Raw genomic sequence first — 70,883 nt, 5'->3', positions numbered from 1 at the left:
GATCACACGTATGATGTGATTTTAGGTTTGGATTGGTTGAGTCCGAACTATGCAGTGATTGATTGTTTTAGAATGATTGTGTCTTTCCATGCCCCTGGGCAACCAGTGTTTCATTATCGTTGCCTGAGATCTGACGTTGCCATGAGGGCGGGAATCTTGGCACACATTGAATCATAGAGTAGTACTTTAGTGATTACAAGGATTCCTGTAGTTTCAGAGTATGGAGATGTGTTCCAGGAGATACCAGGATTACCTCCGAAAAGGGTAATGGACTTCTCCATTGATGTGATACCAGGTACCGGACCTGTATCGAGAGCACCTTATCTGATGTCTCCAGCTGAACTTCAGGAGTTGAAGGTTCAAATTGAAGGATTACTTGCACAAGGGTTCATTCGGGCTAGTATTTCTCCTTGGGGAGCACCAGTGCTGTTTGTGAAGAAGAAAGATAATTCACTTTGATTATGTGTGGATTATCGGCAGCTGAACAAGGTGACCATCAAGAATAGGTATCCCTTGCCTAGGACTGATGACTTGTTCAATCAGCTTAGGGAGGCTACGCTGTTCTCCAAAATTGATTTGAGATCTGGATATCACCAATTGAGGGTGAAGGATGAAGATATTTCTAAGATGGCAATTAGGACCAGGTATGGGCATTATGAATTTCTTGTCATGCCTTTTGGTCTAACTAATGCACCTGCTGCATTCATGGACTTGATGAACCGCACGTTCAATCCTTACTTAGATCAATGTGTGTTGGTGTTCATTGACGACATCTTGATTTATTCAAAGTCGTCTGACGAGCATGAGAAGCATCTGAGGGTTGTGCTATAGATTTTGAGAAAAGAAGGGTTGTATGCAAAGTTTGAGAAGTGCGAATTTTGGCAAAAGGAGGCTAAGTTCCTTGGTCATGTAGTTTCGAAGGATGGAGTTTCTGTGGATCCTTCGAAGGTTGAAGCAATGATGGGTTGGAGTCGCCCCACTACCGTTACAGAGATCCGTAGTTTCCTTGGATTGGCAGGGTACTACAGGCGATTCATTGAGGGGTTTTCTAGTATTGCTTCGGCTTTGACCAAGTTGACAAGGAAAGACACTCAGTTTGTGTGGACGGATGAATGTGAGAAGGCCTTTAGTGAGCTGAAGACTAGATTGACTACGGCTCCAGTGTTGACTGTCCCATCTAGTGGTGGCGGCCTAGTTATCTACAGTGATGCATCTCATCAGGGTTTAGGTTGTGTGTTGATGCAGAATGGTGGTGTTGTCGTGTATGGTTCTAGACAGTTGAAGGTGCATGAGCGGAACTACCCCACTCATAATCTAGAGCTGGCTGCAGTGGTTTTTGCCTTGAAGATTTGGAGGCATTATCTATATGGTGAGAATTTCGAACTCTTTTCTGATCATAAGAGTTTGAAGTATCTGTTCTCCTAGAAGGAATTGAACATGAGGCAGAGAAGATGGATGGAACTCATCAAAGACTATGATTTCACCTTGGAGTATCATCCTGGGAAGGCCAATGTAGTCGCGGATGCTTTGAGCAGGAAACCCCAGGGGATCATAGCATCACTTATGGTCCAAGAGTGGCTCATGCTGGAGACTGCATTTGAGTTTGATCTTATGCCCACAGGAGAAGGACAGGGAATCCTTCTCGGTAGTATCACTTTACAGCCGATCTTGATTTCCAAGATCATTCAGAGTCAGACACATGATGAGTTCGCTCAAATGGTGATTTCTGAGATGATTCTTGATGCCAACGAGGAAGGTCGCGCTGAGTGGACAATTAGAGCTGATGGTGGATTGAAATTGTATGTTACGGGTGGTGATAATCTCAAGGAGGAGGTCATGCGGGAAGCACATCGATCTCGATATAAGGTACACCCAGGGAGTACCAAGATGTATATGGATCTACGAAGACAGTTTTGGTGGATTGGGATGAAGAGGGATGTGGCTGAGTATGTATCCATGTGCCTTACTTGTCAGCGGGTGAAGGCAAAGCATCAGAGGCCTGCGGGGAGGTTGAAACCTTTGCTGATTCCAGTATGGAAATGGGAAGAGATATCCATGGACTTTGTGATTGGATTGCCTAGATCCAGACAAAGTTATGACTCTACTTGGGTGATAGTTGACCGATTGACAAAGTCAGCACACTTTCTTCCTGTGGCGAAGACTTACTCAGGTGATGCGTTGTGTAAGTTGTATCTTGATGAGATAGTGAAGCTTCATGGTGTGCCTGTAATGATTGTCTCTGATCGGGATGCTCGTTTCACTTCGGAATTTTGGCGTAGATTCCATAAGGCTTTCAGCACATCTTTGGCTATGAGCACTGCATTTAATCCACAGACAGATGGGCAGACCGAGAGGGTGAACCAGGTGATGGAGGATATGCTTAGAGCATGAGTTTTGGACTTCAAGGGAAGTTGGGCGGATCATCTTCCATTGGTAGAGTTTGCCTACAACAACAGCTATCACTCCAGCATCGGTATGGCTCCATACGAGACACTTTATGGTAGGCCATGTAGGACTCCGATCTGTTGGGCGGATGTTGGAGAGAATGAGCTGTTGGGTCTTGCACTTGTTCGGGAGACTACAGAGAATGTCACGACCATCCGAGACAGGATCCGTACCGCACAGAGTAGACAGAAGAGCTATGCCAATCTGAAGAGGAGACTGTTGGAGTTTGTGGTGGGTGATCATGTATTCTTGAAAGTCTCACCTATGAAAGGTGTGGTGAGATTTGGCAAGAATGGGAAGTTGGCACCGAGATATGTTGGACCCTTTGAGATTTTGGGTCGGAGACTTGGCGTATCGGCTTGCTTTACCAGTTAGCATGTCCGATGTACACAATGTCTTCCATGTGTCCATGCTCAGGAGGTACATCCAAGATGAGCCCCATGTGATTAATCATGGTACTATTGAGGTGAAACCGGATGTGACCTTCGTCGTTGAACCTGTTCGTATCTTGGATATGTCCACGAAGAGGCTTCGTAAGAAGGAGGTTGTTTTGGTTAAGGTGTTGTGGAGTCATCATGATGAGGGTGATGCGTCATGGGAGTTAGAGTCTGACATGAGGGCGAAGTACCCATTGCTGTTTGTCGATGAGTTTACTTGAATTTCGTCCATTTCGGGACGAAATTCCTTTCAGGAGGGTAGACTGTGAAGACCCGAATTTCTCAGTTAAATATTTTGGAATCCGATATTTGTTCAATTATATGAAATATGAATTGTGGGCATGATTCGTAAGTCATTGTATGAGAAATTTGGTTTCGAATGAGTTTATTTTCGAAACAAACGTTATTTAGGGGTGGGTCACTAAAATCGACATTTTATACGTAAGGAAATTGGGAAAACTTCTTTCACAAAAGTTGCAGAGCTCGTCGATACGAGTTCGTGCATATGCGGAAAGCAAGAATCGGTGTTGGTATAAAGAAGTTATCGCGTTTGGAAAAGTTTTCATTTTGGGTATATATACCTAGCTATTTTTGGGAATTTCCAAAAATAGCTAGGGTTTCCATTTTTGGCAGTCGCATAGTTTTTCCTCCCTCTCTCCCTCCCGAGCCCGAGCCCGAGCCGAAAACAGAGCAAGGAGTCTCAGGCTCAGTTCTCCCTCCTCTGGCCACCAAACCACCTCCTACGGCTTCGTCTCGTCCTTTCGCAGCTACCAGTGGCAGCCTTGCGCCGCTGCACGTCCTGTAGCGGCGGCGGGAGCACGTTTTCGGTTAGAGGCCGATTTGGGTTCCAATATAGATTTCTTCTAGATCCGGCCACCAAAATTTGATTTTCTTGACTTGTTGAACTCGCCTCAAGGTCCTGATCACGCGACAAGAAGAACCAGACCCAAAGCGATAGATTTCACGTTGAACGGAGGCTCGTCGGAAAACTGGAAATATTCCGGTTGAACTGACTGATTTCAGGTATTTTCGATATCTTCCCGTCGTTTTCTGACTTCTTGCTAGTTATGAAAGTTGCTCAAAATGATGAAACGAAGGGGAGCATCCCGGCCCCGACACCATTGGGGGTAGCCGGCGGCGACATTGCCTCTAACTCCGGCGGCAATTTCTGGCCACTTCCGGTCACCCCAAGGGCAGTTTCTGCCCATTTTAATGTTCTACATGTTGATACGATCATTTCGATGTATAGCATGTGAATTTTGGAGATCGTATGATTAAGTTATGAATTTTACAATTTCGATCGTTCGATTTATGATATGTGAAGATCGGACCGTCTGTTAGACTTATAGTTTGTTGTGATGATCGTAGGACTGTCCTGATAACTTTGTGTGGTCACGGGTGAAGATCCGACCGTTGGATCCTCATATAAGTGCGTTTTTGAATTGTATGCTAAGTTAATTATCGTATTTGGTTAGGTGATTGATGGTTTGAGTTGGTGGACGATTGTAAACCGTATTTTAAGCTGTTGAGATGACGCAGTGGGATTGAAGGTGAGTAAATCTCACATGGTTCATTTACGAACCGAATTTCCTTATTGCACAATTAATTGTTATGTGTGAGAAAATGGTTTTAAGAAAATGAGATTTAAATTATATAAGAAAATGAATTTCTTGGTTTTACTACGTGTGAACTATAGTTGGTATTAGTGATCATTCCTGAGTGGATGATTACGTGTGTGTGTGTGTATATATATATATGTGATTTTATACGGAATGGTGTGACATTGAAATATGTGGTTTTTTGATGATTTCGTTTATATACTTGAATGAAAGATTTATTTGCCATGAATATTATGATAATTGGTATTGTTGTGAGTATGATTTGGGTGGAGACGTGATATTGTGAATCGGGTGGGATTCTGTTTATATTTTGTTCTACGGACTGAAATGTCCAAAGTTTGATGGTTATAATAACCAGAGTGTTTTGTTCTGAGGGCAGAAATGTCCAAAGTTCGACGGTTATCATTGTGATAAACGAAGTATTTTTGTTCTGCGGGCAAAAATGCCCAAAGTTCGACGGTTATAGTAGTAACTGAAGTATATCGGATGCTTGCACCTGGGCCAAGGTGACAGGTAACGATTCAGATAGAGCTGTAGTGTGTTGTGGGAGTACGGTCATGGTGGTAACTAGGTTATTGCATTGTGAGTACTTTGTGCCATGTGAGTTGGGTTGGTGATTACATTGTTGGTGTTGTTGTGTGTGTTTGGATTGTTGGATTGATTTACTTGATCTAAAAGAATTGTGATTTAATAAATCAACCGTTCTTTTCTTATTTACTCACACGAGCTTTCAGAAAGTTTACCGGGTTTTGTGTTGTCGCAATCCTGGTACACCATTCAAACGGTGTAGCGGATGATCCTGCAGGTCAGGATAATTAGGGTGAAGAGCGAGCTGTGTAGGGAAGCAGGGTTGAGACCAGCACTTAGTCTACTTTGGTGTGTTTTGTAGACTCTTTTGAGCGTAACATTTTATTTAAGTTGGTGTTGTAATAATCGACTCGAGAGATAGTTTGCTACGAGGTTTGTAATGTGGGTTGTGTGATGTTGTTTTATTTTAAAAAAATTCAGGACATTATTTGTTTTAGTTTGTATTCATGTTTCGGATTTGAAATTATTATTCAAAATTCGGGGCGTGACTCCTTAATCACTCATAACCACACTATGATTTTAATTGCTTCAAAATTATTGAAATTTTCAAATTTTTTGTAATTTAACCTTACTTATATCCAAAATTTCTTTAAAATTGTAAAAGTAAATGAGAATTGATCTACTCATTTCATTTGATAGTTCCTTTATATAAGGATATAAATACAACAGAAATATCAATTAGAATAATGATAGTAAATGTTGATTGAGCCGTAATTGCAATTCCTTGATTCCCTCTTCGTTAGTTACTTTGACGAATGCACATAATGTGTTTTTCCTTTAACACTCCCTCTTGTACCAAGTCAAAGACGAAATGGTGCATGAATTGTTGCCTCACTAAAAACCTTGCCAAGTAACAATAAAAACCCTATAGGACAAAAATTACATCTTGGTCAAAGGAAAAGAGCACAACGCACCTATTACATTTGAGGATGACATGTGTGTGTTAGGCTCCCCCTGACGTTTACACCTCCCACTGATCCTTACATTAGTCAAGAGAGCTTGGAAAGTCTTCGCATTCCTATGTTTTTCACATGTTTCTCAAATATGCCTTAGGCGATGATTTGGTGAACAAATCTGCCACATTCTCCTCAAACCTTACTTGATTCACTTGAATCTTGAGGAGAGCATGTTGTTATTGATTGTAGAAAAACTTTGGCGATATGTGTTTTGTATTATCAACCTTGATATAACCTACCTTCATTTGTTCGATGCAAGCTGCATTATTTTCATAAATGCAAGTAGACTCTTTAGTGGTAGAACTCAAACCACTAGTTTAGGGTAATGATAGTTCTTAACAATATACACTTACGAACCGCCTCAGTGGAAGAACTTGAATATGTGTAATGATAGTTTAGGGTAATGATAGTTCATAAATGCAAGTAGACTCTTCAGTGGTAGAACTCGAATATGTGTAATGATAGTTCTTAACAATATACACTCACGAACCGCCTCATATAGAGCAATGATCTCTGAATGATTCGAGGAGGTAGCCACAAGGGTTTGCTTGGTTGATCTCCCAGATATCACCTTGTTCCCAATGGTAAATACATAACCAGTTTGGGAACAACCTTTATGTGGGCCAAAGAGGTAACTAGCATCAGTAAAACCAACCAAAACATCATTTGGGGTTTTGGTGTAGTGAGTGGTGCTTTCACCATCAATATTTCCTTTAGGGATTGCAGTTCCATCTGCGGTCTCTCTTATCTCTCTATAGCGAAAGAACAGTCCCAAGTCAATGGTTTCTTTTAGGTATCGAAAAATGTTCTTGATACCATTTTAGTGACGCTGGTTGGTGCTGAGCTAAATTTAGCTAACAAGTTCACTAAGAATGCAATGTCTGGTCGAGTGCATTGGGCTAAGTACAATAATGCGCCTATTGCACGTAGATCGATTATTATTTTCACTTCACTTTCACATTGTGAAGTGCGGGGATCAAAATGAGACATAGTGAGGACAAACCACGACAATTCCTGTCGTTCCCTTAGAAAATCCATTTTCCTATCTCCCCCTAACGACAGGAAGATTGTCTCATCAAAGTAACAATATGCAAATCTAGCGGTAAAGAGATCGCCTGTCAAGGGTTCCAAATAGCGGATAATTGTTGGAGATTCGTATCCAACATAAATATCTAATCGTCTCTGAGGACCCATTTTGGTGCTCTGTGGGGGCACAATAGGCACATATATTGCGCAACCAAATATGTGTAAGTGTGAAATGTTAGGCTCATATCCAGTTACCAATAGGTACACAGAAAATGGTTGGCTAGCAGTGGGTTTGAAAAGAATAAATAAAGCTGCATGCAATATTCCATAATCCCAGGCAGATATAGGCAGGTTGGCGAGTATAACCAGTGCCCTAGCCACCTTCTGTAGTCTTTTGATGGTGGCTTCTGCGAGACCATTTTGTGTATGCACATGGGGTACAGGATGCTCTACATCGATCCCAATAGACATGTAATAATCGTCAAATGCTTTTGATGTAAACTCTCCAGCGTTATCAAGCCTTATAGACTTGATAAGATGATTAGGGTGGTGAGCCCTTAAACATATAATTGTGCTAGGAGTTTTGTAAATGCAGCATTTCTTGTGGACAATAATGCGACAAGTGACCAGCGTGTTAAAGTATCCACCAGAACCATAAAGTACTTGAATGGTCCACATTCTGGATGGATAGGTCCACAAATATCTCCTTGTATCCTTTGTAAGAATGAAATGTTTTGTTTTGTATCTTTAGCATAGGAAGGTCTCGACCCTGTTTTTGCTAAAGAGCAGGCTTTGCAAAACGAGTTATCTGTCTTTGAAATAGTCAGTGAGGCATAATGGGAGGGAGGTAGTGCTTCTGGTATTTCAGAAGGCAATAGCTGCATTTGAGCAGTACTAGGACTGACACCATGCAGTGTGGCAAATTTTTGTCCCATTTTATTTTTCACTCGAAAGAAGGGATGTCCGTGTGAGTTTTTTAAAATACGGATCATCATGTCACGATCAGGGTGCCCTAGGCGGTCATTCCAAAGCCTGTATGAGTCAGTGTCCCACATTTCATTGTTGGTGACATCATAGGATTCAATGATCAAAATAGTAGTGAGGTACAGTCCACTAGATTGACTCATTAGGTTCTCTAAAATGTGTTTCCTTCTACATTCATTAGAGGTAATATAAAGGTATTCGGTTCTATTCTCATAGTGTGTTTCTACATGATAACCATTGGCAAGAATATTTTTGAAACTTAACAAGGTTCGATTAGCTCTTGGTGCATACAGAGCGTCTGTGACTTTAAACATTGTGCTGTTAGGCAGCAAAAATTTGGTAGTTCCTTGCCCTTTTATTACTTGTGATGATCCAATCATCATAGTCATAGAGGAATTATAGACTATTAATTCAATGAATAATTGTCTATTCCTTAATATGGTGTGAGTAGTCCCACTATCAACTAAGCACTCAAGTTCTCATATTCTTTAAAGTTTTTCTATTTTAGGTAGAATGATAATCTTTTTATTCTAATAATTTTTTCTCTAGATGTATTGCTTTACATCTTTATAGTGCTATTTCGAATCATGTAAATATGTGTAGTAAATAAAATCGAATAAATTCAATGCTTCAGAATAAAATCTGAAATTTATTAATAAATCTAATTCATTAAACCATTATTGAAATAAACTTTAAGGCCAAGCAATAGTCTAACTAAAAAAAATGAGGCATTATGCCTTCACAACTGTCTTTGAAAAATAAATAAAGCAGATCAGTCAAAATTTAGAGCATCCATTGACTGAGCAAGTTCCTCGTTGCCATTGAAGTATGCAATTGTGAGGTTGACGTCTGGGTCATGGCCTCCTTCTTCCATATAGTGAGCCTCTTGTTCTTTAGACTCCCTATACCTCTTGTAAGTGACTGCTACTCTGTTACTTGCTTGGTAGTTCTCAACCAATGCCTAATAACTCCACACCTATAGCATGGTTCATTGCCAACTCTTTCCTTTTTGACTGAAGGGTTCTTAGGTGCCTTTTGCACCTTGTTTCTATGACCACTAGGGCCAGCACCACCATCTCTGCGCCATACATTGGGAGGGCCTCCACGGTCTATACCACGATCCCCACGTCCCTTGCCACGTGGTGCATTGTTGCCACGTGGGTAGGGAGTAACATATCCAACCCCTTTGCATTGGGGTTCTTTCCACCTTTCACTTTGCCATAATTAGCCTCGGGAATTTTCTTTGTCTCAATGGGCCTGGCATTGTTGTTCAAAATAACCTCATTATGCTTCTCAACCACTTGCAGTAGGTTGATAAGCTTATTGAAGGTTGTGATTCTTTTGTTGTCATACTCCAGGCTATACTGGTTCGCTAATATAAGTGCTGAAGTAGGAAGAGTGGAAAGAGTCTTCTGGATCATATCATCTTCTATGAGTTCCCTTCCACAAAAATTGAGACGTGCCTTTAGGCATAACATGTCCTTGTTGAAGTCATTGACCTTTTTGTAGTCAAGCAAGTGGATTTCATTCAATTGAAGGGTCAGTTCTGGGAGCAAAGTGTCATGAATGTTCCCAAAACGTCCCTTATGGGCATCCCACAGTTCTTTGGGTGTCTTCAACTGAAGGTACTCCCAGCGTAGGCTAGGATCAATATGTCACCTTAGAAACATTAAGGCATTTGCTTTCACCTTGTCAGACGGTCCATCGCCTTTGGGGTTGGTGGGGGTTTTGATGGTGGCAGTGTAGTCTTTTGCCACAAAGGTAGTTTCCACATCAAAAACCCAATGATGGTACTTAAGTCCTTCTGAGTCCAAAATGTCAAATTCTGTTCAAGTTGAATCAGCCATCTACATAAACAAGAGAGAGGATATATAAATTACGCAATCATAAAGAATTTTCCCCATGGGGTAAAGCTATGGTATGTTAACATTTCTCATACATCAACTATTTTTTACCCCTCTAAGGACTCATGTTATCACTTTGAGGACTAATATTACTATTTTCAGGACTCATATGGTAAACTGAGAAAATTTACCACTTTGACGACTAATATTACTATTTTCAGGACTTATGTGGTAACTAAGAAAATTTACCACTTTAAGGACTCATGTTACTACTTTGAGGACTAATATTACTATTTTGATGACTCATTTTACCACTTTAAGGCAATTGTATGCATGTCATACGTTAACACATTGTAGAATTTTCCCCATGTGAATTATTTTCCAAGAATATGAATAGATTTCAAGACCAAGATTCGTAATGGTCACATTTTTTTTCGATGCTATGTGAAAATGCTTTATCATGGTAAGTATGTGTTTATAATGTGCATGAATTTTCATTATCATGGCAAAACACAATTTATATGTAGCATTCTAAATAACGAATAACCATAGCACGTTTAATAATGAATAAAACATAGCATAATATATATATATATATATATATATATATATATATATAGGGTAGTAAGCAATAGTAAAACTTGTAAAAATATGCTTTACATATGAAATAAAACAATTGTAGAAGGTAGTAACAATCAAAAATAAAATTCACAAAACATGCTCAAAATTTCATAATAAAAACATAAACAATAAAATATTTAAAGCATGCTTAAACATAATTATGTAAAATTCACAATGTATGCTGATTCCACAATTTACCAGAGTATGAAATTAAATAAATAAAAGAGAACATACTTGGTTTCGAGAAAACAAAACGATCCTAGCGCACGCGCGTGTTGATGTAAGTGTGCGTAGCAATGTTTTTGGGCTTGAGAGAAACTGAGCATTCTCCCTGTTTTTCTTTTCTGCAGTGGGCGGTAGGGCCTGCCCCCCCCCCCCCCCCCTTCTTTTTTTTTCTTTCTTCTCTTCTTTTTCCTTTTCTCTTTTCTTCCTCCTTCTGGCTTGCAGATGGTGGCTATCAATCTGGCCTTCTCAGGTTTGCGGTGATGGTGGGATCTACGCAGCGCAGTAGGTGAGTGAGCGCGGGCGCTGGGAGGGGGGAGGGTTGCTGCAGGCGCAGTGTGTGCTCACAGAGGAGGGAGGGCTAGGCAAGGCCTGTGCCTGTTGGCGGCCGGTCTGGACAGGGAAGAATTTTTGTTTTTTGTTTTTTAGGGTGGCAGTAGAAAAGAAGAAAAAAAGTTTTTTTCTCCTAGAGTTTTGGGTTTTTTTTTTTTTTGAAGCTAGGGCTAGAGACTTGTGCTGATAATGTGTAAAAGTAAATGGGAATTGATCTACTCATTTCATTTGATAGTCCCTTTATATAGAGATATAATTACAACAGAAATATCAATTACAATAATGATAGTAAATGCTGATTGAGCAGTAATTGTAGTTCCTTAATTCCCTCTTTGTTAGTTACTTTGACGAAGACACATAATGTGTTTGTATTTGTAAGATAAGAATATCATAATAATAACAAAGCAGGACTCCACGATATCCGGAGGAAAACCTAGGGTTGGAAAACAGAGTTTTGTTGCTGTGGCTTGTCCGGCGGCGTTCCCACGTCGATGGCGGCTTCTGGCTGCTTCGGCGTGTGGTGGACGTTGCCGGATAGGTGGTGGACTTATTAGTTTCTTTTGTGGTGAGAGATTTTGGCGACTGCAGCATCGAACGATGACAGTTTTCTTTCTCAGGCCTTTGGCTGGGTCACGACAGGGATGGAGATCCTGGTTATGGATCTGATCGGTGTGAGCGGCTGGGATGGTTTCACTCCTAGGTGGAAGGGGATAGGAAGGTGGAGAGTCAAAGGGTGGTGGTGGTCAGCAGATCTAGGCCTATGGTGGTAGTGTAGATTGCTCCCTCTTTCATGGTTTTCAGTGTTCTTCTCTATCAATGGTCCAATTTTGGTCCTAGATCTGGTAGGAGACTATGTAGATAGTAGAGGTGGAAGGCCACACGGCGGGCTTAGGTGGCTACAATGGGGTGAGATTGTGCGGCTGGGATTAAGGCGGTGGTTTGCTGGTGGTTGGGGTCTGATGTCAAGGAAATTGGAAGCGTGTTGCGGTGATAGGATTCTCTTTTCTATTAGGTTTTTTGTTTGTGGTTTTTGGTTAGGTTTTTTAGGTTTTGGTTTTTGTTTAGGTATAATAAGTCCCTCCTCAATTGAGCGAGGGTTAGGTTGTTTTGGTTTCATGGGTGTGTCGTGGTCTGATCTTTTGTCGGTGCTTTTTGGTTATTAATGTGATTGTGAATCACCCTTACACGTGGTCTGGCGATTTTGGATCGCGGTGTCCGAATGGGTGAAAATAGTTCATCGTAATGTTGGTGGCTGGGTTGTATCGGTACATGTTTGGTGGTTAGTCATTGTAGTTTGCGGGTATGAGCGTAAAATTTGGTTAGGAGTTGGGCCTTTTTGGCTCGTGGAAGTCACTCATGTTGACGGTCCCGTAACTATGGATCTAATGCTATGTAATCTGTTTGGTTATTAATGGAATTTTCATCTTCTAAAAAAAAAAAAAAAGACACATAATGTGTTTTTCCTTTAACAAAAATTAATTTTTATGTACCGATATTTGCAAACATTTTGCGATATTTATGTTGACACTCGAAATTTCATAAATTTAAATTGTTAAAATTTTGATCGAAATCAAAATTTTAAACCATCCAACCACATTAGGGTTTAAGGTATTTTAGGACGTTTATAACTTGATTGTCTACAGCTTATATATAGAAATGTCGCAAATAATCACCCACATCCAACCAAATAATTTCGCAATGAACGACCACGATGGGCTTAAGCAGAGTTTAGGACCTTCGGAGAATTCACTATCAAAGAGCAAAGCCCACAAATATTTAGAGACAATGCATTCAGCATTAGGGCAAGTTCTTATACAAATGGACGGTATAATAGTGATTTCTTAATCAAATTCGCAATGTAATTGATTACACTATACGTTGAAGTATAGCGTCCAATACAGAGAGATTCATACTGCAATGCATTTGCTTTTCTTAAAATTTCATTCCATGCTGCAAGGAATGGATCAGATGATATAAATCAAATTATGATTAATTTAGAATGTATATCACTATTTATGACTTTCATTTTGATTAGTCTTATAATTTTAGAATTCCATCATGTATAGGTTAAACTACATGCACGTCGGTAAGTTGTGGCATGTTGGTTAGCTAGCCTAACTAACACAGTGGGGGTCACAGATTCAAATCTCACTAACATCAGAGATGAGATGAGGTGGGGTGAGAAGTTACATTGTCGTCCGGAATATAAAAAAAAAAGTTAGACTACATGCACGTTTCTTGGGTTAGCAAAGTGTTGAGGGAAAATTAGTTAACACTAGAATAGATCAAAATTTCGATCCGCTTCCAATATAACAAAAAATCAAATATATGTTAAACTTCATGTGTTTGATACAAATATACAATCATCACCAATTCACCGCCACTTTGCAAGAAGCATACACTATGCGTTGCACATTTGCATACATATTGCCAGTGTGACAGTGAATAACAATGATAGAACATTGGTATTTGCCATTTTAAACGGAAATGGAAGAAAGCATTCTTTCATTTTATTTTTCGTTCTCTCAATATACTTATATATAACCTTGGCAAACATAAAAATCATTGAATTTAATTGTACATCATTTCATTTTAAATTCATATTTGTGCGATAAAAATAGTTTCATATGAGATGTTGGAAGAAACTGATGACTATCAATTAAGAATGCTTCCTTTTTGCAAGGAGCCACCTATTGACTACCCTTTGCCATTGAGAATAGGATGAATCAACTTTCTATGATCTCCAAGATCGTGAGGGTTTGCTTAGGGTTCAAGGACTAGGGATTAACGATTAACATCCACGTATAGGACGGTTTGCTTATTAGGGATCAAAGACTAGGGATTATGTTGCAGACTTTGGGAAAATGATGTGCCTCATATCTCTACAGGTGGCATCCACTCTCTGAATAGATCATTAAACTTTAAAGAGAACTCTCACATCTGATATTTGTATACGATGCTGTTATGTGTATAAGATGTTGTATCTCGAACAGGAGGATTGCATCCATGACAATGATTGCATAAGTAATTATGGTGTTGTGGCTACATTTTTGGTACTTCAATTTATTATAATCTTGTTGTTCGTTATTTACAAAAGTATTTTCTGTTGGCTTTATTTTCTACAATAATGAATAATCAACGTACACTAACTTCCATCGTCTCTCTTACTACCCAAGGCTCGACTGACACCACCTAGGTACCTCCCTCTTTCCACTTTCCTCTTTCCTCTTTCCCTCTATTGGTGAAGAACAACATGGGCGATAGACCTAGTCGACAATTAAAAGCAATAACTTGTTGGCTGGTTGTGTTAGATAAAAGAGGTTTCAAGAGATTATCTTTTATTTTGATTTGAAGGTACTATCTCAGTATCTCTAAAATAACATATAACTGTAACCCCCAATCACCCACTACTAATAGGAAGCATTAGTATCTTTCGCAGCTTAATAACCATGCGGGGTTTGGATCCCTAACATAGACATCTAGAGTTGACATTTGATGCTCCGATTGGCATGCCTTGCGTTTTAGTTGTTAGAACATTGAACCCAAAAAAAGGTCAACTCGGACAATGGATAACTCAAGTTTTGTTAAAAAGATAAAAAGGCAGCAAATATATGTTTTAGAAAGGAAATGAACCTCGCTAAGACGAACCTCCAAGCTATGCAACAATATTCACCGCACATACACCGCTAGTTTATGACTTAATGAAAAATCTCGATAGCTCATAATCTCTAGCAAATCTCCTACATTCACTAGGAGAGTGAGTGAACTGACATCAAGGCTTGGTCTAATCCCAGACATAACGGTTAGTAGAGTTAAAGGTTCACTTTCACATTAATCACAATAACGTCGGGGGTCAAAGTTTTCGTTTAACATGAAGCATGTTCTTCTAGTGTTAAGCCCTCGTGTATTGTTATTGAAGATCATAGTTCTTGCTTGTGTAACACGTATTAAGTTGCCCTATAGCATAAACCCTAAAGAAAAAGCAATGTGTAACACGTATTATATAGGGCATCAAAAGTTTGTTTCAAATTCATGTAAGAGATGATGGTGACCTTCATCTTTACATTTCAATTCTCAGTTCACCTTCATCTTTACATTTCAATTCTCAGTTAGTTCGTCCTTGGTTGTAGTGGGACCATCTCAGAGCAGCTCTTTTATCTTCTAGTCAATTACTTGTAATCTTCATATTGTCAGTTCTCTTTACTTCTTCAGTTCAATACTTTTCCGAAAATGGCAATTTTCTGCTTTTCTTTTGCAACCCATATTCATTACCTGCTCTTTAAGATTGTTGGTACAAAATTTTGTACAAGTTTCTCTCTTGCTCTTAAACCACTCACTATTTTCTTCTCTCTGCATTTTACTGAGTCGTTCTGCCTCAACTTTCATTTCTTCTGCAGATCACTCTCTGGAAATCGTCAATGGAAAGGTATGGATGGTTTGATTTATCTAGTTTCAAGGTTGGGTTTTGTATTTCAGATCTGCCTCTGTAATTAGCTTCAGAGTAATCCGTTTATGGGTCTTCTTTTTTGGTAAAAATAGACTCAAATGTGATACTTTTGGGCATCTCTACCCTTTGTTGGGTGTGAGTTTGGTGAAAAAAGCCTTTACTTTGAGAGAGGAGCTCCTAAAGCTAAAATCTCCTTCCTTATAAAAGTTTCTGTCTTGTCCTAATAACATGCATTTTATCACTAAAGATCTTGTTTTGTTAGAAATCGGGTCTTTTGGAGTTTTGGGGAAATTTTGTGTAAAAGTTTCAGTCAACTTGATTCGAAGAAAATTAAATCTGGGGACATATTACAGGGGAGCTGGGGTTTGTAGCACTTTACCCCCAAATTTATATTTGAATGGAGTGGTGATGATCTACTTAGTCTTTGAAACTAGGATAAACTTCTCCCAAGAACAATTTTTTTATTTTTTAATTATTTAAATGGGTTTGGTGAATAGCTGCATGAACTAGATGAAGATCTGTTGCTTACATCTTATGCTTTTGGCTTGGTAGAAGGAAGGATCAGAGAGTGAATCATTATGTACGCAAAAAGTGGACCAGAAATCGTGATATTATGTCATGGTGGAGCAATGTTGTGGAGTTTGACAATTTGAATAGCGAAAACGAACACAATGCTAACCCTCCAAAGCTGAAAAGGCGAAAGGCATCTGCATCTTCTTCTGGATACAGAACTGGTCTGGCTGGTAGTAAGCCAACTCGTGTGCTGAGGTCACGAAAACTAGTGCAGGAAAAGGTTACTCTTACTTCCGCACACTATCGTCCTTGTACAATCTTATCATGGCTGATTGACAATGATGTGGTTTTTCCAAGTGAGAAAGTACATTATTGTACTGCAAAAGGCAGTCATCCAATGGCACAAGGGACAATAAGTCGACTGGGGATAGTATGCAACTGTTGCCAGAAGGTGTTTAGTCTTTGTGACTTTGAAAGTCATGCAGGCTGCAGTGAGAATCATGTTGGCTGCAGTAACCACATACCTGCAGCCAATATTTTTCTGGACGATGGAAGGTCTATCTTAGATTGCCAGATGCAACTCTTAAGTGAAAAAAGGAAGAGGAGCTGCAGATCACAACCACATGGTAGGATTAAGGGTAATTGGACTCCAGGCGAAAATGATTCCTTTTGTACTGTGTGTTGTGATGGTGGTCATTTGGTTTTATGCGATCTGTGTCCCTCAGCATTCCACAAGAGTTGCATTGGGTTGAAGGTAAATAATTTTGTTTGTGCTTCTCTCTTCACAGCTTGTAAATGTCTGCTGTTTCATGTTTTGTATTTCATCTTGGCTTAAATTTCTTATTTCCTCAGAACTTATTTAAGGACCAAAATTTGAGATTCTTGATTTGTTTGTCTTAAATTATTTTGCTTCTGCAGGATGTTCCAGATGGTGACTGGTTCTGTCCAGCTTGCTGTTGTGGACTTTGTGGCCAAAGCATACTCAAGAAAGACAGAAAACCTACTATGCATTATCGTACCTGTGGTCAATGCGAGCGTGAATGTAGGTTAATTTTCCTGTATTTTATTCAAATCAAAATAAAATCTTTCTATCTGTGTTAGCATATGTATGCTTCAGAATATTGTGTAAATTGGCTCATAGTATGTTTTTCAATTTGGTGTAGATCACACTGGGTGCCTGAGGAAAATAAGTGCAGATATGTTGGAAAGTGATCCAAAAGGGAACTGGTTTTGCAGAGAGAGCTGTAAAAAGGTACCTCCATCACTATTTGGTATTTTACTTCTTTTGATATTCATTTCCTTGTGTCTCAGCTTGATTGGGAAACTGGTGTCCATAACGCATGATAGTTCTGATAAAACAGGTTATATATATATATATATATATATATATTGAGATACTTTAGACCAAATCAGATCATGACATAATTATTACTGACTAGTCAAGAACCAGCATGTGCTGCCTTTGTGATTGGTTTTGGCTTCTTTGTGAGCTCTGTTTCTGGATTTGTTATAGAGAGCTACCCACACTAGCTTAAGCAGTGTGTACAATGCTTATCTGTTGAACACAAAAAATGCTCCTATACAGATATATGACATGACCTCATAGCTGTATATAATACCACTGTAGTTTATTTCCTTAACTCATCTAGATGGTGGCTCAATGCAATGTTGCTACAAGAGATAGTAACTTTATGATGACACTGGAAATAGGTGTAGCTGTCAGCTAAAAGTGCAACTTAGTATCTGTCCTGAAAAGGAGATCAGTGACGACATATATCCCTGTATATCAAGATTCCAATTTTAATTCATTCAATTAATATTTGATTAACTTTTCAGGAGCTGTGTTGTGAGTTATGGATCTTATTTTTGCCAACATAATAATAACAAGCTTCTCGTTGTTCCCTATTCTCTCCATATTGATGATGTTGAGTTGTTGACATGACTGCTTCAAACTTTCAGATATACTTAGGCCTCCACGAGTGTTTAGGGAAACAATTTCCAGCGGGTATTGACAGTCTAACCTGGTCACTATTGAAGTCTGACAGTAAAGATACTAATGAGCCTAATAATGATGCCATCACGGAGACATACAGCAGGCTCAATCTAGCCGTTATTGTGATGCACGAGTGCTTTAAGCCTTTTAAGAAACCTCATACTGGTACAGATCTTGCAGAAGATATCATTTTCAGTAGAGGGTAAGTAATTATACTGTCATTCTCACATCTTTCCTGGCAAGACTCTTTAAACTATTACCATAACTATATTCTTGTTGAAGCTTTGTATCTTTTGATAAAAATTTATGTTTTGATAATTAATCTCATGAAACCAACGTTTGGACTTTTCCAGGTCGGATCGTAATCGCATGAACTGTCAAGGGTTTTATACAATGCTTTTGGAGAAAAATGATGAAATAATAAGTGTAGCTACTGTAAGGTGAGCGTTAAGCTTCTTTGAAAATTGTGAGCTATTGCATCGTAAGTGTTTTGGTCTTTAAAATTGCTATATTCTTGCTCAAAGGATCTATGGAGCACAGGTGGCAGAAATACCACTTATTGGTACCAAATTCCAATATCGTCGAGGTGGAATGTGTCGTTTATTAATGCATCTGCTTGAAAAGGTAACATCCCATGTGTTCCTGCAGTTTGTTAGCAATCTTGGATCTGTTGTCACATAATTTTGTTGATTTTATTATTGTCTGCTTATCTTTTCTTGTTTCAGATGCTAATGAATTTAGGTGTGGAGAGACTGGTCTTGCCCACTGTCCCCCATTTACTAGACAATTGGTCATCATTTGGATTTTCAAAGATGACGGATTCTCAGAGGCTACAGGTTCTAGATTATAGATTCATGGAGTTTCGGGATACCATTATATGTCAGAAAAGTTTAATGAAGATCCCTCTAGCTGAACCCTGCCCATCGGAAGGTATCTTTTCCGTTCTTCAACTTTTCTCATAGTGATTAGAGGTAATCCATCAAGTTAGCATGGCACACATGTTTATATATGCCATTTTGCAGGAACTCCACTTTTTATCTCTGGAAGTGTTGATAATATGGATTCTAATGGGTCAAGTGGAGATAATGTCTCAATCACATGGAAAATTGACAATTTCTCTACTTTGCTGTGTATCAAGAAGTACTCTGACACTTTCCTCACTGGTCAATTGAGATGGTACTTTTGAGCACCTCATATCGTTCAAATGCTTAAAAGTTTGTATGCTTTGTGATTTGTTATGGTTCTGAACTTTCCTTTGTTTGTTTATTCAGGCGGATTCTTTTGTTTCCAAACGGAAGGGAATCTGTAGACGACTTGTCGGTGTCTTTTGATGTTGAAGGTGGCTCAGAATTGCCACTTGGGTGGTCTAGATATGCACAACTCAGCATGACCATGGTTAATCAACTTCAGCGCAGCAAGTCAATAACCAAAGGTACTTTGTTTGCGATTCCTGTTGTTTATTTTACATTCATGTTTGTGTTCTTTTCCTGTTGGGCTTGCCATTCCATCATTTTATGGCAAATTTAATTTGTTAAATGGAACTAGTGATTGTTGTTTCCCTGTTTCTCTTTCATTCTGCTCAACTTTTACTGCAAATTGCAAAAGAATGATGTTCTTTGTGATTGAATTAATGCACAATTGCCCTCTCTATTACCTTACAAGATAACTAAACTTGGACAAGAAATGAAGTGTTTTGATCTTCACTGTCCTAGTCCAGGACATGTTTTGATCTTGAACCTGCCAGGTCACTACTTATTTAACCACATACTGGAGTCTTACATTTTGTGTGTACTGATTTGCTGCTCACTATCCGTATTTTTCATCCATTATAAACTTAATTGAGTTCATATAAGACCACTAAGTTCCGGAAGCGGCTTCCCGCTTCCATTAGTAGTATTTCATTATTACCTTGTAAGGAGCTCCTATCTTCTTGATGAGTCTTATCTGATCTTTGACATTTTTATTTTGCAGAAAGTAGACATGTTTTCAATAGAGGGGGGAGTGACTGTGGCTTCACATCCTTAATTCCACTAAATGAGTTACATGACCCTAGTAAAGGGTATCTTGTGAATGATACATGTATCATCGAGGCCAATATTACAGTCTGCAAGGCTAGAATTCAGATTTCACATGACCAGAAAACTGGCCTGGAGTCTGTGGATGTTCCAAATCCTTCTACAGCAGCACGCAGGGCATCTTGCTTCAAAAATGTGACTGCCGTCCATGATGCAACAACTTCTCAACACGTTTACATCGAGCTGTCTGATGCCAGTTCTGAGCCTATGGAAGTTCCAGATCTTTCTTCAGCTACACGGAAGGCAACTAGCTTTCAACATATGACTGCCTCCCAGGACACAGCAAGTTCTGCAGAAGTTATCAAGTTTTTTTCTGGTACCAGTACTGACCATTCCCTCGATGAGGAATTTGATGTTGTGTCCTCCACATCACCTTCTGATCTCTTGAACTTCAGGGGCTTGGCGGATATAAAGAAAGATTTTGTTCCCCTACTCGAGGAAGTTTGTTTATGGCATCCTTCTCTTATTGAATGCCAAAGGAAGAGTAGTCCCCAGTTCACTGAATGGGCATTTACTGCCTTGGGAAAAGTCCTGCACTTTTTGAAGACCAAAAAGGTTAAGGATATGACAACATATGTTTGTAAAGACCTACAAATTTTATGGAATGAGCTGAAGGCCTTCGGATTTGACCTGACGTGGCTAAAGCCTCATGTTGAAAGAGCTCTCGGTATGAGTAAGTTTGTGGAAAGCACAACGGAGCTAAAAAGAGCAGCAGAGAATGTAAAGGCTTTGGAGATTGAATCAAAGAGGCTAAAGGCTAAGCTTGCGGCAGCGAGAAGTGATCTGGACAAGGCTGGACAAGGCTTCGAAGAGATTATGGATAGTGAGTTAGGCTATCATACTCGTTAAGTTCTCTCTTGCACAAGTTAACCAAAGAAGTGTGCTCATGCTTTCAAATGACTTTTATTATTGCTTCTAGGGGATGACTAATCTTCCAAGACAGAACAGTTGTGACCAAAGAAATCAGTAGTCATCGCTCTTTTGATAAATTTCACTAATTTTTCTGGAATGTTAATTATATGAAGAAACTTATTTAGTTTGTTGTACTTTTGGTAAGATTAGCTGGTAGTATTTTAAACTGAAACATTAACAGTTGAAGAGACACAATGTGAGTATGTTTGCTCGTCAAGAATTTGTTTCAATTACTAGTAACAAAACCGCTGGCCATTCGGCATTGCAGATTTGAACCAATTCATAGGTTTATCCATTTTTGATATTGCATATCAAGTCGGAAGGTTTTGGAAGTTTTAATTTTTATATTTTATCAAATGAACAATACAAATTGGAGTCATTAATAAGCTTACTTATAATATAATGTCAGACCATCACGGTTAAACTTATCATCTTATATTTTAAAGAACAATATAGGAGCTACGCACTATCCGGTACACCATGAGGTTGAAAAATGGTCTTATCGACCATCAAGATTCCAAATTCAACAAAGTGCCGACTCCGTTAGTCAAGTTGATATGTGTCTAAAATTGTGTTCCGATATTTTCCAAGACCTACTTTTTGAGGACAGTAATACCTCGTCTCCTTGGTGTTTGTCCAATAACTTGATAAGAACCGGTTTAATCGGGACCTCGGCACCTTCTTTCCAAAAAAAAAAAAAGTCGTGTTATTAGTTGGGTAATAGCTCTGAATTAAAAAAAAAAATTTTAAATTTTCTCGAGCCACCTCTGCCTCCTTAATAGGGAATACACGTGATAATTTTAGGTGAAAATCAACATCACTCATCAAAAGTGTATTGTAAATGAACCAACAAACAAGCTTATTCTACAAACACAAAGGTATTTGGAAGTTTTCAAAAACTATCCTAATGGAGTTAAAACAATTAAAACAAAAAAGAAAAAAGAAAAAAAAGGAGTTAAAACAATAACATGATTAAATTCAAAATCTGGGAACGTTATAAATACTTTCCGAGCGGGCAGGTTATAGTGGGCCAGCTTTTCTCCCTTCTCTTAAAGCGTTTCAGTGCTGATGATCTCAGTGTTTAGCCGGCAGTGGCAATCTTCTGCTTTTCTTTAACCACCCATATATTCATCATCAACCTCCTCTTCATTTATATTTTGTACCTCTCTGGACTCTAGCTCACTTTCTCTCTTGCTTTTAAACACAGTCATTTTGTTTCTGTTGTCTCTTCATTTCAAGTCTCTGCAATTCGTCAATGGAAGGGTATGTATCATTTTCAGATCTGTCCCAATATAATTGGCTTTGTGTCTTCTGAAGTGTTCCTAAAAACATAATTTTTTTTTTTTACTAAAGATCTCTTTTTTGTTAGAATATGTAGCTAAAGATGTGAGCTTTTTTGTACCCAAAAAAAAAGAAAAAAGATGTGAGCTTTTGGAGTTCAGGAAGATTTTGAGGGGACATTTAATTTAATTTGATTTGGGGAAAAGTAAATGTGGGGACATTTTTGGCCAAAGAGTGGAGCTTTAGGAAGTGGGGTGGAGATGGTCTACTTTTGTTTGGGTCTACTTGGTTTGGGAAACTAAGAGTGGAGCTTGTTGGGTCTTATGTTATAACAGAAATGACTAATGGGTTTTGTGAATTAACTAGTTTCTGTTGCATGTTGTATGGTGCTATATGGTCGTTTGTTGTTTAAGCTTGTTGTGGGTTTCAGGTTTTGGGGTGGTGAAAGGAAGAATCACAGAGTGAAGCATCTTGCATTCAAACAGAGGAGTAGAGGTAGTGTTAGCATGTCATCCTTGAGCAAATTTGTGGAGTTTGACAATGCAAATGGTGAAAAGGAAGAGAGTGCTACCACTCCGAAGTTGAAAAGGCGAAAGCCGTCTGCATCTTCCTGTGGTTATAGAACTGATAGTGATGGTAGTCAGCAAACTCGTGTGCTGAGGTCAAGAAATCGAGTGCAGGAAGTGGTTACTCCTACTTCCACACACCATCATCCTTGTACAGTCTTATCTTGGCTGATTGACAACAATGTGGTTTTGCCAAGGGAGAAATTGCGTTATTGTAGCGCAAGGGGGAGTCATGCTGTGGCAGAAGGAAAAGTATGTAGAGAGGGGATTGAATGCAACTGCTGCCAGCAGGTTTTTACACTTGGTCGCTTTGACAGTCATGCTGGCTGCAGTAACTACAGACCTGCAGCCAATATTTTTCTGGAAGATGGAAAGTCTCTCCTAGATTGCCAGATGCAAATTATGACTGAAAGAGGGAAGAAGAGATGCAGACTAGAACCACATGATGTGATGAAGGGTAATTTGTCTCGAATAGAAAATGATAGCTTTTGTACAGTCTGTCAGGATGGTGGTGATTTGATATTATGTGATCGATGTCCATCAGCATTTCACAAGAGTTGCATTGGTTTCGAGGTAGATTATTTTTTCTTTTGAGTCTCTTCATATGTGAAAACTCTGTTGTTTCATCTTTTATTTGTCATATTATAATGAACATTCCATTTCTTAGAACACATAAAAATGTATAGTTTTTCTTCTGCAGGATGTTCCAGATGGTGACTGGTTCTGTCCAGCTTGCTGTTGTGTAATTTGTGGCTGCAGCATAAATCCTACAATCCATTACCATACCTGTGGTCAATGTGAACGTAAATGTACGTTAACTTCTTACCTCTATTCATGCCAAGAAGGAAGTGTGTTTTAGCATATGCATGCATCTGTATTTTGTGTGGGAACATTTGCAAAGTCGGTGTCTTTTCTTTCATTATTTTTGTGTTTTAAAATTTGTTTCAGATCACACCAGCTGCCTGAGGAAAAGAAGCATAGATAATTTAGAGATGAATTCAAAAGGAAATTGGTTCTGCAGCAACGACTGTAAAAAGGTATCTTAAACATGTCATCAATAGTTTGTAGTTTGCTTTCAAAATTTACATCCTTGTGTCTCAGTTTGACTGGGAAAAATATCTTGAAGCAGAATCAAACAGTGGACCTCTTTTGCGCAAAACTTACCTGTGGCACACAAACTACATATATAATATGAACTCATAGCTATATATGAAGCCTCTTTTATTTTATTCCTTAATTAACTGATATAGATGGTGACCCTGTTTAATGGAAAAAAGACATAGTAACAATGCATATCTGTGCAGCCCAAACGATGATCATGTACATATATAATACAATCGCATACCTGTATTTCTTCAATTTAATCCTTAATTATGTGATTAATCTAGATGGATCAATTCCTGGCAACAAAGAGATGGTAACTTTATGTTGACATTTGAGCTGTCAGTTAATTGAAAGCCTACAACTTAGTATCTTAAGCTGAAGAAGATCAGTGGTGATATACATGCACGCGCGTATGTATATAACTTCCAGTGTTCCTTCACTCAATTAAGATTTGAATTATTTGAAAAAAGCTGAGTGTCTGTTGTTCTGTCAGATGTTAAACTGTGATTTATGGGGATCTTATTTTTGCTTACATAATATGAACAAGCTTCATGTCTATTCCTTTTTCTCTTCCGGTTGAAGATATTGATATATCTGTGTCACACTTACAGATATTTTTAGGCCTCCACGAGCGTTTAGGGAAACAAATTTCAGTGGGTGTTGACAATCTAACTTGGTCACTTTGGAAGTCCGTGAAATCTGATAGTGATAATCCTAATGAACCTGATAATGATGCTGCAACGGAGACTTATACCAAACTCAATCTTGCCCTTCAAGTGATGCAGGAGTGTTTTAAGCATTTTAAGAAACCTCACACTGGGGGATATCTTGCAGAAGATATCATCTTCAGCAGAGGGTAAGAATTTCCTACTGTCATTCTTCCTGCTTCGTTGCTGGCACTTTTTACAATACTGCTATCAGTTGAGCTTGGCACATGAGGCATATATTGATTCCACCTATAAGTTATTCCTCATCTTATAATTTACTTTCTATGACCAAATTCTTATTTTTTGCAGGTCACATCTTGATGGCATGAACTTTCGGGGGTTTTACACTCTGATTTTGGAGAAAAATGACGCTTTAATAACTGTAGCTACCGTAAGGTGAGTTTTATGCAGATTTTTTTTTTGAAAATGGTGAGCTTTGTGTCGTATATGTTTTGTTTGTAAATTGCTAGTTCTTGTTCACAGGATCTATGGAGCAAAGGTGGCTGAAGTACCTCTTATTGGTACCAGATTGCAGCATCGTCAAAGTGGAATGTGTCGTGTATTGATGCATTTAATTGAAAAGGTAATTTACCAAGTGTTCCTGCACTTTTTTGGTCAATCTTGGATCTGTCTCAGTAACTTATTTTGTTGATTTTTTTAGTATCCTTCCCTTTTCTTTTCTTCTTTCAGATGCTTATGGACTTGGGTGTGGAGAGATTGGTTTTGCCCATTGTCCCCAGATCAGTAGGAAAATGGAATACTTCATTTGGATTTTCAGATATTAAAGGTTCTGATAGGCTGCAGTTTCTGGATTATAGATTCATGCATTTTGAGGATACCATTATGTGTCAGAAATGCTTAAAAAGGACATATCTAGCTGAACCATGCCCATCAAAAGGTATTTCTTGTGTTCATCAACTTGTTTCTTGGAAATATGAAAGGGGGATCATGTTACCATGGCACACATGAATTTATATGCTATTTTGCAGGAATTTCGCTTGATGTTGCTGGAAGTGTTGATGATATTGATTTTGATGGGTCCAGCGTCCATAAAGTCTCATTCACATGGAAAATTTACAATTTCTCTAGCCGTGGGAAGGAATACTCTGAGACTTTCCTCACTGGTGATTTGAGATGGTATTTTTGAACATCTCCTAGTATTCACATACTTAAAGTTTGTAACTTGGTGATATCTTACGGTTCTGGACTTCCCTTGGTTTGTTTACTCAGGCGGATGCTTATGTATCCAAAGGGCAACACTGTTGATAACTTGTCAGTATATTTGGATGTTCGAGGTGCCTCAGAATTGCCACTTGGGTGGTCTAGATGTGTGAAATTCAGCTTGACTGTGGTTAATCAACTTCAACACAGCCAGTCAATAACAAGGGGTACTCTGTTTCCCTTTTGTTTTCTGTATTCCACATATATGCTTCTGTTCTTTTTCTGTTGTCTTCATATTACATGATGTTTATGGTCAAGTTAATCTGTTCAATGGAACTAGTGATTGTTGTATCCTGTTATCGCTATTTCTTTAATTCAGATACTATTTTTCTGCAAATTGTAAGAGAATAATTTTCTTTGTCACACCATGTAAGATAATGAAAGTGAGGAAAAAAGATGAAGAGAGGCAAATTATGTTTGTTTGGGTCTATGAAGTCAGTTATCTTGGACCATTTCTGTTTTATGTTCACGATTAAGGCCAAGTTGTAAAGTTTTTGATCTTCACCGTTTCCTGGACATGTTGCATCTTGAACCTAACAGGCGACTAACTACTTATTTTTAAGTGGTGTTAGTTCAATGGTTAGAGCACCCACTACCTATGTACGAAGTCATGGGTTCGAGTCACCATGGGGGCAGGAGTGAAACCCTTTGATCCTCTTTTTTAAAAAACTAGACAAAAAAAAAAACTACTTATTTTTAATAAACTAAGTACTCGAGCCTTTTATTCTTTGTCTGTGCGTATGATTTGCTTATCTTGGGTGCTGATCTAAGAAAATATTAATTGACTAAGATGAACAGTAAGTTCCAGAAAGGAATTCCCATTATCAGTGATTCTTTATTACCTAGTGAGGAGCAGCTATATGTCTTCTTGGATAGTCTTCTCTGATCTTTGATATTTTTGATTTTGCAGAAACTAAACATATGTTCAGTAAGAAAGTTGGTAACTGTGGCTTCACATCACTAATTCCTCTAGATGAGTTACATGACCATTGTAAAGGGTTTCTTGTGAATGATACATGTATCATTATAGCCAATGTTGCAGTCTGCATGGCTCAAATTATGATATCAAAAGACCTAAAAATTGGCAGCGCTACATTGAGACCTGTGGAGTACTTAAATCAGCAGCAGGGGCCTCCTTTACATAAAGGTTCCGTGAAAATTTCAGATCCTTCTCCAGCAGCGCACACGACCACAGGCTTTGAACATGCAACTCTCTTCCAGGACACAGCAAGTTCTGAACAAGCTTGCACCAATATTCCTGATAGTAGGACCTACCCTTCTTTAAAATTGGAGTCTGTGGAAGTTCCAGATATTTTTGCAGCAGCATGCAAGGCAACTAGCTTTGGACACGTGATTGCCACCCAGGATGCAGCAAGTTTTGAACAAGTCTGCATCAAGCTCTCTGATACCAGTACTGTCGACCCTTCCCTCAAGAAATTTGATGTTGTGTCCTCCACATCAACTTCTGAACTCATGAACTTCAGGGGCTTGGCGAATATAAAGAAAGATTTTGTTCCCCTGCTGGAGGAAGTGTGTTCCAGGCATCCTTCTTTCATTGAATGCCAAAAGGAGAGTAGTCCCCAGTTTACTGAATGGGCATTCACTGCCTTGGGAAAAGTTCTTCATTTTTTGAAGACTAAAAAGGTCAAGGATATGACAACATCTGTCTGTGAAGATCTAGACCTTTTATACAAGGAGCTGAAGGCCTTCAAATTTGATTTGACTTGGCTAGAGCCTCATGTTAAAACAGCTCTGGGTGGGAGTGAGTATGTGGAAAGGGCAGCAGAGGTAAAGAGACTAAGAGAGAATGTGAAGGCTTTGGAGATTGACTCAAAGAGCCTTGAGGCTAAGCTTGTGGCAGCAAGAAATGATCTGAAAAAGGCTGAAGAATCCTTTGATGAGAGAATTATGGACAGCGAGTTAGGTTATTCTCATTGATAAGTTCTCTCTTCATATGGAAGATATGCAGTATAACCAAAAGTTTGACTGTTGATAACTTTTCCTATTACTTCTAGGGATGACTGATTTTTCACATGAACACTTGAACAGCTCTAGCAAATGAAATCAATAGTGATCACTGTTTGTATTCATCGATCTATCTAGATTTCTCTGGGAATATAAATGTGAAATATATGATATGATTTGAGAAAGGCATAATCTCTGGGATATCTCCCAGGTTCACTACCTGTGCCAGCTTCTAGTTATGTATGTTTACTATGGTGACGAGTAGATTAGAGCTGAGAAGTTTTGTTTCTCTTATCAAGCTGTCTTCAGTTTCCATAACATCATTCACAAGAAATGATTTACTCTCATGACAAATAAATAAAGCACATACTCGTAAAATTGATGGGTTCTTTCCCCACAGGTCTGGGCTATAGGAAATGACTATCATCCACCATTCCAACACCCACGTTATGATCTGGGTACTCTTTTGGCAAAGCTGATAGCTTGTTTCTTCACGGTAGGACTAATCCTATAAAAATGTTGCAAATAGTCACCCACAACCACCTTCTTATACCCCTCAACAACATCATCATTTGCCAATGAACAATTCCCAATCGGCTCAATCTGAGTTCGAGGACTTGGATTATAGAATAAAGCCACTGAAAACCTCTCTACATCCATTTGGGTAACAGCCCTATGCCATGGACTTCTAAATATCCCATTGCTCATAATCTCTAGTAGGTCTCCCACATTCACTAGCATTGCGTCTTTTGGCCAAGGCACGGTGACCCATTCCATGTCCTTCAACACTTGGAGCCCTCCGCTGGCTTCGAATTGAAGAAGGAGAGTGAGGGCACTGGCATCAGTGTGTGGAGTTAGACCAAGGGCTTGGTCAGGCCTCGGGCATGGTGGGTAGTAGTTCACTCTCAAATTGATCACAGTCTCATGGGGGTTAAAGTTTTGGAGGAATACATGTCTTTCTAGTGATAAGGCTTCAGCAAGGGCTTCAAGAATGTCATTGAAGATGTTTCTTGCTTCTGCAACATATTGCTCTATAGCATGCCTGCTCAAACCAATTAAATCTTTGTGAACAGAATGGTTATACATCTGAGCTGACTAAGTAAGGTCCATATATATAGTTAGAACCACGTACTTATGTACATGTTTTAGGTCTTTCGAAAATCATTCTACAAAAAATTGTTCAAATTAAATATTGTTTAGCATTTGATTACCACAATCATCATTTCAGTTTTATTCGATAGACAATATATAAAGCGTAATTTTACAACAAATAGATGACCAAACGGTTTTCAAAATTATCCCATTAAGTTTAGAAACAACTCAAATCAATCTGCTCTTCCTCCTACTCCAACTCTCTCTAAGTCTTCAACTGTCAGCTACATTTTCATTTCACTAATTACTTTCATAAACGTACGTACCTGAAATTAGCAGGCCTTTGAGGCCAAACATGAAGCCCTTCGGTTGCTCCGGCCGGAGCTGCTTTCACGGTCACACGATCAATCCAATCCAACGGCTGGTCTTCCGACTTGACAAAGTTCCGGCCATACCCCATGTTATCCACGCTCACATAAGACCCAACGCTTGCCTTTTTCTCGTCAAACGACAACCCAAAGAACTCCTTCACCACATCCCTCACACCATGCAAAACAGACTCGGCTACACCGTGGCCTTCAACTACAACCATACCCCATGTCTTAGCTCCAGTTAGTAGCTTGGCCAGCTCTTCGGCTCGATCGTTGCCTCGTAATTTGGTCATGTTTATGGATGGTAGGGGTTCTGAGACATGATGGCTGGATAAAGCCGGGTTCTGGTCGTGTTCAGGTTGCAGCGCCACGAACCTCTCCGGCAGGTGTTTGAGTCCTTGGCGAGCTAGTTCTTGAACTACAGGCACTCTTGTGGTTCGTAATTGACCTGCTTGGTCTATGTAGCTGGCTTCATGAAAGTAATTATTTTCAGTACTGGTCTCCATGCCTAGCTTTGAGTTATGTGGAACTGTGATTAATGGGTTATAGAAGGTTAGAGGATTAGGGGTTGCTAAATTATTGGTTTGCTGGATGACCTTATCATCACAAAGTTTTGTAAGTCTGCTACTAACTAATTAGTGAAACTGGAGATGGAGATTGAGTGTACGTACAATGTGAGCACTATCTTTATTGGATTGGGCCAGGTTAGATGGCTAAAGATCGCATTATACATATCTTCAACATTTCTGATTTGTACAAAAGGTATCGATTACTGAATAATTTCTTTGAAGTATTTGTTCACACTTTCAATAATAGAATTTATGGATGCGTACAGTTGAAATACGTCATGGATACACGAGGGATATGCCAAGATATGGGCGGGTTGCATATTAAATCCACTTGCATCGTTTTTATTATGATTTTGAAACTTTTTAGGATCTTTCTATATTCTCCTATTTTCTTGATTTGATGATATTAAAGACGGCCCGGGTTTCATAGTTACAATATGTCCACCAAAGAAAAAGAATTAGGAGAGAGAAGAAAATAATTCTTCACAAAAAAGGCCATTGGCTAAATGGCAAAATCCACCTAGTGGTAGGCTTAAAATTAATATTAATAGTGACTTTAGAGTGGAAGTGGGTTGTGGAGTTATTGGGGTGGTGGTCATGAATTACTCTCGTACGGTTATTCTGCTTTGGCTAGACCTTTTGTACACGCTCACTCAACTCTTAATATGGAAGATAAGGCATGTAGAGCTGGTATTCTTCTTGGTTATACTAAGGTTGGTCTGATTTAGATATTGAAAGCGACTCTGCCAACTTGATTGTTGCTCTCTAGAGTGAGGAGAAGAATTTCTTGGATATAAATCGAGTTTTACACCTTGAATTTGAAATTTGAAGACTATCCTATTTTATTTGGTTATTAATTTCCACTATTCTCAATTTCTCATTCCAATTTCATAAGACATAAAGGAATAACTTTTGGAGAAATAAAAGACATATGGGTAGGTTAGGTAATGGGCTGCTTTTAGGGCCAACTTGGAATATATGTGTATGTGTGGGGTCCTTCCATTAAGAGATTTTTTGTTGTTGTCATTTTAAGGGATCTCTTGTGGGATCCATTTTTTGATCGTATTTCGGTATTTCGTTTGTTTAGTTTTTTATTTATTTTTATTTTTTATTTTGTTATTTTTTAAGGAAGTGGTATAAAAGCTAACTCAGCGCCCTTACTCGAATTTATTAATAATCAAGAAAATAAGATACATAGCAAGGGGGGCTAGACCAAACCTTGCCGAGAGAACATACAAACTTGCAAAGTACAGAAGATACATAAAATCATTGAGAAGTGGGAAACTAAGCTAAGACCGCTTCTAAAACAAACATAATACTAAAAAACAAGAAAAAGAGGCACTCCTTATCTTTTCTGCTTTTTCGGTTTTTCCACCCATAAAAACAAGACAACCTTTCCACTATGAAAAACAATAATTTGGAAAACTAAATAATTAGCTTGTAGAAACCTGTAGAGCTCACTAGGAGGATTATCATACCAATAAGTAAACGTTGCATTTGAGATTTCCTGATTTTCCATCTTGTCAGCTACAACATTACCTTCTCTAAAAATATGACTACATCGAAAATTCATTTGGTATACTTTGGGGAGACAAATGCGCCAATGAACTCTTAAATTCTATGGAGGAGAAAATGACCTAGAAGAAAAGCAAGCTACCACACTAATAGAATCACTTTCCAACCATAAATAAAACCACCCTCTAGCAAAGGCATGCAATTTTGATACTCAAAATAATAGCATAAAGTTGAGAATAGAAGGTATATAATGTATAGATTACTTTTGTAAATTTTCATCTAAATTAGTAATCGTTAAAGGCATCGAATTAGATTAAATCAATGGACGAGCCGAATCTGTCCAACCTGAATTGTTTATGCTTATAATTATAAATCACAGTTATGAATGTCTTAATAATCATCAATTTGGCTGAAAATTTGCAGAAATGATCTACTCACATAAACCTAAAAACCGAACGGTCGAGATCTTAATATATTATCGAAAAATGGGTCTAATAAGCTATGGGCCAAAAAAAAGAATCTCTCACTAAAAGGGCCCTCTATAAATATGGGTCTTTCTAAATAAACCCAGCAAATTTCTATGTAGATCCCGCAAACTTTTTATACCCAATAAAAAAATAAAATTTATAATTGTACGGAACTACTTTTCCAACAATGCCCTTAACCAAACTCGCACCCAACAAAATGTATACCCAGCAAATTTCACACCCAAAACTCATACCCAGCAAAACCCCGATTATCTCCGTGTCAATGAGAGTTGCTCCAAGATCGTTCCCAACTGAGGAATTCGTCCAGACTCGGCACCGATTGGACTCCAGAGCATCACTATAGACGACCGACTCGGCACCGAGTTGAGGGAAAAGAAGCGCAGTCTCAAACCCAACAATATCTCCATCTTAGACTTCGTGGGTCATCGTTATTTCCTTCGCTCTCACCCGCCGACTTTGAAGGTATCCCGCACTTCTTGGTTTAAATTTCCTTGCACTAGTTCTTTCATTAGTTTAGGGTCTGAATTTCTGGTTCACTTGTTGATATTTTCTTTTGATTCATGGGTATTGTTTTGTTTAACTTTTGTTTTGCTCTGAATTCAATTTGCTTATGAGAGAGTTTAGCTTATTTTATTTGTTTGGATGATTTAACTCATATTCTTGAATGTAGTTGATGACTTGAGTTTTTTATATTGATTACAATTGAGCCGTGACAATGTTTAGACTTGAGCCTTTTTAGCATTACATTTGCACTTGAAAAAGTGATAAATTCTGATTGAGAACTTGAAAATGGATTTCTATTTTACCTTCGTACAACAATAGTAATTTATTCTTCTTTTGTTGCTGCTGTTGTTCTCTTCTTTCGCTGCTGCAAAATTTTCACATTATGCTGCTGCATCACTTTTCATCTTATGGTGCTTGGTTGCTAATGTCTTGTGCGGGTGTCTTACTGGAGTTTGCATGTTATTGAGCTGCCCTTTTGCTAATAGTTTTTTTTATTTTTCTTCTGTTCTGTCTTGTACAGTTTTTGATTTTGTGCAATAAAATTCTTACTTTTGGTTGGAAGAAAGAAAAAAAAAGGGAATGAGGGATTGAGTTTACATTACAAAAATGATCGATACCATATACGCGCACCAAACTATATCTAGGAGACTAGGACTTCAAAGGTGCTTAACATTTTTTGAAGAAAAGATGATAAGATCAGCTGCAAAAAGCTGCAATTATTTTTCTCATCAAGCAATATACATGAATAAACTGAAAAACACTATATTTTCATTGTCTTTCACTCTAAAACTTGGCAATGAACCCACAGTAAGTCTAGTCATGATTTATAAGTGTAACTCACTACTACACTACTATATTATACTAGCTATGCAGCTATAATAGTCAGAATGCATATGAGAGGAAATTAAAGCATTTAGAAACAGATATTATACATATCGGATTAGCCTAAATGCAGACATATTTGGTACCTAAAAAAATATGATTGGATCAGATTTTTTTTTTTTTTGGTTCGATTCTGCTGTCTTTTCTTTTGGTTTGGTTGAAATCCCAAATGCAGCTTACAAAAGGTTGTCATTTTGGTTTGTCTGGAAAAATTGACTTCATGCCTGACACCATTTTAGTTGGTTCATCCCAGACTTGACATCTCTCTTTCACACTAAAGTCTTTTTTTTTTTTACTTTTTAGCATAGTCACACTTGAGTCTCTGTATGAACAATTGTAGCTGCTTTGGTATCTATTTTTTCAACTTTACCTGGTAGACATAATTATTTATTTTGTAGTATGGCTAGAGGTCATAAACACCATGATTGCCCCACAACCTCAAAGACAAAAAGGAAATTTTGTTCTCAACCTTCTCAGTCAGAAGTAGATGAGGTTGTTATAGATGATGGGGTTGATACTACAGAAGAACAAGCTTGTGAACCATTTGCAGATGCAGATGAGCCTTTAAGTGGTCCATTTCCTGGTGGTCCTCATGATCCATCGGTATTGAAGAGCTTTAAAAGTCATGTAGCAGCTGCCATATGGTTTAATAAGGTATAATTGATTGCTTTATTCTTACAATAGCATTTCATTATATGACAACAGCAAAACTATGCAACGTTTTGAAAGTAATTGTCAAACTCCCTAAAGCTAAGGAAAACAGCTTGTTTGGGGATATTTCTTGTGTTGTTAGTTTGTTTCCTGTTGATGTGGAAGAACAGAGAGTAGACTCAGTCCCTTCAATAAATGATAACTCATGCTTTAAGAGAAATAACTTACTATAAAGGTTTCCTTTTTGCGGGGAGATGTTCAGAGTTAGGGATGGTTTGAACTCCACGTAGCTCTATTCTGAAATGAATTGATTTTTTTTTTTTTTGCTTTTTTTGGATAAATGAGGTTAAGCTTCATACACGCAACTAATACTGAAGCATACTTGGACACCATTTAAAGTTATATCATTAGACATCATCACTCTACTTTGTGGTTTTGTTTTTTTTCTCCTTTTTTTCTCAAGAAACTTCAATTATATATTGAGGTATTTTATTTCTTTTATGTTCGATCATATTCTTTTTTTAGAGTCCAATTCATGTATGACAAAAGTTTTTATTCTTTATTTATTTATTTCCAGGAACGTGAACCTTTGAAACTTCAGAACCATTCATATAAGCTCACACAATGGGTATTTGATGAACATGTTGCTAACCATAAGTTTTGGAGTTACATTGATGGGTCTAGGTTGAGGCCATTAGTTAACTGTTCATATTTAATTGGTAATAGAGTTGTTGTGTCAACCTTTTGTGAGAGGTGGCAGCCTGAGACCAATACATTTCACTTACCCTTTGGTGAAATGACAATTACATTAGATGGGTGTTTTTAACATTTTAGGTATTCCAATTCAAGGTGATTCAATATCTGTGCCTGAGGGTGTGCGGTTAGACAAAACTTATTATGCATCTTTACTGTCATCTACACTAGGAGTTCCTATAGATGAGGCAAAGAAGGAAATGAGTCAATATGGTGGAAATGGGGTAACACTAGAGTGGTTGAGATTAAGGTTTCAAAGTGTTTCAGATGATAGTCCTCTTGAATTTATAGAGTTCGCAGCAAGAGGGTTCTTACTATATATATTAGGTTGCACACTTTTTGTGGACAAGACTGGGAATAGGATAAATGTGATTTACCTACATTTTTTACTAGATCTTAATAGGGTTGGTCGGTATGCCTGGGGAGTTGCAGGGTTAGCATTTTTATATCGACAGTTAGGACTTGCATCTAGAGTTGGTTGTAGGCAAATTGGGGGTTATTTGACATTGCTTGAGGCCTGGATATATGAGCACTTCCGGAATGTAGTTTCCCCTCATCTCCGTGTTGAATATTTAGAGAATGAGCCACGAGTTAATCGTTGGGAACCTCGAAAAGATGCAGGTCTGTCATTAGTATACGTGCAAGCTCTTCGCCAACAGCTCGATCATATGCATGCACACGAGGTATGTTGATATTTCTATATTGACAGTTGGAATATTGCTCTCTCTTTTTTTTTTAATATCTAATTTGTTTTTATTTTCTCAGGTCATATGGGATCCATACCGTGGTCATAGGGAGGCTCATCCATTATTGGAAATCACATTTTACACAGGAATGCTTAAGTGTTTGGATATTGTGGAACCATATTATCCTGATAGGGTTCTAAGACAATTTGGTCGAGTTCAAACAATTCGTCACAACCCTTACACCCCTTCTCGTGTTCGACGAGTTTCTGATTCTAAATCGTACAAGGTTGTATATGAGTACTTTGATGGGTTGTGGCAAAGATGGCGAGATCACGTGTTAGCAGATGCCAACCGAACCATTCCAGTTAAGTTTTCATATGACTGCACTCCATAATACTTATCATGGTACCAAAAGATCACACATCCATATGTTCAACACCCTGATCGGATGTCTGCTGCAGTTGATTCAAATGAGGAAAATCATCCTTTACAGGTATATATCTCTTAAGGTTTAATTTAATTATTTGTCTAGCACTACCTACTTACAAATTTTTTATACTTGTTTGATGCAGCGAATATCACGGGCATTGTGTATCACTCACTCTATTGTTGATGTTGGCCGAGATGATGCTATAAGACAACCAATGAGGCTATATGAGGCTATTGAAAGCATCCAACATATATTACTAGGTAACCAAGTGCAAAATACACGCACATATCAACGTCGGCGGCATGTACAAAACAATGAATAGATTTAATTGTAGTCCAAATTTTTTTCATACATTAATGTCAACGATGATTTAATTGTAGTAGAAATTATTTTGATCTTTTCCTTTTTATAGACTCCATTTTTGAATTCAATCATCAATCCAATTAATAATAGAAACACTTATGTCTTTGGAAACAGTAGCGGTAAATTTATAACTACAAATTAAGAACCTAAACTTGCTTAAGAGACATAACAAGCAATTCATAGACAAACTAATCACTATCAAGATGATAAATTTTTTCGTTGTCTGAATAATCTAGACAAAAAATATCTCTGCCATTGTGAAGACGATCACTATAGGGAGTGAACCATCCATTTGCATGAGTTAGAGAGTATCTAAACCAACAATTGATAACAGGTGGCATAGGATGCAATGGCCTCAAATGAACCTAATAAGGTAAGAGAAAAAGATTACCAATTAATTACAATTATAAGACATACAGTATATAAAAAATGCATTTTAGCAACATATATAGAATACCTGGACAAAGTGACATCGTTTGACAAAACCAATTGAAATTTCACGACGATCAACTATGGGAAGTGGGATACTGTCCATTGGCAAGAAGGTAAAACAAGACATCAAAGGCAATCCAAAATGCATCAGCACAACATTGTAACAATTTGCGACAATGTATCCCATATCTGGTATTAAGAACCAATGTTCTTCAGGCGGAAAGTCATCAAAATAATCTAATCTCCTCTCCACCTCCTCCAATCGCTCAGCATATCGGAATAGTAATCGGTATGCATGCTTATTCTGATGAAACTCTTGCAACAACTCCTTGCGTACACGGCGCCAGTTATTCTCACCATATCCCATAAACTTAGCTATAGCTCTAAAACCACAATTACCGTCATCCTTTACATCCTTGGCTCCTAAAAAAAATGGCCACATTTCTTTAGGAAACCAGTCATTATACTCCTGTGTCAATTCAGATGGATTCACATCTTGACGTAGATTCAACTATAGAATACAAAATTTAGGTGAGTAATGCTAAACAATTAGTGAAACAAATCAACCATTATAAGCAAAAAAAATAAAATGAAATATTACTAAATCTACAAACCTGCAACTTAGCTTTTTTTGCAGTTACCCTAGTCTCTTGTGCCAATTTTGGTGCTCGCTTATCTAACTTCCTCGGTGGTGTTCTTAAACCCTTAATATTGCCAGTGGGAATTAATGAAGGACTGATATGTTCTCCCACTTTGGATGGTCGTTTCTTTGTCTTCATGGTTGACTCACTAGTACTAGCAGTTCCAGGAGTTAATTTTACTGATTGAATATTACCTTTTGCCTCTTTTGGTCGTCTCCTATTAGGCCTCTTCAATGCAGCTTTCATTATAACGCTCCTGACACCTGGTGTTTGTGAATGACTATCTTGACCTGACAATGCAATCTCAAAAGAACATAACATACGACGCGTAGAGGATTCTTCTTTAGTTGGACGTCCTTTTGTGTTGATCTTCGCTTGTGGTTCTGTAAGCAGGGTACATCCTGGATTCATAATTTCCTCTAACTTTCTTTTTACCTGTCACTTGGTGTCATCGTCCCTTTCATGTAACCAGGTCATGAATCTTTCCTCTAGTGACTTCAATGGAATATCTATTGTGATGACCTGGTTTTCTGTTATTTAATTTTAGTAATTAATAATGGACCAATTGTACGAATATTTGGTATTGTGCTTTATTCGTAGGTTGTATGTGAAGTGGAATAGTTTTTGTACGTATAATTATTCGAATTTCACAGTTTAGGGGGTCGTGTGAAGTTTGACTTTTTATATGTTGAGATTCTCGGAAAACTTCCTTCACGAATATTGTAGAGCGCGTCGATACGAGTTCGTGGACATGCGGAACGCGTCAATCGGAGTTCGTATGAGAAAGTTATGGCTAGCGGAAGAAGTTTCCATTTTAGTATAAATATGGAAATTCAGAAATTATTTTCATAATTCCCACTTTCCTTTTCCGGAAGTTTTTTTTCTCTCCCTTTTCTCTCTCGGTCGATACCTTCAGTATCAAAGATTTTCGACTGACCCGACAAGAACCCGGTGGCCCGACCCGGCTTTTCCGGCGAACTGCGGCGGTCTCCGGCCGTGAAACTTGGTCAGCTGGTTCGCCTCCTCCGTCCGGTCATCCTTGTGGTGTTCTCTAGCGACGAGATCCACCGGGTGCGGCGCTGCAAGGCTGTACAGTTAGAGTTTTCGAACTCGGCCGGAAAACACAACTCTGGCAATTTCGTGGCTTCATGCTTCCATGGTTGAGTTCAGAATAGGATTCCTGATCGATCTATGGTGTTTGTTTTGATCGATTTACGTGGAAATCGGTTCAACTCAGTTTGAGCATTAATCCAAAGTTTGTGAGGTAGTTTTCGATCCCTTAAGCTTGTTTTCTGACTTCGATCCAGTTATGAAAGTTCACAAGCATGCTTAGATGAAGCTTTTTTATGTTGGGAGTTTTGTGAAATATTGAGTTTTGGCCGGTGGCGGTGCCCCACCGCCTGTGGCGGCGTTCCGGCGGTGTTCCGGCCATGTATGGGACTGTTTGTGGTATTATATATGTTCTAGTCGTTGATATGAGCGTTTCGATATATAATATGCAAATTTTGGAGTTCGTATGAAATTGTTATGATTTTTACAGTTTCATACAGATCGATTTATTCGATCCGTGAGGATTCGAGCGTCCGATCGACTTGTGGTTTGGTCACATCGATCGTGGACGTATTCCGGAGACTTTGGGAGGTCTCGGATGTGGTTTTGCCTCGATTGGCGCCACTTTGGGGGTTTTAGTTTAAAACAGAGGGTTTCGAACTTAAATCAAATGTGAATCGTCACTAAATTGAAAACGTATGTGAATAGGTACTTGACGAAGTACAGTGGACGATTATCTGTGAATTGGCGGTTTTGTGCTTTATTGAAGACGCAGCAGGAGTTCGAGGTGAGTAATCTCACAAGGTTCTTTATTAACAGAATTACTATTATCGTTTTGGCGTTAATTATTGAACTGCAAACTATAGTTGGTATTAGTAGGCATTCCTGAGCGAATGTCTACGTATATATATATTTATGTGAAATATATATATCCTTGTGGATGATTATGATGAATAATAATATGCATGATGATGTTCATATTATTGTTGAATGTGACTTTTCAGGAAACAATATTGTGGAAAAAGATGTTTTCTATTGTTTGAAAAGTATTGAGCTTGATGTTACATTTTTGAGTCAAGCGTGACTCATCTTAAATGTATTGGTCCTTGTACCAAGAGTCACAGATGGTGAGCAAGGGTTAGGAAAGCCGAAGCTAGATGTTGTAATGTTTTTAGGTCGGTTGCGACTTACTTAACATTTAGCTTTAAGACCAGACAGGGTCTAAGAAGATTACATATCACAGATGGTGACAGGTTGCAGATGGTGACCTTGACGTTTGATTTCATGACCAGACGGGGTTTGAAGATCATGTGTCACAGATGGTGATAGAGCACAGATGGTGACCTAAATGTTGATTTGAGACCAGACGGGGTCTGAAACCGCATGTCACAGATGGTGACAGGTCGCAGATGGTGACCAAGGCAGGAAATAGGTAATCGCGTCCGTAGTCGGACGAGTGGTTACGATTTCAATAGGGCGATAGTCTGTCTACCATTATAGATTATGGGAGTGACGGTCGAGGTTGCTGGAGACTCATAATTATGTAGTTATAGGAGAATTCCTTGAGTATTCTTCTTTTATTGTCTAGATGAGACTTGATTTGCTGCTTGATGGTTAAGTTAGCAAATAGAACATTGTCACAGAGGTGATTTATGTAGTCCTTTAGATGGAAGGGTTATGGAGTGTTAGAGGGAATCATGGCTGCATGGTTTCCTTTAGCTGATGTGTGTGAGTTGTTGATTGATGTTCATGAGTTACTCATACGAGCTTTCATAAGCTTACCAGGTTTTGTTGTGTGGAAACCCGGTGCACCAGTCTTTTGGTGTAGGGGTTAATCCTGCAGGTCAGGAAAATCGTGGCTGAAGCTGAGGTAGCTACAGGCAGCTGAACGGGTAGGAAGCAAATTTTGTTGGCTTTGCCATTGTTATGACTTCCGCTATGTAGTAGGCTCTGAGGAGCATTTACGCTTTATTTTGTGATGACAACTTAATTCGTAAATTTGTGTAATATATGACTCTATGGAGCGAGTGCATATTAACTCGGATGGTTTCAGGGCATCATTATGTACTTGTTATAAAGGAAAGATGTTCCAGGTATTTGTATTGATGACTGAACATTCACACATGTATAATTATGAGATTATATATATATATCGATTTTCATGTGTGTAAAATCAGGGGCGTGACAGATTGGTATCAGAGCGTAAGGTACATATTTGGTGACAATCAATACTCCTCGAGTGATGGCCCGTCTGCAGCAGATCCCCATCATATGCTCTTCGGTATTGATATAGTCATTGAGTATGTAATGAGCGATAGGATGTGAGTCGTCAGGGTAGTGTCGGCTCAGGGGATGAAGTGTAGGAGCTAGATGTAGCTTCTATGAGTTAAAGACTTTTAAGGAATGATGACCTTTAGTTTTAACTCAAGATTGACGTAGGGGATGGAATTGCATCCTCTGACGTAGTGTTGTGGTTGATCGAGTCATAGCGTTGACTTATACTTGTGTTTGAAAGTTATACATGTATTAACCACATGTTGTTATGCTCCTTAGGTGATGGATTCTCAAGGAGGCAGAGCTAGGGGTCGAGGTAGGCCCAGAGGCAGGGGTAGAGCCCGAGGTAGGGGCAGGATTCCTCCTCCTGTTCAGGAGATGTTCGAGAATGATGTGGAGGCATCAAATGTTGAGCTGCCTATTCCACCTGTTGTGGAGGCTGCAAATGTTGTAGATCCCACTCGTTTGTCGAAGTTGGCAAAGGAGATTTCGAGATTGGGAGGAGTCCCATTTCAGGGAGGTACGGATCACATGTTGGCAGATCAGTGGATCGAGAACATGAAGACCTACTTCGAGATGGTCGTTTGCGACGACATTGAGAAGAGGAAGATTGCCACATTTATGCTCCAAGGCGATGCACGGGTCTGGTGGAATGGCACATAGAGAGTGATGGATGTGTCCGCCATGACCTGGGACGGTTTTGTGGAACTGTTCAGGAAGAAGTACTTTCCGCCTTCAGTGAAGGAGCAATTGGAAAGGGAGTTTATCTCGTTAGTCCAAGGGACTAAAAGTGTGAGAGAGTACGAGGCTGAGTTCTCAAGGTTGTATCGCTTTGTGAGGCAGATGGATGCTGAGAGCTTAGCTATGAAGTTTCAGTAGGGACTGAATGCTTTGATCCGGCGTGATGTTGCTGTTCTGGAACTGAAGACGGTGGAGCTCATCTTCGTTAAGGCTATGGCCATTGAGCAGGAGAACTTGACTTTCCAGGAACAGGAATCGGCTGAAAGGGATTTCCAAAGAAAGGGAAAGGCAACTGCGGGGAGCAGTAAAACATTTGGGAATCGAGGTGGATTCTGGAAGAGACAGAGGACAAATCAGCAGGCACCAGCTAGGGCTGCAGTTGCACCTGCTAGGGTTGCACCTAATAGGCCGGTGGTGAACCTGAAGTGTTTCAATTGCAATGAGATGGGCCATGTTGCTCGAGCTTGCACGAAACCGAAGAACTTGGCATGCTTCACCTGTGGCCAGACGGGGCACTTCTCAAGGGATTGTACCCAGCAAGGTAGGGGACAAGGGAACCAACAGAGGCCACAGCCTCAAGGGCAGGCTAGGGTGTTTGCTATTGGTCAGCAGAATACCAGAGTGGAAGGTACCTAATCCTTATTTGATTTCTTTGCTAGAGTGTTATTTGATACGGGAGCGTCCCACTCTTTCATATCTAGCTCTGTGGTTGATATGTTAGGATTGACTCCTAGACCTCTTGCTAGACCCTTGTGTGTTATTTCCCCACTTGGTGTTTCCCTTGAGCTTGATATGTTTTGTGATGCATGTCCGATTGTGATTGGTGGTAGGGAGCTTTCTGCAACTTTGATTGTGTTAGCAGATCATACGTATGATGTTATTTTGGGGATTGATTGGCTGAGGCCAAATCATGCTATGATTGATTGCTTTGAAATGGTAGTGTCATTTCATATACCTGGACAGCCAGTGTTTCGTTATCGGTGTCTTAAGTCAGATACTGCTTTGAGGGCAGGATTCTTAGCTCATGTGGAGTCGGTGAGTTGTACTGCGGTTATGGCAGAGATTGCCGTGGTTTCCGAGTACAGTGATGTATTTCAGGAAATACCAGGGTTACCTCCAAGGAGGGTAGTGGATTTTGCTATCGATGTGATACCAGGTACTGCACCTGTATCCATGGCACCTTTTCGGATGGCACCAACTGAACTTAAAGAGTTGAAGGAGCAGATTGATGGTTTACTTGAACAAGGGTTCATTAGACCTAGTACTTCTCTTTGGGGTGCACCTGTGGTGTTTGCGAAGAAGAAGGATGGTTCACTAAGGTTGTGTGTGGATTATTGGCAATTGAACAAGGTGACGATCAAGAATAGGTACCCTTTACCTAGGATTGATGACTTGTTCGACCAGCTTAAGGAAGCTACTGTATTCTCGAAGATTGATTTGAGATCTGGATATCACCAGTTGAGGGTGAAAGATGATGATGTTCCTAAAACTGCTTTTAGGACTAGGTATGGACACTTTGAGTTTGTTGTCATGCCTTTTGGTCTAACCAATGCACCTGCTGCCTTTATGGACTTGATGAACCGTATGTTCAGTCCATACTCGGATAAGTTCGTGGTGGTGTTTGTGGATGATATCTTGATTTATTCCAAGACCCTGGAGGATCATGATAAGCATCTGCGGATTGTGCTACAGATTTTGAGAGAAAAGAAGTTGTTTGCGAAATTCGAGAAGTGCGAATTTTGGCAAAGGGAGGTCAAGTTCCTTGGTCATGTAGTTTCGAAGGATGGAGTCTCCGTGGATCCTTCTAAGGTTGAGGTAGTGATAAACTGGGGCCAACCCACTACTGTTACTGAGGTACGTAGTTTTCTGGGTTTGGCAGGTTATTACCGGAGATTCATTGAGGGATTTTCTAGCATTGCTTCGGCTTTGACCAAGTTGACCAGGAAGGATGTCCAGTTTGTGTGGACTGAGGAATGTGAGCGAGCATTCAATGAGTTGAAGGCTAGATTGACCATGGCCCCATTGCTGACTATTCCCACAAGCGGTGGTGGTTTAGTCATCTATAGTGATGCGTCTCATCAGGGTTTGGGGTGTGTGTTGATGTAGCATGGCGGTGTTGTCGCTTATGGTTCTAGACAGTTGAAGGTGCATGAGCGTAATTACCCTACTCATGATTTGGATTTGGCTGCAGTTGTGTTTGCCTTGAAGATTTGGAGGCATTATTTGTATGGGGAGAAGTTCGAACTCTTTTCGGATCATAAGAGTTTGAAGTATCTGTTCTCTCAGAAGGAGTTGAACATGAGACAGAGAAGGTGGATGGAGCTCATAAAGGACTATGATTTCACCTTGGAGTATCATCCCGGAAAGGCCAATGTGGTGGCGGATGCTTTGAGTAGGAAGCCCAGAGGTATTGTTGCTTCTATTATGGTTCAGGAGTGGCTTATGTTGGAGACTGCATCTGAGTTTGACCTTGTGCAAGCAAGAGTTGAGAATGGAAGTTTCCTTGGAAGTATCACGGTACACCCTACCTTGATTTCCAGGATCATTCAAGGTCAGACAGAAGATGAGTTCTCACGTGCGAAGTTGGCAGAGTTGGCTGCGGATTCGTCAATTGGCGTTCCATCGGAGTGGTCGGTGGGAACGGATGATGGTTTGCGGATGAATCATAGGTTGTATGTTCTGGATCGTGTTGACCTCAAGGGAGAAATTCTTCGTGAGGGGCATCGATCGCGGTATACTGTGCACCCTGGAAGCACTAAGATGTATCGGGATTTGCGAAGGCAATTCTGGTGGAATAGAATGAAAAGGGATGTGGCAGAGTATGTCTCCAAGTGTCTTACTTGCCAACGTGTGAAGGCTGAGCATCAGAGACCTGCAAGTATGTTAAAGCCGTTACCTATTCCCGTATGGAAGTGGGAGCGGATCTCAATGGATTTTGTCACTGGACTGCCTAGGTCCAAACGAAGTCACGATGCAGTGTGGGTGATCGTGGATCGTTTGACGAAATCAGCGCACTTTCTTCCAGTGTCAATGACGTATTCGATTGACACGTTGTGCGAACTTTACATCGAGGTAATAGTGAGACTTCATGGTGTGCCTGTGTCAATTGTTTCTGATCGTGATGCTCGGTTCACTTCTAAATTTTGGAGCGGTTTCCAAAAGGCCATGGGGACTGATTTAGATATGAGTACGGCATTTCACCCTAAGACTGATGGGCAGACTGAGCGAGTGAATCAGGTGTTGGAGGATATGTTGAGAGCCTGTGTGTTGGACTTCAAGGGAAGTTGGGAGGATCATATGCCGTTGATTGAATTCTCCTACAACAACAGTTATCACTCCAGTATTGGCATGGCACCATATGAGGCCCTGTATGGTAGGCCATGTAGATCTCTAATCTGCTGGGCAGAGGCGAGAGATAAGGTGTTATTGGGTCCTGAGATTGTGCAGGAGACCACTGACAAGATTTCAATTATCAGGAACAGGATTCGAACGGCACAGAGTAGATAGAAGAGTTATGCAGATTTGAAAAGAAGGCAGGTTGAGTTTAAAGAGGGTGATCATGTGTTCTTGAAGGTCTCACCCATGAAGGGTGTGGTGAGATTTGGCAAGAAAGGGAAGTTATCACCAAGGTTCGTTGGACCTTTTGAAATTCTGGAAAGGGTAGGAGATTTGGCTTATAGGCTTGCCTTACCTCCTAGTATGTCTGGCGTGCATAATGTGTTCCATGTGTCTATGCTGAGGAAGTATGTCCAGGATGAGTCACATGTGATTGATTATGGTACGATTGAGGTGCATGCGGATACGACCTTTGTTGTTGAACCTGTTCGTATTCTGGATAGGTCAACAAAGCGACTTCGAAGGAAGGAAGTTGACTTGGTCAAGGTATTGTGGAGTCACCATGACGAGGGTGATGCTTCTTGGGAATTGGAGTCGGATATGAGAGCGAAGTGCCCACAGTTGTTTGTTGATGAGCAAGCGTGAATTTCGGGGCGAAATTCCTTTAAGGAGGGTAGACTGTGATGACCTGGTTCTCTGTTATTTAATTTTAGTAATTAATAATGGACCAATTGTACGAATATTTGGTATTGTGCTTTATTCGTAGGTTGTATGTGAAGTGGAATAGTTTTTGTACGTATAATTATTCGAATTTCACAGTTTAGGGGGTCGTGTGAAGTTTGACTTTTTATATGTTGAGATTCTAGGAAAACTTCCCTCACGAATATTGTTGAGCGCGTCGATACGAGTTCGTGGACATGCGGAACGCGTCAATCGGAGTTCGAATGAGAAAGTTATGGCTAGCGGAAGAAGTTTCCGTTTTAGTATAAATATGGAAATTCAGAAATTATTTTCATAATTCCCACTTTCCTTTTCCGGAAGTTTTTTTTCTCTCCCTTTTCTCTCTCGGTCGATACCTTTAGTATCAAAGATTTTCGACTAACCCGACCCGAACCCGGTGACCCGACCCGGCTTTTCCGGCGAACTGCGGCGGTCTCCGGCCGTGAAACTTGGTCAGCTGGTTCGCCTCCTCCGTCCGGTCATCCTTGTGGTGTTCTCTAGCGACGAGATCCACCGGGTGCGGTGCTGCAAGGCTGTACAGTTAGAGTTTTCGGACCCGGCCGGAAAACACAACTCCGGCAACTTCGTGGCTTCATGCTTCCATGGTTGAGTTCAGAATAGGATTCCTGATCGATCTATGGTGTTTGTTTTGATCGATTTACGTGGAAATCGGTTCAACTCAGTTTGAGCATTAATCCAAAGTTTGTGAGGTAGTTTTCGATCCCTTAAGCTTGTTTTCTGACTTCGATCCAGTTATGAAAGTTCACAAGCATGCTTAGATGAAGCTTTTTGATGTTGGGAGTTTTGTGAAATATTGAGTTTTGACCGGCGGCGGTGCCCCACCGCCTGTGGCGGCGTTCCGGCGGTGTTCCGGCCATGTATGGGACTGTTTGTGGTATTATATATGTTCTAGTCGTTGATACGAGCGTTTCGATATATAATATGCAAATTTTGGAGTTCGTATGAAATTGTTATGATTTTTACAGTTTCATACCGATCGATTTATTCGATCCGTGAGGATTCGAGTGTCCGATCGACTTGTGGTTTGGTCACATTGATCGTGGACGTATTCCGGAGACTTTGGGAGGTCTTGGATGTGGTTTTGTCTCGATTGGCGCCACTTTGGGGGTTTTAGTTCAAAACAGAGGGTTTCGAACTTAAATCAAATGTGAATCGTCACTAAATTGGAAACGTATGTGAATACGTACTTGACGAAGTACAGTGGACGATTATCTGTGAATTGGCGGTTTTGTGCTTTATTGAAGACGCAGCAGGAGTTCGAGGTGAGTAATCTCACAAGGTTCTTTATGAACAGAATTACCATTATCGTTTTGGCGTTAATTATTGAACTGCAAACTATAGTTGGTATTAGTAGGCATTCCTGAGCGAATGTCTACGTATATATATATATATTTATGTGAAATATATATATCCTTGTGGATGATTGTGATGAATAATAATATGCATGATGATGTTCATATTATTGTTGAATGTGACTTTTCAGGAAACAATATTGTGGAAAAAGATGTTTTCTATTGTTTGAAAAGTATTGAGCTTGATGTTACATTTTTGAGTCAAGCGTGACTCATTTTAAATGTATTGGTCCTTGTACCAAGAGTCATAGATGGTGAGCAAGGGTTAGGAAAGCCGAAGCTAGATGTTGTAACGTTTTTAGGTCGGTTGCGACTTACTTAACGTTTAGCTTTAAGACCAGACAGGGTCTAAGAAGATTACATATCACAGATGGTGACAGGTTGCAGATGGTGACCTTGACGTTTGATTTCATGACCAGACGGGGTCTGAAGATCATGTGTCACAGATGGTGACAGAGCACAGATGGTGACCTAAATGTTGATTTGAGACCAGACGGGGTCTGAAACCGCATGTCACAGATTGTGACAGGTCGCAGATGGTGACCAAGGCAGGAAATAGGTAATCACGTCCGTAGTCGGACGAGTGGTTACGATTTCAATAGGGCGATAGTCTGTCTGCCATTATAGATTATGGGAGTGACGGTCGAGGTTGCTGGAGACTCATAAGTATGTAGTTATAGGAGAATTCCTTGTGTATTCTTCTTTTATTGTCTAGATGAGACTTGATTTGCTGCTTGATGGTTAAGTTAGCAAATAGAACATTGTCACAGAGGTGATTTATGTAGTCCTTTAGATGGAAGGGTTATGGAGTGTTAGAAGGAATCATGGCTGCATGGTTTCTTTTAGCTGATGTGTGTGAGTTGTTGATTGATGTTCATAAGTTACTCATACGAGCTTTCATAAGCTTACCGGGTTTTGTTGTGTGGAAACCCGGTGCACCATTCTTTTGGTGTAGGGGTTAATCCTGCAGGTCAGGAAACTCGTGGCTGAAGCTGAGGTAGCTACAGGCAGCTGAACGGGTAGGAAGCAAATTTTGTTGGCTTTGCCATTGTTATGACTTCCGCTATGTAGTAGGCTCTGAGGAGCATTTATGCTTTATTTTGTGATGGCAACTTAATTCGTAAATTTGTGTAATATATGACTCTATGGAGCGAGTGCATATTAACTCGGATGGTTTCAGGGCATCATTATGTACTTGTTATAAAGGAAAGATGTTCCAGATATTTGTATTGATGACTGAACATTCACGCATGTATAATTATGGGATTATATATATCGATTTTCATGTGTGTAAAATCAGGGGCGTGACATCTATAGGGTCATTACTTTGTGGGGCATGAAACAAATCTAATTTCCTCCAATGACGATGAATACAATCAAGTGGAATAGGGTGCCATTCTCCTTATAAATTGCCATTTCATGTGCACATGGTAACCCATGTGTTTTTCTCAAAGTACTGCCACATGCATTCTCATTAGTTCCAATAATATCCATCCTCTCAGACTCTCCCAAAATATAATCCAGGGCAGCATGTGATACAAAACCCACTATTACCTTAAACTCATTCTTTATGAAGTCATGTCGGACAAATATAAGACTTTTCTCAAATGAAGCCTTTACTTCTGTGTGTTGCAACACTAGTAAGGCGTGAATATTTTTCCATGATGTATCAAAGTTGCACAGACTAGACATCAAATGTCGCTTCAATTTTGAATGAGCACTTTCCGCCTAGTTAAAAGTACACATGAACAATTTATGAAAATTCAAGTAAATTATATGAAACAATACATAGTTTATTAACAAATAGAAAATATCAATTGAAAATTACCTGTTTGAAGTCATTGTTCCAAAATGCTTATAATTGTTCGTCCATGCTTCAACAAATCTTTCCTTATATTCATTCAACCAAGTGCCTTTCACATAAGTTAGTACTTCATGATATTTTTTGTAGTCTCTCTCGAACTCATGTAAATGTCTTTCATAGTCAGGTATCGTATCTAAAAAGACCAATGTGTTCCATGCCTGCATCAACTTTTTAAACTTCACTTGGTTATCAACAAGCTTTTTACATTTTCCCAACACTGCCCTATTAATATGCCATCTGCACAATAAATGTTGAGCAGCAGGGAACACTCGACGAATGGCATTCATGAGTGCTAACTCTCTGTCAGTAACAATCACACTTGGAAGACAGTCTTCATTCATCACACTCTTCAATTTAGATAAAGCCCATACATAATTTTCTTCTTTCTTAGCATGGATGTACACAAATGCAGCATGGAATGTTAACTCTGTAGATGTCACCCCCACAATCTCTAACAATGGATATCGAAACTTATTTGTCTTGTATGTGGCATCCATTATTAAAACATAAGGAAATGCACGTAGCAGATTTACACTATCAGGATGAGTCCAGAACAAGTCACTCACAATGTTCTCTGTGCCGTAACTCCTATGCCATTCCACATAATTGCATTTCTGCAAATTGTTTAGCAGTATTTGCATCTCTGAAATGCCAGCTTTTTCAATCACCCTTTGAATATGTCGAGCATTGTAGATTGTCTTCATAGTGCTTGAATTGAGTGGGTCATTTTTCTTTAAAGTGTATAATATTTCTTTTGGATTTACCAGGTTCTTTGACATATCAACCAACAAATTATTTTCTTCCTTGGTTAATCGCCCCAGATAGGAATGCCCTTCAGGATACTTTGCAGCATGATGGTTATGCATCCCATTTACAACCTCAAGGATCCACTCATCCCCAGGACCAACATTTTTGCCCTTCAAGCGAAATGGGCAACCACACCTCTTTGTACCACCACTTCTATCACTCTTCTTCTTTTGAGGATTCAAGCTGGCATTAAGCTTCTTCTTTTGCATGCATTCTGAGTCTATGCTATTCTTTTGATAAAAGCCACCTCTCTCACAACCAAAAGTTATTCGCCCTCTTTTTAACCTACAATTCCCTGGAGCATCAGACCTCCTAATTACAACTACTATTCCACACTTTCTTCCTTCTTCACGAGTCCAGTTAACTAATTCATTCCGACTTTTGAATACCTGTACAAACAAACATTTACTATTCAAATTGGAATGAAAATCGAAGTAAAAATTAATTATCTTGACGATTTCCAAGCTACTTACCTCACTAGTTATAAATTGATTTGTTGTTTCAAAAACACATTTAGTCCAACCATTGCCACTTTCAATAGACTCAGAATTAATCTGTTAAAAAAAGAACACGTCACAGTAATAAATAATTAAGTTATAAATATTTCATATAAAAGGAACTGAAAACAGTAAAAGAATTTGACAAGTAGTAGCATTCGGTGGTTGAGTACCGAAAATTATGAAAATATTCGGTGGTTTTGTCCCGAATAAAGCAGTATTATTCGGTGTTTGTGCTCCGAATACGTTTATAAATTTCGGTGGTTATGTGCCGAAACATTCCATTTTGTTCAGTGGTATAGTACCGAATATTCTAGTGATTTTGGTGTTTATTGACCGATTGAAATGCGGTAAACTGCAGAAAAAATTATTTTGTATTTTCTGGTTCTATGATGAACAAAATACACAAACCTTATTTGACGCCTCCAAAATCATAATTGCAGTCACAACTTTGTTAATATCATGCGTATTAAACCCTTGAAGCAATTATAAAGGAAAGTGAAATTTGGGTTTAAGGCTTTGCTAGAAGAAGCAACATAAACGCAACAACGTAAACACAGTGAATTGCTCGGTACAACTGAACTGCGGGGTACAAATAGAAAAAAGAGTTTTAAACTTTATGGTTTTTTTTGTTATTATTTTTATTTACCATGACTAGTATAGTAATTTCGTACGAGGATATAAATGTCTTTTCATGTAAAATTGATTTGCTGGGTTCATTTAGAAAGACCCATAAATATTTATGAATATATACGTAATCAAATCATAAGCATGCATGTTCATACTTTTTCCAACAAAAGTAAGGATGCCTTTATGGCTTAGCTAATGAATAGAAGGACTTATGTTCTAGGTCCTTCGAAAATCATTCTACACAAAATTATTCAAATTAGATATTGTTTAGCATTTGATTACCACATTCATCATTTTAGTTTTATTATTTGATAGACAATATACACTACACGAAAAGTAGTATGTCTATGACAAATTGACAACCTCATAGTCATAACATGCTATAAATGCTCGTTGTTAGGTAAAAAAACTATTTACCACTACATGCATCATTTGCAAGTTGTTAATTTGGTTATCGACAACTCACCTTGCACGTTTTCATCTGCAAGTTATTAAATATTTTCAAAACAACAACGTGCGCTGCACTTGTTGTTAATACTTTCAAAACAACAACATTAGAGTGAACGCTGTCAATACTTTAAGATAAAAGATAAAAGAAAAATAACTGACAATTGTGCGGAGTTTTGCCACTTTATTGGGCTCAAAATAAAGCCTTCATTAAAGTCACTAAAAACTCGGTTCAGTGATTTTGTCTCCATCTTTTCTTAAAATGAAAGGCCTTGAAGGCTTGAACACTCGTTTCATATATAGTTCATGACCATACATTACTAATTAACAGAGACATCTAGCACGTACGTAGTAATTGCATGAAAATTATTGTGCGTGCAACTAATTAACATAATTATATATTGGTGTTCAATTCAGTACTTCTTGAGGGCTTTGCGACGCATCTGAGATTCAGTCGGAGTTTTGACGTCAGTTGCCAACCCAATTGCTTGAAAAGCTCGGATTACATACCAAGTCAAGTCGACTTGCCACCATTCTAGGCCTTGTCGAGCTGAGTATTCAAATGCATGATGGTTGTTGTGCCACCCTTCTCCAAGTGCGATCCATCCCAACCACCTATTTTGTTAAATTTCAATTTAAGCAACCAAAATAAAATTATTTTTCAAAAAAAAAAAAAAAAAAATATATATATATATATATATATATATATATATATGTCCCAATTATTACTCAGTGATTTCTGAAAAAAAAAAATTGTACTCATTCGTTAATCTAAATGTAGGGGAGTAAGATCAAATAAATCCATACCAATTGTTCTTTGACAGGTCCCCGGTGTTCCATACTTGGTTTCCCCATATGTGACCGGCCGAGTTCACTAGCAAAGTGAAGTGGAAAACATATACTATCCTCACTCCCTACAATCATTCACTAAACTGATGGATAAATTGTTTTCTATTTTCAACTGTTTCTATCCGAAATAAAATGGACTCCGGATTCGAGCCATATATACACACACATGATGAAGTGAGGTAATTGCAATTTAGTACATACCGTTCCCCAAATAAAGAAGGGTAGTCCGCCTAGGGCATAGAGCAAAGCTCCAGAAACAAATACGTGTACGGGGTATGTACGATGAAGAAATCTATAGAACCACTGCTTTTTCATATCCTCAACGTTCTTCAGTCCTCCATACTGACAAAACTCATATATAACATTGATATCAACTTAGTTTTCATACTAAATTATATAACCTTAATTAATTACTTCTTACTTTTCGATACCGAGAAGCGCTATCAAGGATCCAACCCATATGACTAAACCAGAAACCCTCCAAGGGGCTGTGAGGGTCTCTCTCTGTGTCAGTAAACTGGTGATGGTACCGGTGTGTGCTCACCCATTCTATCGGACTTCCCTGCAAATAAAACATCAAAATTAAACACAAGCGTTTGTTCTGTACTAAGAGAACAAAGACAAAAAATAGCAGCGCATAGAAATACATACCTGTAGTGATAGAACCCCAAAATAGACAAACAAGTATTCGAGCCATTTGGGAAGCTGGAAACTCTTGTGCGCAAGGTGTCTATGGAAACCCAAAGTGACTCCCAAACCGGTGAGAATGTAGAGTGCGGCAGCCACCCAAAAGGCAGCCCAGGTGAAATGAAACGGAGCAAACAAACAGAGGCCGTGGAGGGCCAATAAAGTAGCCGCTGAGGATATGTCTACCAAATTCCATGGTCTCCCCCAAAGTTGTACAAAAGGAGTCATCGCAATACTCACCACAAGGCCACCCATTTCTGGCTTTCAGTTGCTGCACTACTCTCTAGGCCAGGTATATATTTGTAATCGATGAACTTAATCTGTATGAGAAATAAGTTGATGATGAGTTTGTTGCGCGCCAGGCCACTACATATATGTAGACCAACAAGAGGGGAAAAACGAGAAGAGAAGATAGCTAGTCTTAATGCAAATTTAAACACCCTGATATTGTCAGCTGGGAATTAAGGTAGCTGTAGCGTTGGTTATATGCAGTTATGCTCCTTCAAGGTGCTTGATTTTCTTTTATATCAATTTAGAAAAACGTATTCAACTCATTTCAAATTCTAAAATTCTAAATCGATTATTGCAGGTGATGTTCTCATATCAATTAACCGGCCAATGACTTTACCGGACTCAATTAAGGCTAGGGTTTCGGGTTAAGGGTTTAGTTTCTGGCTTGTTGCTTGTATTTTGCATAGAGCATCCAAACATATTGTAATAAGTTCCTTGTAAAATGAAAGACATGATTATCTGCTTTGTTTTGTTTTTTTTTTTTTTTTGTTTTGGCAGGCACCTAATTATTGATCAACTTTCGTTGGAGGTGGCTATGTTTCTTTCTTAAGTACCTACTAAAAATATTGCCGACTTTGTAAATGGTTCTTATTCACTTTGTAAATGGCTCTTTTGCCAATGTTCACTTCAGTTAATCAGTTTGATGAGGAATTTGAGGTTCTTGTCCAATGAGGTCAAAACTAAGAATGTTTCGTCCATCCAAACATGAGAAAAAAAATCTCCTTTAGTTGATTGTTTTATTGTCTGACAATAGAGTGATTTACTATTTCACAAAAAATTTAGTTGTTTGAGATTTTTAGGTATAATCCTCCTACCCACATATATGTATGACCATAATAATGATAAATACTGATAAAGTAATCTGAGATTTACATCCAAAATCAATTAGTGTGTTAAGAAGAAAAAGAGTGTGTGCTTATGGTAGTTGTGTGGGGTGTGGGTGTGCAGAGGAGTCGGTAATCCATACTTTATGGGAGTGTCAATTGGCATGTAGAGTGTGAAAACTCACTTTCTTAGCAGAGGTGTGCAGGGAAAGAGAGGAATTTCTTTGATCTCATCTTGCACGTGGCTGCTATTGTTAAAGAAAATGAATTGGAGTGGTTTGGAATCATTGCTTGGCAGCTTTGACATGAAAGAAATATATAGTAGAGTGCATGGTAAGTGTGCGCTGGGAGCAGAGAACTTAATTGAGAAAGCAGGTTGTTGGTGGGAGGGGTTCTGGGATATAGGTGCCAATTAAAGATGAATTAAATCAATTAATGCATGAGGCCATGCATGGGAGGAGTGTGGACGTGCATGGAGTGATGGGTGGGGCTAATTAAAGGAGGCAATAAGTCTATGAGAGGTAATAAAGTTGAATTTTGATGGCGCGCTTAAGCTTGATCGATCTCAAGGAATTTATGGTATGGGTGCTGTGTGTCGAGATGAGAATGGTGACTGTATTGGAGTGCTTGTTATTCCGGGTGTTGGTTTTGTAAGTCTATTAACCTTTGAGTTTCTAGCTCTTGTCAATGGGTTGCATTTTGTATTCAAATAGGCTTTACGTGCCTGAAAATTGAAGGTGATGCCCAAAATGTCTTCACGGCGTTAAACTTTAACTATAATGACCTCAGCTCGGATGGAGTTCTCATTGATGAAGCAAAAGTACTTTTGAGTTAGTTTCAGTCTTGTAGTTGGGGTTATATCCCTAGAGAGTGTAATAAGGCTGCCCATTGTGTAGCAAGAACCGCACTTTCTCTACCTTTCCCTACTTATTGGTGGAGGATGGCGCCGGAGTGGCTTAATTCAATTTTAGTTCAAGAGTCAAGTATTTGAGTATGTGTAAATGGAGTGTGCATGGTACTCTTCCCATTCAACTTGCGGGGGATTTAATGCGGCCATTATATTCTCCTTGATGTAATATTTTCTTGATAATGAATGAATCATCCTTTCTTATAAAAAAAAAAAAAAAACCAATTGGCAATTGATTGAGTGGCCGGTGGCCCAAACCCTTATAAACCTATAAGCAAAGTTATACTTTTCCAATCTGGGAGTTATATTTTTTCACATTCTCAACAAACACAAGTTACAGTACTTGAGTAGTTAGCTATTAATTTAATACCTAAATATAAAATAATTGTTGTCTAACAATAAAAATCAGAAGTTCTTGATGTGTAACGATAAAACACCTCATGGAAAATAAAAGTCTCTGTTGATTAAATGGACACATTTCATAAAATATGACATTTAGAACTTGTCTTTGAATTTGTTGCTTTTGTTGAAGTTTGTTTATGTTGATGCTGTAATGATAGAAAGTTTTTTTTTTTTTTTAACCTTTTCTTTTAATTTAGGGTGTGCGAATTCTTTCTATTTATCTATTACTTTAATTTATTTTTTTTTTACAAATGATCCTAATTATTTACCCTTGCAATTATGTTTCTTTTTCTTTTTTTTCTTTTTTCTATTTGGCAAGTCAATCATCCCCAAATCCTAAACCCTTATTTTCTTGTAGACACAGAGAACTTCAAAACTCTTTTGCGATTTTCTCTTTTCTTTTCTATCAAAAACTTCTAACATAGTCATTCTATCTCTCTAACGTGATGCTTTGAAGTTTAATTATGGTAGAACAAGCAACTTTAGACCCATATTTGGGAAAAAAATTACATTTAATTTGCAATGGAGATATGGAAGAAAAATATGAGTTTAGTGATCATTTGAGCCCCTTTGAATCCATCATTCCTGGTAAGATTCTAACTGAAATTATTTGGTGTATTTCAATCCATCACTCTCCGCTAAAAAGATCAATTTCTCAGCAATTTGGTGGATTATGAGCTTTAAATTTGTGTGTTCTGTTCGTCTTAGTTTGATTTTGGTATGGCTTGCTTGCTAATCATGGTTTTGAAGTGAGTTGATTGATAATTTTAAAATTATTGACGCTTTGATTTCATTTTGACTTTAGTCATATCATCAGTCTACAAAATGCTTTATGTCACTGGAAATGGTATCTTGAATCAACGTTGCTTAATCAGATGTGAGAGGTTTTGGATCTCCGTTAGTTTAGGTGATATATATGCTTATATCTTTCTTCAGTTTTTTATAGTCGTCAAGATGACATACCTAAATCCCCAAACTTAGTTACATTGTGATTTTTCATTTGAGCCGTAAACTTTGCCACACTAATTGAAGAATTTTGACATATTGCACTTCAACAATGATTGACTCTGCCAACCATATTAAGCCGAAGCAATTATGTATTTGGTGAAATCTTATGAACTATTTGATGCATGAATCATATTAACAATTTGGTAGAAATCATATTTAATGATTGGCACAACAATAACTGGTCGATCGAGCAGCTAGCGGACGTAGCCAGAGAAAAATACCTACCACCGTTCGATCTGTGAATTAATATTACTAAACAAAACAACAAATCAACTGTGTATGTTTAATAGATAAATAACTTCTTACCATGGCAGCGTCGATATAGATAAATAACTTTTGGCCATGCACGCATAAACTTTTTATTTATTTTTTAAGCTGAAACGTCCGTAGACCAATTACATGAACTTTGAGAAAAAGCAAAACCAGAATTGTAGCAGGAAAGCACACCCCCAACCCCTCACCAGGTATGATCAAAACGTTTTTTTGTCTTTGAAAACGTGGATCGATAAATAGTCAAGTAACGTGAATTGATATCTGAAGGGCGGCTTAAAATAGAGCGTAAACGGACTTTATCATTTCTCATCTCATTATCTGGTGATTGGTGTGGTGTGTTTAGTTCGTAGCTAACTTACCTACTTCTGAAAATATCGTTTTCATTTCATACATAGCTGATCGAGAGAGCAATAATAGAAATTAATGACTTAACTAGAATGCCCAGCTGCTACACAGTACGGAGATAAAGCTCTCTGCTGCCTTAGCTAACCGACTTAGCTAACATAGCTAACTTAGCTACTCCTCCAAATATCATGAATAGCTGAAGAGCAATAATAGATATGCATTAATGACATTACTAGGTAAAATGCCTAGTTACTTAGAGCAAGTTCACCTGTTGGGTCAACAGGTCAGGGTTACTGGATTACTGGGTCAAGACACTGTTCACTGGACATGTGTTTCCACCCGTTCTGTTTCTTGACCGGTCAATTACTGTTTATTGAATTTTTTAATAATTTGTTTATTGTAAAATTGAAATATATTTAATGTAAGCTAGGGATATTTTTTAGAATAGTACATGAACTATACGCCATTGTTAAATAAGGTTTTTATATTTCTAGAACTGCAACATAAATACATGCATGGACTATTTAACCCGATCTATTTTTGATACATTCTGTGAACTCCCCCGGTTACGGCCCATGCCATTATCAAATAAATGAAGGGTATAATTGTATTTTTGCAGTTTCGTCAGTTTGGAGTCAAAATCTTCATCTCCCTCACAACTTAATTTGCTGGTTTCATCTCGCTTGCCTCCACTCTCTTCACCTCCCTTCCCTTGAAGTCCTTCACCATCTTCATCCTAGAAGTCTCCTCTGCCCCTTTTCCCAACGACTCTCATAACTCCAACCAGTTCTACGACCCCACCGTCAAGACCCTCAATCTTGACCTCCCTACATGGCCCAAGTAGCCTTTACCGACAGAGAGCTCGCCGGCCGACCTCTGCGTCACTTCGGAGATCGTCAACACTGGTTTCCAAAACCAAGTCTACTGATGCCGTCAACGTGCTGCTGATGCTGAACTGTTGATGTCGAGCAAATCAATCTACCCAGAGAAAAACCCAGATTATGAAGTGAAGGAATTTGCTTTTTTTAGGGGTTGTAATTCGAAATCCATGGCAGGGTGGTCGGTGATAGCTGATGGGTCTATTGTAGATTGCGAGAAGAAGAAGGAATAGCCGGACTACTTCTCAGAAGCTTCAAAACGCAGAGTTTCGGGGTCACCGGATAAGCTCCTGTGTTGGTTAGATTAGTTTCTTAGGGTTTTTTCTGAAGGAAATATGTACTTGAGACTCGCTCCAGCCTCTGCCTCTGATGCTTGAAAATGGGCAGAGGGTAGATTTGTTTAATCTATTTTGGGCTGTGAGAAAAAAGGGCGGGTTAGATTGTGTTTCAAATTCCGGGGTATGGGATTTGGTTGCTAGGGAGTGTGGGTTGGGTTCGAGTTTAGGTAGGGATGTGAAGTTGGTTTACACAAAGTTTCTGTATCTACTTGAGAGGCTTCTGGAGGATAAGGATTTGGAATGGAGTTTGGGTAGTACTGGCATTGATTTGGGGAAGCAGTTGATGGATTTGCAGGATGAGTTTACTGGGTTGTTTCCGGAAGTTGCTTATCAGAAGTTGAAAGATAAGGTGGAGTATTAGAATGCAGAGATGTCCCCGAAGAGTTTCAAGGACAGTAATGAGGTGGTCGGTGCTGGAGAAGAGATGGAAGTTTTTTTTTTTTTTTTCATCACTCAAAAGACGAAATTGCCCTTAAAAATATGACGGAAAACATAAAGACTAACGGAATAATTAACGGCCTGTATCGAAAATGGGTCGGGATCAATAGTCTATTTATTTATGTAGCAGTTCTGGAAATATAAAAACCTTAATTAACAGTGGAGCATAGGTAGGGATGGCAATGGGGCGGGTTGGGGATGGGGATCACAATGCCCCATCCCCGAGGTCATTCTCTACCCCCATCCCTATCCCCGCCCCAATCCCCAATAAAATTATATTAGGGATTCCCCATGCCCACTGGGGACTAAACCTCCAAACCCACCCCAAATCTCCAATAAGAATTTAATAAATAAAATATTTTTTCTCATATTGCCTTTTTTAAAATCAAAATCTACCACAAATAAATTTAAAACATGATTAAATTCATAAATTATAATTCATTGAGTGCAAAAGTCAAAACACCATTAAAGTAAAAGTGTAGTCATTAAACTAAAGTAGTAAATGTATATATTTATGATTTATATTATAAAAATAAATTAAAATATATATAGTTAAATATATGTATAGTTTACACAAAGTTTCTGTATCTACTTGAGAGGCTTCTGGAGGATAAGGATTTGGAATGGAGTTTGGGTAGTACTGGCATTGATTTGGGGAAGCAGTTGATGGATTTGCAGGATGAGTTTACTGGGTTGTTTCCGGAAGTTGCTTATCAGAAGTTGAAAGATAAGGTGGAGTATTAGAATGCAGAGATGTCCCCGAAGAGTTTCAAGGACAGTAATGAGGTGGTCGGTGCTGGAGAAGAGATGGAAGTTTTTTTTTTTTTTTTCATCACTAAAAAGACGAAATTGCCCTTAAAATATGACGGAAAACATAAAGACTAACGGAATAATTAACGGCCTGTATCGAAAATGGGTCGGGATCAATAGTCTATTTATTTATGTAGCAGTTCTGGAAATATAAAAACCTTAATTAACAGTGGAGCATAGGTAGGGATGGCAATGGGGCGGGTTGGGGATGGGGATCACAATGCCCCATCCCCGAGGTCATTCTCTACCCCCATCCCTATCCCCGCCCCAATCCCCAATAAAATTATATTAGGGATTCCCCATGCCCACTGGGGACTAAACCTCCAAACCCACCCCAAATCTCCAATAAGAATTTAATAAATAAAATATTTTTTTCTCATATTGCCTTTTTTAAAATCAAAATCTACCACAAATAAATTTAAAACATGATTAAATTCATAAATTATAATTCATTGAGTGCAAAAGTCAAAACACCATTAAAGTAAAAGTGTAGTCATTAAACTAAAGTAGTAAATGTATATATTTATGATTTATATTATAAAAAATAAATTAAAATATATATAGTTAAATATATGTATAGTTTACACAAAGTTTCTGTATCTACTTGAGAGGCTTCTGGAGGATAAGGATTTGGAATGGAGTTTGGGTAGTACTGGCATTGATTTGGGGAAGCAGTTGATGGATTTGCAGGATGAGTTTACTGGGTTGTTTCCGGAAGTTGCTTATCAGAAGTTGAAAGATAAGGTGGAGTATTAGAATGCAGAGATGTCCTCGAAGAGTTTCAAGGACAGTAATGAGGTGGTCGGTGCTGGAGAAGAGATGGAAGTTTTTTTTTTTTTTTTTCATCACTAAAAAGACGAAATTGCCATTAAAAATATGACGGAAAACATAAAGACTAACGGAATAATTAACGGCCTGTATCGAAAATGGGTCGGGATCAATAGTCTATTTATTTATGTAGCAGTTCTGGAAATATAAAAACCTTAATTAACAGTGGAGCATAGGTAGGGATGGCAATGGGGCGGGTTGGGGATGGGGATCACAATGCCCCATCCCCGAGGTCATTCTCTACCCCCATCCCTATCCCCGCCCCAATCCCCAATAAAATTATATTAGGGATTCCCCATGCCCACTGGGGACTAAACCTCCAAACCCGCCCCAAATCTCCAATAAGAATTTAATAAATAAAATATTTTTTTCTCATATTGCCTTTTTTAAAATCAAAATCTACCACAAATAAATTTAAAACATGATTAAATTCATAAATTATAATTCATTGAGTGCAAAAGTCAAAACACCATTAAAGTAAAAGTGTAGTCATTAAACTAAAGTAGTAAATGTATATATTTATGATTTATATTATAAAAATAAATTAAAATATATATAGTTAAATATATGTATATATTATTGGGGCGGGTTTGGGGATGGGGATCACAATATCATCCCCTCCGCATCCCCAATCTTAGATAGCGGGGATTGGGGATCCCCATCCCCATTCCCCATTTGTCCCCGAATTCTTCCCCGATCAGGGGCGGGTGTCCAATGGAGCTCCGCCCCTCTGGGGATTTTTGTCATCCCTAAGCATAGGTCATGTACCGTTTCTAAAAATTTCCCAAAATAGATATATAGTAGTGATACATTATGGATAACCTACCAACAAAATTATTAATTATTTTAGGTGAATAAAAAAAGACATCGAATTTATTTTATTCATAAGAAAATTTTTAAAATTTTTTACAATTTTTTTGTTACCGTTATATACACACATAGATATTAATTCAATACTTGGGAATATTTATCTGAATTTTTCACATGGTGAAATCTATAATTTTTAGACTCAATAATAAAGTATGTGATGTGACGAGTCCGTGAGAATTTTCGTGGAATATTTCGGATACTCAAACTAATTTCTACGCATTTCGGAAGTTTTGAAATTTTGGAAAACATGTAAATGAAAAAGAAAATAGGTGTGGTGCGATCAAGACCGTCTGATTTTCCACTGATTCATCTAAGCTGCCCAAAATTAATTGGGGAAAGTATATAAATAGGGGTCAGATCATGTCAAACTTGCTAGAACTCTCTGGACCATCGACCCAAGCGATGACATGGCTACCCGAAAGAAGACCCGATCAGAAATTTCTTTTCCTGTGATGAAAAGACAGCGGCCCACAGCAGTTGGGTTCAGCTCGTCATCTTCTACTTCTTCCTGGTCACAGCTTAGCCATAAGTATAGCAAAAGGGGAGAATCGAGCACCGAAAGTCAACAACACTTCCGCGATGTTTATGCTTTTTCCGGTGACTCCGGTCACCATTGTTGATGCATGAGCGACATTGATCTCCTCTTCATGTTCTACACGTTTATATACTTGGTTTCAATTATAGTCGAGTTTTGATTGAATTGATGTTTTGGGTGGCTGCGGCTTGTCAGAGGTCCTATTTTCGGCGTCTTCTCCGCTACGCGACAAAAAAATGGCATCCATGGCACAGATCACTCGATAGACTTACTGACGCCCACCATGATCTGGAGTTGGGCCGAGTTGGCAACCGTGCGGAAGCAAGATTTTATTCCATTTCAGTCACCACCTCACCTTGCCTAAGTGGAGGCCGGTCAAGAGAGCACTGGTGAACTTGTTCTTACAGTACAGAGATAAAGCTCTTTGTTGCATACCCTTATGAATACACAAAATGAAACATTAAAAGTTGCTGGGCACCACATTTAAGTTTCACAGAAGAAACTATCAACTCCTGTAACTACTATTCGATCTCATGCAGTTGATGGAGAACTTGTTAAAATTACACTCTTAACTGTTTATAGTAGTAATAATGTCACATCCCGTATTTCAATTTACCTGTTTACTAGTCATTTGCACGGTAAATGACAATTTCTTTCACTTGTACTGTCGTTTCAGTACTTTTAGTGGACCCAAAAAGTTGACTTTTTGTTTGGGTCAGTTTTTGAGAAAATTTTCTTCACGAAAGTTATAGAGGACTTTAAACTGAGTCCATGTAATGCATACCTGGCACGCTTAAATCAGAGTTCTTATACAAAAGTTATGACCGAAAAACTAAACACTACAAAAAAAAAATTGCAATAGCCACGGCGCCCTGCCGTAGCTAAAAGCTGTTTTGCCGTCGCAAAAAAGCATTAGCGACGGCTCTGCGATGGCAAAGCTTCTGACGCCGTTGGTGGCGTCGCCAATATCTTTAGCCACGGAAAAATGCCGTCGTAGACCACTTTTGCGACGGCAAAGAGCTTTGCGACACTTACTCTACGACGGTTTCATGCTACCCTTAATGTCGTCGCCATTACAAAATATACTACAGCAAATTTCCGTCTCAGCATAATTAATATTAAGATAATTATATTACTTCCCGCCAAAATTTGCTTCCTACCAAATTTGTTTCCCGCCAATTTTTTTTTGCTGCCAAACTAATTTGCTTCCCGCTAATTTTTCAATAGCAAATTTTGCTACGGTCTCGTTGCCGTAGCTTCGGTGTGGTGTTATATAAAAATATATTCTTGGCTACGGCAATTCATCGATGCTAGTAGCCAACCAGCAATTTTTTTTTTTTTAACAAAACCTGTATTTTTGCAACATCCAAAAATGAGATAAAAATATCAATACACAACACATATTGTTCATTAACTCATCTATTTCATAGCAATGTAATTAAGTTGCTGCATTCATCCAAATATGTAATTAGAAGAAATACAAAGTTATGCCCAAAACCAAGCACCTAATGAAGACAACCAAGAGTAACACTTAACAAAAATTTCAATATTGCACTATCAGAATATGAACATATTGAAACTCAGTCCATTGCTCTATCACAGCTTGAATCTGGATTCCCTTCTTCTCCTACAGATTCCCTCCTAATTTCATGGTCACTAGTTGCATCCGGAACCTAAGACATCAAAAAAAAGAAAATTGATATATCATGTATGGCTTTGCATATCACCCTTTTTCAATGTCACACCATTACCCAATTTCAATAATGAACATCGCAGGTTGCACCATTCTTTATAATCATATTACAAAGAGAATGGCAGTATGAGAGGAAATTTCAAACCAAGTGTCATCAAAGCTAGTGTTTCTTTTACAAGTTGATACTTGTATGTATATTCATCATTGATAAATTAATAAAGGTATATATGTGAACAACAGCAACGGGCAAACAGATGCTAACAAATATTGGCAATAATGTATCACTTGAAACAATTGTAGGACTGAGGACACATAGACATCCAACACATGAAAAAGATAAGGGTTACCTGGAATTAGACTCAAACCATTAATGACGAGTGGAAGATAGTGGAGAGAGAATAGAGGACAAAGCAGGCTAGCCTTCGAGTAATATGCAAAGAAGCTGCAAAGCCAAACAATTAATAAGATGCAAACAGATTATGAAGTATCAAACTACATGACACATTTTTTTTTTTTTGAGAAGACAACTAAGTGAGAACATATCTATACAATATTCAGCTTATTGCATGTAATACTAGCAAGGCTGCGTTCACAAAAATAACTAGTCTCAATAACCATTGCCTTAATCATCGTCCTAGGAAGGAATATTAATGCCAATACACATAAAATTCATAGTTTGAATCCTGAGGAATACGATTTGAAAACCAAAAATGGCAAAGCAAATTTGCTGCGAGACTTTGAAATTCAATTGAAAACATTTAGGGCTTGAAAACCATTACACACAAAGTCCACAAGATGATATTATAAGGATAAATCTAACATGCCATAATGATTTTAGAAGCACTGGATGAATCTTTTTTGGGAAGCAACAGATAAGAAAATTGGATGTGAATTTTTAGACTCACCTGTTGCATCCACTTTGCGAGAGATTTAATTGCATCAGATGTAACAAGATCTTGATTAGAAGTGATATTGCTAAAATTATACTGTTGGGCTGCATAAAATCTTGAACAGATAAGATGATTAAACATAGTAACAACTTCAGGGGAAAAAAGAGAATTATAAAAAATAAAAAATAAAAACAAAGAAGAAGAAGAAGAAAGCAGATCAAAATTTCAATGGACTTTACCTTCTCAATGTAGGAGCGAACCATATTTTAAATGTCCTGCACAATATTATCTGGTTGACCTCTACATTTACCAAGGCAGATTGTTAAGAGTCATATTACATATACGATTAATATAATTCAGTAAAATTAATATGTACAAGGATCCCTAGGAATGTGTTAATACTAGCTATGCATTTATGTTCTACCATTCCTTTTTCCATCCATAGCCCTTCGGCCTCTTTACACTTTTCCACAGGCAGATACAACGACAAAGATATACATGTGAAAAAATGAGAGGCTTGATACTTGCATTTGTTCTCAAATCTTTGAAAACTGAAGTAAATTGCTAAGACATTCTCCATCTTAATGCCTGAACCTGGATTTTGTCTCCCTATTGGAACCCATATTAATAAACATCTTCTTCACCTCCTTACAACGTAGTTTATTATTAATATATTTCTACTGCATAGAAGAAATCAGATAAAAAGACTGAATATCCAATCTACAATACTTCCATCATTGTAAATTTTATTATTAAATTCTCAAACAAGTAAGCTGGGGAGGGTGAAGATAACACAGATTGCTTTAGACTAGCTAAACCAGAGTATATGGAAGTGATGGAGAATAGCAACTGCTCTTGCCATTTATAGCATGCTGTATTCACCAGTTTTCCCTAATGCAGACAAAGAAATGTTCTCTCCCAGCGAGCTTGTTTCCCCCTGCATCCAAAATATATGGTCAAGGCAAGAAAGCCAACAAAGAAAACACACATTATTCACAACATATCTGGACTTCTTTCCAAAGTTCGGTGATGGACTATTTCCTGAATCTTAATCAATGTACAGGAAAGAAAACTAAAACTTTGTTTATTTGTCAAACGTAAATAATTTCTCAAAGGGCAACTACACTTGAAATATGTGTACTTCTACCTGCAGAATGACATCAATTAATCGAATTACTACAAAAATTTTACTTATGAGAACCACCACATTCTAAATGAGAAACATACAAAATTAAAAAGAAAAATACTAGAGGGTAAGACATAATTGGAATACTAGTGGAGATACATGACAAGACAAAATACATAATGTTGAAGTTGTCATTAAGAAAATTACAACTGAGACAATCTATACAATCAAAGTAGAAGATCACAATGACAATGATGACAATTACTAATCTCTGTACCCTTATTTATGTGCATTGCAAAAACCATAGAACTTCAACTTCAAGTACATTGGATTAAGCAAGAAACACATAGGGAGGTTCATGAAAGCCATACCTGAAGCAACAAATCGATATCCCCAGGCAAAGTGGGTTCTTGGCTAGGAAAGTAAGGATATTTACCAGCATCTTAAAAATCCAAAAATCCATACTAATCACGCTGAAAAACATGAAAACAGAGAAACAAGCACATATATAAAGAGCTAATCTAAAGAATAACAAATAACATCTTTAGACAAAGAGCTTTATCAAACAAGATTGACATGATATTTCAAGAAGTAAAAATGTGGTAGCGAAGTTGCTTTCTGCTACATTGACAATGGGTTGCCTGGCAAACTTACAAATAAATAACAGGAGTAGATCTCGGCCGGCTTAGAGTTCTGAGTGTCAAAAGATATGTATAAGCATTAGAAAAGCATGAATAATTAAATAATGCAATACAGGAACAACAAACACTTGGTCCACCTCTCCACCAATTACATTACACTTGTGATATTAGACTTACATATTGATGTGAATAGCATTCTTCTAGACCCATGGTTGTTGTTTTCTCTACAAACCTGCTTAAGTGTTAACAAGAAATCCATATAAGAATGTTAATATTCAGTCTATTTTAACATACTAAAATTCAAGGACTGACAAAGGTGTGAAAGCCTTTCAAACAGATTGTTTTGTAACAAGGTTGCTGCAAATTTGAGAAAATTTCAGAAGACTGGTAGCAAGAAAGAAAAATTCACCAACAACTACTCTTTCAGTTATTTCATGCAAAACTCTCCAGATTTGAAGTAAACATGTAAAGCTACTATTTTGAAAAATTTTAGGTCATTCACAGTTCAAATGAGTGGTCAAACAAGAATCCAAAGTAGCAGAAAATACTGATTTCTGCAGAAATTCTGAAACAGTGCAGTAATTTCAAAATGGCATAAGTATTTCATTTTAATTCCGTTTTTCATGAAACCAAGCTCAAAATGATCATTGAAGAGTCATGGAATAGCCCACTGGTTCAGCTTGGGTGCTGTCTTTGAGGCATAATTTCAAACACATGGTGTGCAATAATTGAACATTCTAAATGAGCAACAAACAAAATTGAAAAGAAAAATACTAGAGGGTAAGACATAATCGGAATACTAGTGGGTTCATGAAAGCCATACCTGAAGCAACAAATTGATATCCCCAGGCAAAGTGGGTTCTTGGCCAGGAAAGTAAGGATATTTACCAGCAGCCTAAAAACCCAAAATCCAATCCCAATTTAACTTACCCAAAAAGAAAAGAAAAAATCTACACTAGCAAAAGAGTAGAAAACTGAGTTGGGTTACCTTCTGAGGAAAAGCCCAAACATGGAGATGTGAATTTATTACTTTGGTGCACTTGGCTCCCCTACAGCCATTGTTGCAGCAGATAGTCTGGACTAGGTTTTTCATGTGAATCTATGCGAGAATACACTCGACCTAATTCTAATTCATGTGCCACCAAACTGAATTCAGAGGAAGATGAAGATAAAAGGTGTTAACCTAAAAGAAGCTACACTTGACAAACGAGAGAGGAGAGAGGTTACCGATTAGCTGCCAAGCTAGGGAGGGCAGGATACGACATGCACGGCAGCCATGGCTTCCTTTGGTCTGTGAGAGAGCCGCCAAGGAGGTAAAGATGGAGGTAGATCTGAGCCATTTGCAAGTAGATCTGAGATGAGATGGCATGAACCCTAAGGCCAACGAATCATCAACTACATGAATTTCACATACCTGGTTTAGGGTTTTTGATTCCGTTCAAATTTGATTCCGTAATGTAAAGGAAAATTGGTGAGATTAGGGTTTGAAGAACTTACCGGAATTGAATCAATGGCAGAGATTTTTGGGCGGCGGGAGAGAGAGGGCTCCGCTCTACGCCCTTCTCGAAGTCGTCGATTGTATCAGGAGAAAGGAGAAGAGGAGAGAGAGAAGGGGTTTAGAGAGTGAGCGGCACACCGATGGGAACCATTATTTCCTTAATAAAAATGAAAAATAAAAATAACAAAAGGCAACTAATGCACCGGAAGAAAACTAAAAAAAGCTACGGCAACTATAGTGTAGCAAGAATCGGGACAAATTTAACTACGGCATTAAAGATGCCGTCGCAATTGTATCAGTTTTTATGCCACGGCGTTAATTTGCCGTCGCAAACTAATTTTAATTTTGCGATGCCTTGTTTCCCATAGCAAATCTATGACCAATGGCTACGGCATTTTTGCGCCGACGCTAACTGCGATGGCCATTGCAATTATTTTTTGTAGTGAAAGTAAATATTCATGGTAATTTTGTATAAATAGGAAAAGTTACTGTGGTAGGTTTCCATTTCCGGAAACCCACCCCATTGAATTTCACTCTCTGTCCCCTCTCTCTCTCTCTCTCTCTCTCTCTCTCTCTCTCTCTCTCTCTCTCTCTTCAACTGTTCACTGTTTTCCGACGTTTCTTCGCTGTCCGACCACCTGATTGCGCACCACTAGTTTTGATAGGACCGCCTCCTCCTCCTGCTCAAGCTTATAGGGGTGGTTCACGGCAATTTGGCCGGAGAAGAGAGATCGAAGCCAAAAACCTCCACTGTAGCAATTTGACATTTTCGACGATTTCTTCCTATTTCGAGCACCATCTTCAATGATTACAGTCATTCTGGAAAGCCCATCCTCCACTGATGAATCCCTCCAAGTCTCATAACCCAATTTGAGGTGTGGAAGGAGAATCGACGATTTGAAGATTTAACTGTTCATATTGGTGTTCAAGCGTTTTTGCTTCAATTCCGGCCAACAAAGGTATTTTTTGGCGTTGTCATAGTTGAGAAAAATGTTAGGAATGCTGAAATGATGATGTTGATCACGGATCAGAGTTGGCCGACGACGCGAGGGGCCCATTCGCCGCCACTGTGGCTGGCGCGTGGAGGCGCGTAGGGCCTGTTTTAGCGTCCTGTTTTTAGCTAGTTAAATCAGATATATGTTGTAGAACTTGTAAATATGATTTTGGCGAAAATTGGAGAAGTTTGATATCGATTGTGAATTTCCGAAGTTTGAAGTTTCAGATGTCGATTTAAGGGAATCCGACCTTCGGATTTCCTTTGTTTCCATTGTGGAATATATTAATCGATAGATTGATATTAGTGGTGAAGTTTGGGTTGAATCTGAGAAGAAATAGAGATGTTGGTTTACGAGGGATTTTCGGCTTTTGTTTTAGAATCTTATTTAAGTGTTAAATTGTTGTTTACGGAATATAATTTGTACAGGATGAGGTACTGACCCATCGCTCGATGAGGATCCTTACGCTTAGGTGCTACGTTAGCCGTGTACTGTGAGTGGACCTTTGATTTGAAATGATTCATGCGAATATTTTTTGAATTATCGATTTATTTGATTTATCGAACACATTATTGGTTTCGGATTATAATTTAGTTTATTGATTTGTTTTTCCTCAGATATGAGTTTGTTATGCTCAGATTTTGATTTATGATTTATGTTGATTTTTGATGAATTATTTTTTAAGGTGATTTCCAAAATTAAACATTATATTTTATTCGTTGATTTTGAGATTTTTGAAAGGCTTTCGAAAATGGGATTTTCGAGAAAATTATATTCATTTGTTGATGGATTTGAGAATATCCTTTTGGCTTGTGGGACACCTCGTTGATTTATTTGGTTATCATGAGATTTACTGAGTACGGTTGGGAATTGTACTCGTGCTCTAATTTTGTCAGATTTTGGGGAAGCCTTATTGGTTTTCAGTTTTCGTATGATTTTACTCCACCATACTTAGGTCGTTTTATTTTATTGTTAGATAGCCTATTAGTACTCCTCCCCGCTTACTATGTGTTAATGGGTGAGTTGAGCAAAGAACATGGGATGCTCAAGAGCCTGGGAGGTTCCCTTACTCGTATGGTGATACCTTCTTCCCCATACTCTACTGTTACTTGACTAGCGGGGTTAGTCCAATTTTGTTTAACCAGCGGGGCTGGTCTTTTTTTCTTGAGTATCAGAGTTTCAGTCTTTATACTTGGTTGTTGTGACTAGCATGGCTAGTCGGTTTTCTTGAGCTGAACATCATTAGGATTATTTTCCTTAATTGTTGCATGCATTGGGTTTTTAAAGAAATAAACGTGGAAAAGTATAAAATTCCTTCTCTTTTTAATTACTTATTTTTGTCCACTCACGCTAACATTTTTATGTGCTTTCCCCCTGGACCCTTCGATGTCAAATGCCCAGTTTGCAGAGTAGCTAGTTCGGCATAGTAGAATTCGGGGCATAGCATTTGCCACTGTTGCATCTCATATTGTAGGTTACTTATTGAACCTACTTGTACTTACATGAGCATTTTTCTAAAACATAATTAGCTACAATGAGCCACACTCATGCTACCGCCAGTAGTACCAACATATATCAAGGGTGTGACCTACTGAAACACCACCAGACAGGCTATTGCCTGAGCTCCGGCTTAGCCCAAGATCGCCGCTGACGTGCCGCCACACGCCGCACCAATATCGCCTCGCTGAAGCATCAGAAGCTGGGAATAGAAGCATATCAATCCCACATTGAAAAACAGGGAAGAGATCAGTCTCTTCCTCACGTATAAAAGGTCCTGTTAGGTTAAAAATTGCACAGAGTGTAAAATGTCACCCAACGTAATTTCACTCGTATTCATTAACATAATAGAGTTTTAATTATTTCGGGTTCGACCCATTCAAGACAGAATGTGTCTCTTAATTACAATCTCTTGTTACAAGAGAAACACCCTTTGATTCCATTTATAAAGAAACCAATGTGTGGTTGTTTGTTTTTGCGGTTGCACCCGAATTTTGGAATGGGTTGCCTACGTACCCGGGAAGGGATCAAGCCACTCGTAGTTCAAGAGTTCCAATAGGTGAATGACCCATTGGAAGGCTTAGATTTTTGGGATAGGAATAGTGTTTAGGATGCGGTTGCATCTAGATTATTTGATTCCAGATTGCCTACATACCCTTGCGGGATCAAACCACATGTAGTTCCAGGCATTTGGGATTTAAATGGGTAGATGACCCATTTATTTTTGGATTTGTGTTTGAGATATTTGTGAGGGTTTAGAGCCCTTGAATTTGCTTTTGGGTGATTTGGGAATGATTTGATTTTTCTGGTGTTTGGGTGAATTTGACTGGTGGAGTTAGAGATTCGGATTTGCTGAATTTGACTGGTGGAGTCAGGGATTCGATTTGAATTTGTGGTTGCATCTAGTGGGTCGCTAGATTGCCTACATACCCTGTGAAGGTATCAAACCACTGTAGTTCAGACTATGAGATTTTTTTGGTTTTATACCAATTTTTTACTCAACGGGTATGTATTTTGAACTCGTCAAGAAAACATATTTTGGTGAACACCCGATTTTAGTAGAGTGTCCACTGATTTGAAATGGGCACCCGAATGTGCCGAGCTTCGTAATGGGCCCTGGATTTTGCAATGGGCTTTGTGCCACTTTTTTACTTGTCGATGAATAATTCAGCTGCCCCGTATTTTGACTGACTTAGAGTGGGCCCTGCAGAGCTTCAAAACTTGTATACAAGTGATTCGGAAGAGCCCATGAACTTGCAATGCATAAACTGATTTGGACACCCAT

At 38.6% G+C, this 70,883-nt stretch overlaps 6 protein-coding genes across 9 annotated transcripts; 3 read left to right on the top strand and 3 right to left on the bottom strand.

Moving 5' to 3' along the window:
- The first annotated feature begins 15,311 nt into the window (after positions 1–15,311).
- LOC112173256 lies at positions 15,312–21,204 on the top strand. Of its 2 annotated transcripts, none has more exons than XM_040508464.1 (11): positions 15,312–15,501; positions 16,078–16,789; positions 16,954–17,077; positions 17,199–17,287; positions 17,995–18,230; positions 18,382–18,468; positions 18,553–18,652; positions 18,754–18,958; positions 19,051–19,204; positions 19,300–19,460; positions 20,000–21,204. In XM_040508464.1, exons 1-11 carry the CDS (start codon positions 15,494–15,496, stop codon positions 20,950–20,952), a joined length of 2,829 nt encoding a protein of 942 aa, XP_040364398.1. In that variant the 5' UTR covers positions 15,312–15,493; the 3' UTR covers positions 20,953–21,204. The 2 variants fall into 2 exon arrangements, with proteins under 2 accessions (XP_040364398.1, XP_024166616.1); XM_024310848.2 differs by having other exon boundaries at positions 16,075–16,789.
- Positions 21,205–22,046: 842 nt separating this feature from the next.
- On the top strand, positions 22,047–28,102 carry LOC112173254. The gene is made up of 11 exons (XM_024310846.2): positions 22,047–22,278; positions 22,727–23,435; positions 23,563–23,671; positions 23,811–23,899; positions 24,578–24,822; positions 24,983–25,069; positions 25,157–25,256; positions 25,364–25,571; positions 25,663–25,810; positions 25,904–26,061; positions 26,805–28,102. Exons 1-11 carry the CDS (start codon positions 22,271–22,273, stop codon positions 27,830–27,832), a joined length of 2,889 nt encoding a protein of 962 aa, XP_024166614.1. The 5' UTR covers positions 22,047–22,270; the 3' UTR covers positions 27,833–28,102.
- Positions 28,103–28,144: 42 nt separating this feature from the next.
- On the bottom strand, positions 28,145–30,009 carry LOC112173255 (2-oxoglutarate-dependent dioxygenase 11). Its single transcript, XM_024310847.2, has 2 exons — positions 29,278–30,009; positions 28,145–28,901 (listed from the first exon to the last, which is right to left on the bottom strand). Exons 1-2 carry the CDS (start codon positions 29,826–29,828, stop codon positions 28,307–28,309), a joined length of 1,146 nt encoding a protein of 381 aa, XP_024166615.1. The 5' UTR covers positions 29,829–30,009; the 3' UTR covers positions 28,145–28,306.
- A 2,125-nt stretch (positions 30,010–32,134) lies between these two features.
- On the top strand, positions 32,135–36,161 carry LOC112170737 (protein MAIN-LIKE 1-like). Of its 3 annotated transcripts, XM_040509524.1 has the most exons (7): positions 32,135–32,356; positions 33,679–33,934; positions 34,509–34,722; positions 35,306–35,367; positions 35,450–35,734; positions 35,832–35,863; positions 35,943–36,161. In XM_040509524.1, exons 2-7 carry the CDS (start codon positions 33,680–33,682, stop codon positions 36,004–36,006), a joined length of 912 nt encoding a protein of 303 aa, XP_040365458.1. In that variant the 5' UTR covers positions 32,135–32,356; position 33,679; the 3' UTR covers positions 36,007–36,161. The 3 variants fall into 3 exon arrangements, 2 of the variants coding, with proteins under 2 accessions (XP_040365458.1, XP_040365457.1); XM_040509523.1 differs by lacking the exons at positions 32,135–32,356; positions 33,679–33,934 and having other exon boundaries at positions 33,949–35,367; XR_005802277.1 differs by lacking the exons at positions 32,135–32,356; positions 33,679–33,934 and having other exon boundaries at positions 33,949–35,367; positions 35,450–35,863.
- An 11,916-nt stretch (positions 36,162–48,077) lies between these two features.
- On the bottom strand, positions 48,078–50,333 carry LOC112170735 (protein FAR-RED ELONGATED HYPOCOTYL 3-like). Its single transcript, XM_024308044.1, has 4 exons — positions 50,310–50,333; positions 49,875–49,955; positions 48,738–49,790; positions 48,078–48,458 (listed from the first exon to the last, which is right to left on the bottom strand). Exons 1-4 carry the CDS (start codon positions 50,331–50,333, stop codon positions 48,078–48,080), a joined length of 1,539 nt encoding a protein of 512 aa, XP_024163812.1.
- A 930-nt stretch (positions 50,334–51,263) lies between these two features.
- On the bottom strand, positions 51,264–52,814 carry LOC112170734 (palmitoyl-monogalactosyldiacylglycerol delta-7 desaturase, chloroplastic). Its single transcript, XM_024308043.2, has 5 exons — positions 52,476–52,814; positions 52,246–52,386; positions 52,026–52,166; positions 51,783–51,889; positions 51,264–51,590 (listed from the first exon to the last, which is right to left on the bottom strand). The coding sequence occupies exons 1-5, from the start codon at positions 52,764–52,766 to the stop codon at positions 51,389–51,391; spliced, it is 882 nt and encodes a 293-aa protein (XP_024163811.1). The 5' UTR covers positions 52,767–52,814; the 3' UTR covers positions 51,264–51,388.
- Positions 52,815–70,883: the final 18,069 nt, after the last annotated feature.

This window comes from Rosa chinensis, chromosome 6 (genome assembly GCF_002994745.2).
Source record: "Rosa chinensis cultivar Old Blush chromosome 6, RchiOBHm-V2, whole genome shotgun sequence".
Classification (NCBI taxonomy): Eukaryota; Viridiplantae; Streptophyta; class Magnoliopsida; order Rosales; family Rosaceae; genus Rosa; species Rosa chinensis.
The sequence above is the reverse complement of the archived record's forward strand: the minus strand, read 5'-3'. Positions and strand labels throughout refer to the sequence as shown.

Coding starts and splice junctions, on each gene's coding strand:
- LOC112170737 (XM_040509523.1), top strand. CDS start 34,744: ATGGGTGTTTTTAACATTTTAGGTATTCCAATTCAAGGTGATTCAATA. Junction 35,368..35,449: donor ATCATATGCATGCACACGAG/GTATGTTGATAT, acceptor TTATTTTCTCAG/GTCATATGGGATCCATACCG. Junction 35,864..35,942: donor AGGAAAATCATCCTTTACAG/GTATATATCTCT, acceptor TGTTTGATGCAG/CGAATATCACGGGCATTGTG.
- LOC112173254 (XM_024310846.2), top strand. Junction 23,436..23,562: donor AGAGTTGCATTGGTTTCGAG/GTAGATTATTTT, acceptor TTTCTTCTGCAG/GATGTTCCAGATGGTGACTG. Junction 25,572..25,662: donor TGAACCATGCCCATCAAAAG/GTATTTCTTGTG, acceptor GCTATTTTGCAG/GAATTTCGCTTGATGTTGCT.
- LOC112173255 (XM_024310847.2), bottom strand. CDS start 29,828: ATGGAGACCAGTACTGAAAATAATTACTTTCATGAAGCCAGCTACATA. Junction 28,902..29,277: donor CAAAGGCCTGCTAATTTCAG/GTACGTACGTTT, acceptor TGGTTTGAGCAG/GCATGCTATAGAGCAATATG.
- LOC112170734 (XM_024308043.2), bottom strand. CDS start 52,766: ATGGGTGGCCTTGTGGTGAGTATTGCGATGACTCCTTTTGTACAACTT. Junction 52,387..52,475: donor TTGGGGTTCTATCACTACAG/GTATGTATTTCT, acceptor TTTTATTTGCAG/GGAAGTCCGATAGAATGGGT. Junction 51,890..52,025: donor CCTTCTTTATTTGGGGAACG/GTATGTACTAAA, acceptor GAATGATTGTAG/GGAGTGAGGATAGTATATGT.
- LOC112173256 (XM_024310848.2), top strand. Junction 18,231..18,381: donor GATATCATTTTCAGTAGAGG/GTAAGTAATTAT, acceptor GGACTTTTCCAG/GTCGGATCGTAATCGCATGA. Junction 19,205..19,299: donor CTCACTGGTCAATTGAGATG/GTACTTTTGAGC, acceptor TTGTTTATTCAG/GCGGATTCTTTTGTTTCCAA.
- LOC112170735 (XM_024308044.1), bottom strand. CDS start 50,333: ATGATTTTGGAGGCGTCAAATAAG. Junction 49,956..50,309: donor TTTTGGAGGCGTCAAATAAG/GTTTGTGTATTT, acceptor TTTTTTTAACAG/ATTAATTCTGAGTCTATTGA. Junction 49,791..49,874: donor ATCAATTTATAACTAGTGAG/GTAAGTAGCTTG, acceptor TTGTTTGTACAG/GTATTCAAAAGTCGGAATGA.